We start from the raw sequence: 72,089 nt of genomic DNA, 5'->3' as shown, positions 1-72,089 counted from the left end.
ACGCCAACGGCACGGACGTGGGCTTCGAGCTGAACGGCACGGGCAGCCTCTGGAGCAAGCCCACGCCGCCCAGCATCACACCCACCCCGGGCCGCAAGCCCTTCTGCAACTACCGCAACGACAGCTCCAGCTCGCTGGGCAGCGCCTCCACCGACTCCTACTTCGGGGGCGGCACCGGGGGGGGCGGCAGCGCCCGCCTGGCCGACTACAGCCCCCCGAGCCCGGCGCTGAGCTTCTCGCACAACGGCAACAACAACAACAACAGCGCCAACGGCTACGTGTACGGCGGGGGCGGCGGCGACGTCCTCTCCTCCCCGGACTGCTGCTCCGAGCTGCCCTTCGACTCGCCGCCCGGCTTCGACCTGGCGCCCGCCCCGCCGCCCGGGGCCGCCCTCCTCTGGCCGCAGTTCGAGCGCGGCCCCGCCGCGCCGCCCTCGCCCGCGCCCTCGCCTGCCGCCGCCGCCGCCTTCCCGGGCGCCGCGCCCGCCAATGCCAACCTGGCGCTGCTGGTGAGCGGCCCCCGGCGCGGCGCCGCCCCGCCCCCGGCGCGGCTCTCCCCGCCCCTGCACGGCAGCGCGGCCGGCACCGAGCACCCGCTGGCGCGCCGGGTGCGCAGCGACCCCGGCGGGCGGCTGCTGGCCGCCTCCTACCCGCTGTACGCCAACGGGCTGGGCGCCCACCTGCCCGGGCTGCCCTCCGACTCCTCCGCCTCCTCGTCCTCCTCCTCCAGCTCCTCGTCCAGCTCCTCCTGCTCTTCCTCTGGCGTGCGGCGGAAGGGCAGCCGCGACTGCTCGGTGTGCTTCGAGAGCGAGGTGATCGCGGCGCTGGTGCCCTGCGGCCACAACCTCTTCTGCATGGAGTGCGCCAACCGCATTTGCGAGAAGACGGAGCCGCAGTGCCCCGTGTGCCACAGCGCCGTCACCCAGGCCATCCGCATCTTCTCCTGAGCGCCGCGGGCCGGGGGCACGAACCGGGGGGGCCGGCGGGGCCGGGGCCGCCGCACGCCGAGGGGCGCGGGCAGCGGCCGAGGGAGGGCTGGGGGGTGGTGTGACAGCGGGTGCATGCTATAAATAATAACGGGCGACTCCATTCTAGTGCTAGGCTAGTTTTTACACTGTACTTTAATACGAAGCTTCCAAAACTCCCCTTTTTTTATAAACAAACAAACAGAAAAAAAAAAGAAAAAAAAACAGAAAAAAAAATTGAAAGTAGAAGATGCTTATGATGATGACAATGGTGTGTGGACTGTTAGTAAAACGTGCTGGTAGTTCTAGGATGCTTATTACAAAATAATTAAATCTATGGGTGGATACTTTTCTGAATGTTCTTGAAAGGGCAAGAAGTTCCTGTGAAAAACCATGATACTGCAGCTTTATCAGACTTTTAAAAAGAAAAAAGAAAAAAAAAACCAACAAAACTGTAACATATCTCTTATATATATTAAAAACGTTTAAAGGTTTTAAAGATAAATTGCATTAATACAGATTGAAGTATTTTATTCTTTTTTGACTTGAAAAATTATATTTCATATTGCAAAGATGTTTACAAGTATTTTAATTTAAGTTCAGTGAACTTTTTGTAGCTGGGTTAAATCTTTTTTATTTTAGTATGGCCTTATGGCAAAGAACACTGTATTATTTTAATATCACACAATTGTGAACGGAATTACAAACCATAAAATGTGTAATGCTTTGAACAGTATTCTGTTGGGATGGAGATTTTATAGGTTCAGAAAAAAATCTTTTAAATCTGCTTCACCCAGCATATTTTCTATTCAGTGATATAAAGCATATTTTATTCTATATTATTACAAAAATGGAAATGTATAAACATATGTCAAAAGGAACTGTTGAAGCTTTCTAACATTTGTATAAATAGAATTCAGTGGAAATTACAAAAATTCTGTTGCACCACTATAGTTTTAGTATTTCTATTTTAATACATTTGTTTACCACTTGTTTATGTATATGTAGGTGACGTTACTTGAGCTTAAATGTACTTTACTGAGCAAAGTTTAAAAACAAAGTATATTTTATTTTATGATAAAGGGCCTTTAACCTCATGGTCAAATACTAATATTATATTTGCTGAGACAAGATTTGAAATTGTATCAAGAGTTTTATTTTTCTGACATTTAAAGTTCTACATAATAAAAGTAAAACTTAAGTAATGGTGCTACTTCATGTTTTTTTAAGTATTTCTATATAAATAAAATAAAATATTACAGAAAAAAAGGTACTCTGTGTGGTGATTTGATTTCATGTGCTGAGAGTTTTTTCTGGAATTTTTGTTTCCTGCTTGTATCAGTGAAACATGTTGAGAGTTTAAACTGTGTCATGCTAATGTTGCTGGAACTTGTGCAGGCTTCCAGAATAATCCTGCCAGCTATCATACCTTATAACATGTTTTTAATGAAAAAAATATGAGTTTTTTTAATATGTGTTATATTGCTGGGGTTTTCCACAGCACAACGTGTTATTTTTTTTAAATAATTTCTAGTCATGAAAAGTACTTGGGTTTGTGTGAATTGTTACTTTTGGCAGACAAAGCATAGGAAGTAGGAAACTGAAAAGCAGCTGAAGGAGGGAGCAGGGGAGGCTCCTTTGTTGCCCTGTGCTGATGGAGGCTCTGGTCCCTGCCGTGCCCAGGGACCTCAGGACTGCGTCCCAAACTTGGCACTTCTGGAGCGGAGCAAGGGCTGCAGTGGCCTCCCTGAGTCCTTGACAGTGGTATTTGGCCCGTGTGGCTGGGCTAATTGGTGTTGACAAGCTGATTGGAATAACATATTTACTGCCCTGTAAGGTTGGTTTGGCATTGCTGGTGCCTGCAGTGGCGTTGGGGCGAGGGACGCTGGGCTGAGCCCACGGACACACCAAACAAGCCCTGCAGGACTTGTGCTGCTCGGTGCAGTCCATGGGAGCGAAGTGGCTGTTGGCTGATGCATGTTAGAGCAGATTGCAGAAGGTGCTGCACATCCCTAAATGTTTCTCTAAGAGCTTCCATCACCCTTTTCAGTGGGTGAGAGAAAACAACAAAGGAAACGCAGAGTGTGTAGCATATTTCATTTGCCTTACTTTGTGCTTAGCAGGGTATGGGCAGAGCTGCTCTGCTCTGATCTCCTTTATGGACTCCAGAGCTGCTGGTTGGGTGGGAAGGGGGAGGAGTGAGGATGCGGCAGGGGATGATGGGATCTCTTTGTTTGATTTGATTTGATTTTTGCTTCTTTCATTGAACTGTGGTTGTGGTATCATCCGATTTGTAGAGCTACAATCCCTCACTGAGTGTTGCATCTATCTCAGGAATCTTGGAGGTTTGGATGGGGGCAGAAACCCCCCACCCCAAGGCTGTAGAAAAGAATCCAGAGAGTGGCAGAGAAGATGTGTTTAAGCAGTACAGACACTGAAAAAACCCTTGGCAAAATCAATTGCTTTAGAGATCAGGGAGTTTAAGTCCGTGTGTATATTTTCTTGATGATGGGTGTTTAGGAAATGCTTTCAAGATGCGTCAATCAATTTCTCATGTCTGTGTAAACATCCTGTGCAGCTTTCAGGGAGAAGTTGTGAAAATGACTATAAATAAAAAAGTGAATTTGATCACTTCGTTTGGTTTTCAAGCTTAGTGAAACCAAAAGATAAATAAGATGAACAAAATGTGAAAACTAAAGTCTCCTCCTTTTCTTCCCCATGATGTAAAATCCTGCTGTGTCCCTGGTGTTGGCAGTGGTGCTATGGATGGCTGTGGTGTTATGGATGGCTGTGAGCAGCCTCTGGAGAACACCCCCTGGCCAGCAGCTCAGGAATGCCCTGGCCTGGGCTGCCCAGCCTGTCAGTAAATCCCTCATTGTCCATGGTCATCTTGCAGGACTTGCTGTTTCTTTACCAGGTGGTGGCAGAAACAAAGGCAATCCCCTCTTGCTCCATGGCTCTGGCTGCCTTTTCTGCCTCTGCACGCTGTTTGAGCCCCTTTACGTGCTCCATGTGCATGTTGTCTCGAGAGGGACAGAGGGGCTGTAGTGCCTTAAAAACTGGTTGTGTTCACTCCTCTTTGGGAATTATTTTGCCTGCAGAGGAACCAGTCTGGGTTACTCTTGCTTTGTCATCCAATGAGGGCCTTATGCCCAGCCTTTCAAACGTGATGCCCTGTGGTGGTGGCAGAGCCAGGGGGCTCAGCAGCATTCACCCACCTCAGGCACCTCCACTGCCTGGACCCTCCACTGCTGGCAGGGCTGGTGCATCCCCTCTGTCTGTTGGAGGGTGTTTCAGGGTGTGCTGGCACATGTGGTGTCCATCCTGCCAGGTCTCATTGCTTGCTGGGTTGCCCTGGTGTGCCCTGAGCCCAGATCTGCTGCCAGAGTGGGGTGTAAATCCCCCATCCTTGGCCAGCAGAGATGAGCTCACGGGAGCAGGGCCGGTGTGGGGAGGAACGTGCAGGCTGCCCATGTGCTCTGCCCTGGATTTATGCTGTAGGTCAGTCCCTCAGAGTGCAGAGGCCATAAATCAGTGCAGAATTTGTCCCAGGGTCGGGAGCCATATGGTGTGCTGGAGCAGGAGAGGAAGAGGGATGCCCACACTGAAGGAGAATAAAGGCCTGTGTTCGGGGCCAGAATATTTCAAAGCCTGAGAAAGGGGCAAAGTTCAGTTTCTAATTGAGTGCTTTGAAATATATAGATGTATATGGTCAATGTTTATCTTCCAGAACAAAGCTCACTCTGTTTGTCCAGTGGTTGTGTGCCTGGGATCTGTTCCTGGGGGTGTCCAGCCTAGGGCTCCTGGGTGCTCTGGGGCTCTGGGGGTGTGGGTGCCCCTGGCACGTGCCAGCAGCCTGGCCCTGCTGGCCCAGCCCCTGCTTGGAGGCACTGGTGAGGACCTGCACGTTTGTGGGAGTTTCCTGGCTTTCCCAACACATTTGTATGGTTCCCAGTGCATGTACACATCATTATCTCAAACCAGAGTACATTTACATATGTAAGAATTATTATAGACAAAGTCCTAAGTTTAATTATTCCTCTGTCCATATCTTGTACTTCACAGAATTTGCATAACAATCAGACATCAAAGCCAGAACCCTTTACTGGAAGAGAGGTCTTTCTGCTATATTATTTTAATAAAATAAATCATAATGATCAATTAAACCTAAATTTACTCTTTAGATTTTTTTCCTGCGAATCTATTGAAATGCGAGTTAAAAGCAAACTTTAAATTTAGCAATAAGAATCTAACACAGTAAGGTATTTAAATTGCTTTTTGTTTGATATTTCTCACTCCTCTCTGCCAACCCCATCACCCATCTCTTTTCCTCCACTCTCCTTGTCTTGCCTTTTGGAAGTTGAAATGGTTCTTTGCTGTCACTGAAGTGAATGTGGGTTCTGCTGCTGGAAGAGCAGGCAGGTGAGTATTGCATTTAATTGATCTAGAAATAGCAAAAAGGAATTATTCACCCTGCCTCTGCTTATTTGTGTTTCCTGTAACTCGAGTTGTCTCTCGAGTGGAGGTGATTTAATTAGAGAACAAAGACTATTTTAAATCTAAGCTAGGCAAGGGAGGCTTCAGTCTGTATAATCATTTGCCTTTCTGGTTTACCTGTTTATGACAGTCTACCTGGAAGTGCCGAAGGACCTGAGTTTGCAGGTGAATGTGTGCTCTGCCCAAAGGTGAGTGATGTGGAAGGCACTCCTGACTCCTGTGCTCTCCTGCTTCATACTCAGGAAACATAAAGTGTTACATATAAATGTGATCAGATATCCAATATGTACTTGTGTACACAACTGACTGCATAAAATCATCCAGAGAAATCATCAATTAGAAAGTATTTCCCTTCTTAGTGCATTGGTGTTAGCAGAAACTTGCTGTAATCATGGAAAAACTTGTATTGCAGTTTTATTACTTAATGGTAGGGTTTTTAATGAAGCTTTCACAGTTGGATATATGAAATAATTATATCTCATCTAAGTTTTAACTTTGATTAAAAAGCAAAAAGCTTATTTGGTATTAGTGAGATAGGTTCTATCGTGATGTGCTTCTCCTGTGCTGTATCAAGCACTTGGTGTATGGATTATTCTTTAATGTTATCTGTGCAGATAGAGCACATGCAGCTCTGACTGTGCCCCAGGTATATACATGCATGCATGTACAATACTGGGAGCACCACAGAGCCCTGATCTTGTAAGATTTGTGCAGTCTTGGGAAATAGCATCTATCATGAGAAATTGAATTTGTGTCCTTAAGGACTATCAGGTGGGGATGTGGCTACAGAAGCCATGAGTATCTGCCCTGGGTTGCATTTTTCTGAGTTTAGGGCTCTGTGAAATAGTAGAATTCAGTTCCCCTCATAAAGTAAACTGGCAAGTAAGGTTTGTTTGCATATATACACTTATCCAGGGCACACAGGTAGTATTTCTCCCTAATGTGGGTTTCATGGTTCTTTTTGTTAGGGATTTTTTTTTGCCCTGTCTTTTGCAACAACTTATAGCTCTCCACTGTTAAGATTATTGTTTAGGAAAATCAGTCAGTTATAAATGAAAGTTAAATACTTTTATATTAAGTGCATCTTATACCTCTGCCATGGCAAATACGATTGATTAGCTGTCTTGAGAAATTTATAACCTTTGATAAGATTGCAGCAAGAGAAGTGCTTTGTAAGTTTTCAGTAGAGAATGGAAAGAGACTTTTGATGTTCCTCATTACTGGTTTTCCACTTGTGATGGAGATAAAATACAGTAAAGTGCTTTTTCCTCTTATGTATGAGGGCTCTTCTGCCTTTCATACCTGGTAGAATTGTGTGGTCCACTTTGTATTAGTATGAATGGCAATTGCCTTGTAAATGTGGTGGCCATTAATGGGTGAATAGTCTGTCATCTCTTATTTTGTCCTTTGTCTTTATGTTTTATTCACTTTTACCCTCTACAAAAGAGCTTTAATTTAGACCTCAAACAACAGTAGCAGTGCTTCAGTTCATTATAGACCTAGTGGCAGTTTTATTTCATTTTGATGTTCTTTATATTTTGATGGGTGTACAAAACAGTAGAAGCCATTTTAATCAAAAGAAAATTTCAATGAGAGCATGACCTGTAAACAGTGGTTTTGTAAGTCACAAAAGTTTCTGTTACACATTTGGAAATTATTTCCATGATTTAACTGCAAAGGGCAAGTAAATCACCCCCCTCTAAGAGTTAGAAAAAGGAGTGTTTTTCAGGATCTTTAGTTCTTTAACTGACTCATTGTATCATCTCAGCTAATTAATTTCACCTTTTCTATGCTTCAGGATTTCCATCTGTGAATGAACTAATGACACCTACTTACAGGCAGCATTGTGAAGATTAATGAATTGACATTATTGAAGTATCCTGAGGTAGAAGTCCTGATGTAAGTACAAAGTACTATTACTGATGCTTCCTAATTAATCAGTCCACAATCCAGCCTGTGGAATCACATTGGTCTACAGCAAACAAACACTGGATTGTATTTGCAATCTGTGGGTGGGGTTTTTTCCCAGATATCCGGTTTTAAATGTTATTTGAACCACCTTTTTTGGTGAGTGTAGGAATCTCCCACCCTCCCGCCGCGCTAGAGGTGAGATGGGCTTGTTTGAGGAGAAACAGGTGATCCAATGATACATGTATCAGCCTGGAAGGTTTTACTGTGGATACAGAAAAGCAACTTCAGCCTGGGATTTTCTTGCCTCCTCTGGTGCAACATTAGTAACACTTTAGGCATGCTGTCCTTTAAAATGGGGATGAAAATGTTAGTGTTACCAGGACCATCCAGAGTCCCAGCAGGGGCTGGATGTTCCTGCAGGTGAAGGTGGGTGGGAGGAGTGATGCTGTGCACCAGGAAATGTCAGAAGGGAATTGATGCTGTGAAATTGTTCACAATTTATGCGGATAACAAGGTCCATTCTTACTCCTCATGGCTGGGCTGCTGCTTCCATACAGATATGGTTATATCTGTGCAAGTCTTATACTACATGTTTAAAATTGAAAAAATAATTTAAAAAAAAGCTAGTTGAATTTGTCTGAGCCTTGCCCTAATTAAATAGTATGAAACATGTACCTAAATTCTCACAACTTTGAGTACATAGTTGACAAAAGAGGTGAATGCAGTTGCTGCCTGTTTCAATTTCCAGAGACTGGTCACATTCCTAAATGTCTTCATACACTCCTTGTTGGAAATTGAAGTCACAAGATTTTTTTTTTGAGTTATTTGTAACTGTTACACAAGTGCAGACAGGGAGGTTTAAAGTTTCACAAACATTTGTATTTCTTTCTAGTTATGTCACTTCTTTAAAAAGAAGAGTCTATCACGTGCAATTATGAAACTGCTTCACGTTTGACACAGTTGAAGATGTTTTCAGGCCACAAAAATGAAATTTTCTATGACTAATTTAAATTAAAACCCCACTCTGGCAGAACATGTCCTCAATCTTTGGAGTCACATGGTTCTTGGAAAGCTCTTCCTTGGCTGTGCAGGAGGTCAGACTTTTAAGGAGAGAGTCTGTGCATAAATGTGCAGTGCTGCTAATGAGAGGAATTTCACACTTCTCCCCTCTGCCTCAAGCTCTGTGTTCATCCTGCTGCCTGCTGCCTCTGAAGCCTTTGGAATTAGATGTTATAATGAGTGCTGGGCCATCACTGAGCCGGTGCAGCCCATGCTGGAGCTCTAGCTGGGGACATGGCTTCCAGGAGGTAGGGTCACCCACTCTGCAAAAACTAGTAGTACTTAAAAGTGAGGTCTCCTGTTTGTTTCTGAGAGCATCTCAGCTCTGTGGCTGCCCTTCCTCTCCCCAGTGGTGATTTTCAAGCCAAACAGCCCTTTCATCATTGCTCTGGCTTAGCAGCAAAGTTGTCTGTTGATAATAGCAGGCTTCACTTCTTCCCCAGCTAACTGGTAGTCAGGCAGCCAAAGAATGGCCTATCCAAAATTAGGATATGCTCAATGCACTATCCGCTGGTGTTGTTCCCATCAGCCTAATTACATGACTTTTGGGTCAGACAATGTCTCATTGTGTGGCCCTTGGCAGCTAGGGGATGCCTAATGCTGCATGAATGTCTGATGTGGAGTTTGATGGCTATGACCGAGGCTGCAGCTCCTCACTGGAATTGAAAACATCCGTGGAGTTTCCATAGAAAACCAGGTCAATGGTGCAGCCATATAGCATTAGCCCCAGGGAAAGCCATTGCTTGCTTGTTGCCCGTACAAATCTGTGCAGGGTGGGCAGTTCATGGTGCATTTCTCTTTCAGGTAAATGACAGTTAAGGAGTCAGATTGATTTAGTCTTTAGTGACCTAATTCAGAATCCTAATTTATGGCAAGCACCATCCCACGTCCATTTATCTCTATCTTTTCTTCTATTTTATGCATTTAAGAACAATTGTGAAGTATCTTATGAACACTGCAAGCACAATGAAGATGGCTTTGTACCCATAAGTTTAAAAAAAGTAATTTTATATTTTCTTTGACTGCAAAAATTTTAGGTAGAACTACCCTATCTTTTTGCTTCCTGTAAAAGCCTGCCTTTTTTACAGGCAAAAGCAAGGTATGAATGTAAAACACAATTCATTGTAGATGAAGGCTGTAATATGCTTGTTCATTTCAAAGGAGAATGTATAACTAATTACATTTTAATTGAATCTCTAACGTCAACAGCTGTTTTTAAAGGATCTTTTAAAGCTACATTTATTTTTAGTATTTAGTATAAGATTGTCTTTCTTTGCACACATCTCTCTTCATGCATTATTGCCCTTTAGAAAGTTTCCCTTCTTTTAAAGTATCAGTTAACGCTAGCATACATTAAAGACTAAGCTGGTAAAACTTGGTTTTAAGATGCTTGGTGTGACTTTTTTGTGTGGAGAGGAAAAAAAATATGACACCACCAAAAAGCACTTTGTTCTCTTTTTCTCCCAGAAGTAAGAGGTTCCAGTTGCAGCCCAAAGTGCCAAGGCCAGTTCTCAGCTGCTGGTGGTTTACTGATGGTTGGCTGGCTGTTATCAGTTCCTCCACAAGGCAGCTGCTAATCACAATAAATAGCAAAACTATCTCTTTAGTCGAGGGAGCTACACTGATTTAGTCCTTCTCTGATAGAGCAACAGCAGCATCTGTGAGTATCCTTTAACTTAGAGGGATCAAAAAACAACTAACTGCTGTTCATGTGAAAAAACTTTGTTAAACTTAGGGGTTTACGTATCAGGGCTTGGTTCTGTTGATTTCCTGGGACGTGAGTTAAAGTTAAACCCGCTCCCCAACACCTTCTCTCTGCTTTCACCAGAGGGGTTTGTTCATGTCCCAGAGGGTTTGCAGGAAATCTGTGTCTTGCTGGTCATGAGCAGCTCTTTCCCTACACATGCTGGGATTCCCGCAGCTATGGAATTTACCCAGAGAGAAGATACCCACCTCTCCTCTTGAGAACTGGATATTTTTGTATGGTTCAGAGTCTTAAGCACTCCAGAAATGGAGGGAATTATCTGAGAGATGATTGCTGTATTGCTGTGCAGGAATATGTAGCTAATATCTGTTTACTGTTTTCTGTATAATTCTACAAATTCTGCTCTATTTTTCTGTAAACATCAAAGCCTAGTAATCATCAGAGCCCTGTGTTGGTTTTGGAAGGTAGTTTCATTAGAGATTGAAATGGCAGTGTAGTTGCTAAAATTTCATAAGCAATAAATAAAAATTCATTATTTCTTGCAGAAAACTATGCAGTAGGCTCAGAAAGACTTGACATCTGAGGCTAGGATGGTAATGGATGTAGTGGCAGTAAAATAATTGCAAATCAGGAAAACCGGTGAATCTTCTAGTTAACACCTGCAAATGCATGGTGATTATGTTTTCACCAGTAAATGGAGATTTGTGAAACCTGTGATTTGCAAGAGCAAAGTTGACCCCTTGTATTTTAGTGTTAAATCTCTCTTGTCTCCTTATAAGTGCACTGCTTCTAATTTTGATTTTGTTAGGCAAGTGTAAATCACAGTTAACACTGGTGACATTGCTGTAATTGCAAATATCTGGAGTCAGTGTATTTGAGAGAAAATTAGACCAGTTTGGTCAGACTCTTTGGAGGGGGAATCTCTGAAAGCAGAATAAATTCATTAAAATGATAGGAGCTATCCCTATCCTGATGCTGCTGTAAATGAGAGCTGAATCTGACCAGCTTAGCACAGCAGCCTAAATAGGATTTTTAATGAAGCATGCACCAGCTCTTACATAAAAAGAGCTTCTTTTGTTTCAATAGTGTACAGCAGACTGAAATACCAAGATGTGTGGTGTTCCTTCAGCACTCCAATGTCCACTTCAGCCTTTCCTGGAACAGCTCAAACCATTTTAATGCACTGATGGGGCAACTGAGACTAAAAATGATCCTTGGGGAGTTTGATTTAGCTCTTAGACAGTCTTGGCTTGATGTATTATGTTCCTGTGAAGGTAAGTTAAATGCCATTAAAACATGTTTAAAATTCTGGATTGGAGAGCTCAATAGAAATGTGAAGCACCTTGTTATGTTAGATGCTGTGGAATTAGCACCATGGTTTATCCTAGCATTCAGCAATAATTTTTCTGTGCTGGGGCAGAAAAACAGATCCAGTAAGGAATGTGCCACAGCTGGGCTGATGGAGGCTGCAGTGAAACAGCATTTTGATTTGTTGTGTTCTCAGAACTTTGCTTAATGTGTTACTATTTCTTCTTGTTAGAGCTGATTGAATCACATAAAACTGAATTCCAGGAGCTGAATAGCTACATGGCTTGGTATTAGGAGACATACCCATCACTCCAGGATTGCTTTTCTGGTGTCAACAGCCTGTGCTGAATACCAACAGCACCCAGGGATGTTCTTCTGTATGGCTGGGAAAATGCACAACACTTTGTGCAAAATAAACATGTCTTGTATGCTGAGTTGTTGAAAAGTTGTGTAACTTGCCTGGTGTCATTTTCAGTAATATTTGCCAGTGGACTCTATATACTGACTCTTAGACCTACTGTCATGTTGGATTACCATTTCTATCAGATAAAGCAGTTTTTATCTGTGTGTTTTCATTGGTAACACTTGTTCAGCTCCTGTGTGGTCTTTTATCCAACCTCTCTCTTGCCTTTCCCCTCTCAGTTCAGGGCTGTGTGCAGATGGGCTGTGCAGAGGGACACTGAGGGTTTGCCCTGCTGCACTGAAACTCTTGGAGTATCAAAAGTCATGCCAAGGCATGCTTTCCTCCTGATCTCAGTGGATCCAGGGTTTTCCTGCCACGTACATTTGCTGCCTGGACAGCTAGGAATTGTTTGGTTGCCTGTGTGCTCACACACATGAGGATACATGGAGCAGGTGTGTTGTGTGTGGCTGAGAACACAGGCAACACGTGTTGCTTCTGTCAGAAACATGCTTTTCCTGCTCTGAAGGCTATTCAGGTTATCTGTGTATAATATCATGAGCTGGAAGAGAAAGGGAATCTGTGCCCTTTGAAGAATCTCCTCCAGTTTCTCTTCTGTCTCCCTTCAATGTGATACATGTGATCTTCCATGTGATTCACATGTTTTTTATTCATCTCTTTCCCCCACCCTCCTGTTGCTCCAATCTTACAGGCAGTAAGAGTCTGGCTTTGGGCTTGCTGAAGGTTGCAGATTTTCATTTCAATGTGTTACTGGATTTTTTGGCTCTGGAGCAGAAGCCAGCCTGTCTCACAATGGCTCCTCTTTGCATTAGACACTTCCAGGTTAGTAAGTGCACTGATGCACTTATTAAAACCTTGGTTATTTATTCATTTCCTCTCTACTATCTTTAGGTATACACCTGGACTTGGAAATGATCAGTCATGTTTTTTTCATGTTGCCTTGCTCTTTCTGTTCTCTTATATCAGCATGGAAATCCATGGTGTTGGTACTGGAAACACCATTTCCAACCCATTTATCTGTATGAGTTGTCTTTCTGGATTATCTTTTCTGGTGAAAACCTTGAAGATGCCATGGCCTTTCTTTCTTTCCTTCCTGACTCACAAAGATATAGCAAAACTTTCCCAAACCTGGCAAGCAGCTACCTGAGTGTGTTGAGCACTTGCAGGCACAAAGTTAGAAATACAAGTTAGGGAAGAGAACTGGGTAGAATAAAATTTTTGAATCCAGACCTTCCAGTTACACAGTGAGATGTGCTTTATTTCAGAGAAATGAGCATTTGCAAGAGTGTGCCCGGGTGTGCATTTGCAATCACCTGAATCATTTGCTGGTATCTATCTAAACAGGTGTTGCTAAACCTCCTAAATTCAAATAGTTTAATTTTGAGGGAAAACCTACTGGTACAAACCAGTCTGGAGCCACTCTTCTGCATGCAAATGGGAGAAGGGAAGGTTTGTTTAGAAGTACAAATGTAACAGACAGAGGAAAAGGGGGGAAAGGGAAGAAAGGCTGGAAAAGCAACAGAGGGAAAAGCCAAGTTGGGTAAAAAGACTTCCTTGGAGAATTCACATCATTGTGGTGAGTACACTGAGGACCACCAGCACTGCCCTCCAAAAGCTGCTTCATTATTGGAAATGAATGGAAAATCCTCTATCAGATCAGTTGGTTCTTTAGATGGCACAAAACTCAGCACTTTCCATGCTGTAAATTTAATTTGCCTTTTTTTTTTCTTAGCATAAAATTTGATTAGACTCCAGGAAATTCCTTAGAATTTCAGGAGAAGGGATGTGATGCAGTGCTGGGGCACGGCCAAGGTGCATTTTCACAGGTGTTCTGATCATTAATGAGGGGCTGTTCATGATACATGTTATCACCTGGTGAGATAAATGTGATCTGAATCAAGAGGCAGCACAATCACACTTCTGTCAAATTAGCCTGGATGAATGATGCAAAGTTTATGCAGCTTTATGTTTTCAGATCAGTTTTATGCCTGCTGTGGGAGGACAGCTGACAGTGAGCCAGGCAAGGTTAGCAGCTGATCTGGTGTAAAGTCTTCCAGTACAGTCACCCCAATAAAAATTTTTAAAAGAAGTTTGCAAAGGCAAAGTGCATTTGCATTGGCTCAGTGCTCTCCATCCAGTGGTCACAATGTTGTGTAATACCATAAAAGCAGATTTAGCTTCTCTTTAGGTCACCAGCACAGCTCCCTGAGGTTCAATTTTCTAGACCTAAGCAAGGGCTTAGGTGACCCCAGGCTGAGCTCAGCAGGGAGGGGCAGCCTGGCAGGTGCTCTGTGTGTGTGTGTGTGTGCAGAGCCTCATATTGCATCCTAATAGTGATGCTTTTTCAGAAAACTTTATGCAAGTTGTAATTCTGAAAAGCTACCTGCAGATGTTTCCTGCAGGTACAGCAAGCTGGAGAAGAATGAGCTCCCCTGAAATGGCAGGTTAATATCTGAGTTTTTATCAGTGTTGGTTGCATTCCCTGGAGGCAGCTGTTTAAATCTCTGCTGATTTCCAAATGAGTGTTAAGGGCTTCCTCTACCCAGCTCCTTCTTCCCTCTGTGCCTCCTGCAAGAAAGCTCTGACTCCAAAAAAGAGTTGAGGGATTGGATATCCCATGTGGGATCACTGAGCCCAGCATGTTATTCTTTATTCTCTCAAAGATTGAAAGTCATTAAAAGTAAAGATGATGGATAAGTGGTGTTTAATCAAGAGCTGTCTTTAAGTGGGTTCAATTGTGAAGTGGCAAAGGGTTAGAGAGGCTAATTTCCTTGTTATAAATGGGTCCACTTAAATTTGATCATTGGAAAGGGTAATCCATGTTTTGTGGAATAAGGAAACATCAGTGCTATAAAAGCAGACCACTATTTTTCGGTGGTTTTCCCCAATTTTAGTGTTGGGGGGGGGGGTATGTCTCCTTTACATGTGCAAGACAATTTGAAACAAATAGAGAACCTGTAAATACTGGTCCAGCATTTTAACCTCCCTGAGTGTGGGCCTGGTGCCAGGTTTGTCTGTGGCTTCTCCCCTCAGTCAGGATCTGATGGCAGTGTGAGCTGCTGTGATCACCCCCTGCTGCACCAGGGCCTGGTGGGCTCCTCAGAGAAAGGGGCTGCTCTGGAATTGCACCCAAGGTCCTTCCCATGGTGCTCATGATCATTACTGACAGGAGTAACTGAAGAGGCTTCTCAATCATCTGTTGTGCAGCTTTGGTCAAATAATTCTGTATGTCATTGGGCTAAAAGATATTTAACAAAAGGTTTGGAGCAATCCCCCCAAAAAAGCAATAACTGCAAGAGAAATTTCTCCCTACAGTTTCTCCTAGGAAAGCTTACCTAGGTGTGCTTTTGTCACATGGCTGCTCTTGTTCAAACCTGCAGAGGAAAAGGGGAAATTGTGGCCATGGACACACCTGCTTGGAGGTGCCAGTCTTTTCTCTTGGTTAGCTGAGAGCTGGGGAGGACTCCTGGTGACTCCTTTCTCCTGCTTTCCTCATCTTCATGATGATGGATGAAAATGGATACAAAGTAGGCTCACCTGTTAATCTATAGATAAGCTGATGTTTAAACCTCATTTTCTGCTTTCTTTGAAGTGAAAGGAAATCATCCAAACAAGAGATTTGAATTGATTCAGTTGTGTTTTCATTTTCTTTGTGATAAATGTAACTTTCCCCTCTCTGGAGGATGCCTGTCCCTCCTCCCATTGGAGTGAGGCAGCACTGGCATCTGTGCAAACCTCCTTGCTCAGGTTTCCCCACTGGGAGTTTTCCACCCTTGCTGCCCACACTGGCTCTCTAGAAACCACCTTTCTTTCAAAATCCCTCAATTAACTGTGAATGGTGCCAGGAAAGAGGCTGACCCTGTTTCACTTTCTCTGTGCCAGACCTGGTTGCTGGCAGAGGAGCTCTCCATATGGTTCAGCTCTGCCATTTTTCCTGTTCCTCCCAGATAAGCTGACTGACCTGGGAGTCCACTTGGCCCTGGCACAACTGAAGCTGTACATAATCACACAAGGAAAGTAGAAGTGAAAAGCCAGTAGCAGTGTGGTTTCTGGGCCAGGCATTAATTGGGCTGTGGCAGAGCTGATGCCAGGTCCCAGATCTGCTGCAGCCATGGTCTGTAATTTTAGGAGGGTCACTTAATGCCTTGTGTCTGCCTTCCTGGTCTGGCCAAGCAGAGGGAGCAGTGCTCCTGCTTGGTCCCATAGCTTCCTGCCACCCATCCTTTGGGGCAGGGCTGCTCTTTGTGTAAGGGCTGCCCAGCATGACAGGGATCTGATCTTGCTTGAGGTCTGTGCAGTCTCCAGTAATAGTAACACAGACAATCAGTTAACTGACTCAGAAACAAGTACTCAAACAATATGCCTGTGAGCTTTCTCTCTTCATTGGATTTTATTATGATGTGTTCTTTGTTTGATTCACTCTATACCTCTAGGAACATTTATTTAGCTTATTTATGACATTATGGTTTTCTTAGAAAACCAGGGCATAGCTCTGAGTAGTCAGATGGATAATGCCTTTATTCATGTTGTTTCTCATGTAATAATTTTAGCCTCTACAAATACTTACTTCAGGCACTGAATGTATTAAAATTCTTGCAGTAGTTTTTCCTCTCTCAGATAGGATGAAATGCCTTCTCCTGCTGGCTGGATTTGGACCCTCTGCTCAAGCTGTGACAGCCACATTATTCCACACTCAGTGCCACTGTGATTGCCAGACTTCCAGCATGAGTAAGAGAACCTGGTTAATACCAATTGTGTGCACTTTATTTTTCCCTTTCAGAGGTTATATCTGGTTACTGTGTGACTGGAACAATGAGACTAACCTCAGTTTTAGTGTAACAAAGCAGCTATGAGCTTTCTGGGTAAAGTATATTTTGACTGACATACAAGTAGCTGTAGCTTTGCTGCACAATGGAGAAAATGACTTCATTTAACAGCTTTCTGTGCCAAGAAAGAAATAAAACAGTTCTGAGAATGTTGAAGATTTTTTTCCTGTTTTAATTTTAAACCTAAAAGAAAAAGCTGTTGCCATATAAGTCCAAGTCAATGGAATGTATAAATCTTTAAAAAGGTTTCATAAAGTAATAATGATTTTAGTATATGTACCAAATGAGATTAAAGAGCTACATTTGGTTCTAATACAGAGTTTCACATTCAAAAGGACCATCAGTTTCCTGTTTAAAATCTACTTATATTGAACTGAATGGAGTTCAAACATAATGCCATTGTATTTCAGACATTTATCTTAATTTAAAACAGCTGAAAAGCATTAATAGCAGAGCAAGGAGATGCAGAGGTATAAGTGTTCCTCCCTCCCTTCCCTGCTTTTTAAAATAATGAACTCCGATGAAACATGGCCCTGCTTCTGCTGTTCTGCCAGTCTGCAGAGCACAAGGAGCAGGGTGCCAGCCCCCTGAAACCATTACAGGAACATTGCTTTGGAAGGGCTGAAGGACATGAGGGAACCTTCCTTCACCAAACATCCCTTTCCAAACAGCAAAGGGGGGTCAAACAATGATTTATTGGAGCAGTTTTTACCCTGAACATCTTCAGGAGGCATTTGCAGTACAGGCACAGCAAACTGCAACTCCCCAGCCTGAACTTTCCCACCTTGAGGCTTTGATCTTCTCCTTCCCATTGAAAATTCTCCCTCTGCCATGACTGCCTTTAAATACATAACATGGTAAATCATGACACTGTGCATTTTACATGCCTTTTGTATGAATTTCATCTTATCTGCTGTAATTCCACACAGGGTTGCTAATTCTGTGCCAGTCAGGCTGTTCAGAATTATTCAACATCTTGGAGCTCTGAATCATTTTCAATAAAAATCAAAGCTGATTTCTGTTTTCCTGCTTGATGTTGTTTCCCAGGAGGAGATGGTGAGTGAATAAAATGAACGGTAAGGGCATGAGAGGTCAGTTTTAGCACACCAACTAGAAAAATCCTAATGGGGGCTGGGTCAGTCTTGTTTCAGGTGCTGTACAATGACAGAGGAGCCAAGTGCTGCCTCTGGAGGTCTCTAACATAAGAAACCTTTACAATAATTTTCCAGTGAGTTTTCACACTAGAATAAATTACCTCAAAACCCCTCCAGAATGATAAAGGAATCATCCAGTTTGATGTTCCACTTGCATGGGAACACCTTTTCCCCAAAGATGCCTGATATCCCACCAATCAATGTATCTGTCTAGTGGAATAATGTGAGAATGTAGTTTTTATTATCAGGCTCTTCCCAGGGAGCCTGGGCTACTTTGTAGTGCTATATTCCTTGCAGTTCTCAGAATCATGTGCATTAAAGGTTGCTTAACAGCTGGTGAGTCACACAGCTTGTTCTTTGAGCTCGAATGCTCCATTAGGGCACATCCACCAGAGGTATTTTAACCTTTGAAAAAATCAATACAAGTGGCTTAAGCATTCTAGGTTTTAAGGAAAAAAAAGGCAAAACAAACTAACTAAACAGAACAAACTAACAAATAAGAACAAACTGCCTGCATGATGTTTAATAAATTAATCTCTCTTTCAGTGGATGTGTCTTAGGGGTGTAACATTTGCTGGAGAGCAGCACAGTTCTTGTCTAAAAAGTCACTGTGCTTGGGCATCAGACAAAGCTGAGTCTGAGGGGAGTGAAATGTCTTCTGAGTTATAAAAATCTTTGGTTCATTTTCTCAGCATTGCAATGGGGGACAAACAAGGCACTTGGAAGTGTACTCCCTAATTTCACAGGGGAGCTGGTCTTTTTCTTAAACCATGAACTGTATTTACTGCAGATAATTGCAAATATGGCTTATGTGTAGCAATCCACAGTGCTTGACTAAGTAGTCAGAATGAGAGAGGAGTTCTGTGGGCAGTGTGTATTTCCCTCGAGTTTAAATGTACCTGATGTTAAACGAGTTAAACTAGTCCTGCTTTAGCCAAACTTCTTGAGGAAATGAAGTACATGCTCCCACTTCCCTGGTCAGTGCTGGGGCTTCTCCTCTGTGATATAACTTGGTGGAGGAACATTGATTTGAATCAAATTTGACTGTGAGATGAAGGGCTGAAGGATATTGCAGTCCTCCAGATTTCATAAGGAGAAGCAGTCCAGCAGAGGGAAAACAAATCAGTGCTTCCTTTAGGGAGCAACTGCAGAGTTGATTATTAGACACCTGAGGATCCAAGCCTTTGCCATGCACACACGTGGCACAACTGCACAAAAAGCAGATTTCTGAAGTGGTGCTTGTGCAATGAATCCTTTGCATACAAGGGCAGTGGTTTTATTTTTCTCTTATGGTCTAACCTCGGTGATTTTATTTCTCATTCTGTCCCCTTGGGATAAATAACCTGGCTGTATAATCCACAGCCTCCTCTCAGAACTCCTGAATTGCCTCTGCCTTGGGCTCTTTGGCATCGATTTTTATCCTCAGTATGAGGTGGAGAAATCTCCCTGTGCATCCCAGCCCCGAGCCAGCCAGGCTGGGATGTGGGCACAGCTCTTGCTCCTTGTGTGGCCGAGGGACGGGCTGGTGGCAGGGCAGAGTAATGGCGGCATTGTGTGGCGACAGGGCCGAAGGACGGGGCGGGGGTTGGCAGGGCTGAGGGGCGGGATGGTGGCAGGGCTAAGGGACGGGCTGCTGGCAGGGCTGAGGGGCGGGATGGTGGCAGGGCAGATTAATGGCGTGGCGGCAGGGCTGAGGGACGGGCTGGTGGCAGGGCTGAGGGGCGGGCTGGTGGCAGGGCCGAGGGACGGAGTGGTGGCAGGGCTGAGGGGCGGGATGGTGGCGGGGCTGAGGGACGGGCTGGTGGCAGTGCTGAGGGGCAGGATGGTGGCAGGGCTGAGGCCTGGGCAGGGCGCAGCCCAGCGGGGAAACCCGAGCCACGCTGGGCTGGCTTTGGGCTCCAGCCACAGCCTCTGGTGGTGAGCAGAGCCAGTGACAAACCCAGACACGGCCAAGCTGCTCCTTTCCATGGCCCAAAGCTGCCAGGCAGGCTCAGTGCCCCGGGCCTCTCTCTGCTGGGAGCAGAGCCTGGGCTGTGCAGGAGAAGGGCTGGCGAGTGGGGCAGAGCGCTGGGAGAGGAGAATGTTCTGGTGCTTTGTGCCACCAGCGTGTCACCAAGAGTTAATGGCAGATGTGGTTGTGAAAATGTTCTGTATTTTTAGACAACCTTTAATTAAGACACTCTGTATGTAGCAGCCACCAAATAATATGCTGCCACTTGAAAGCTGTCAGGAGGGAAAAAGTGTACAAAGCTTCCTGATGCAGCCCTCTTTATTTTTATCTGAAAGTGAATTAGGAAACCTTTCCAGTAACAATAACTGTCCTTTCACATGAAATGATTTATTTAATGCACACTGTAAATACTTTGGGCATCTATATGGATTTATACTTAACCCCTTTCACTTCACATTGTTTAATCTAGCCTCATATTAAAAAGATTACATCTGAAAGCTGAATGGGTTTTGTGATCCCAGCCTTTTCTTCTGAGACTAATGTTTTATATAATTATTTTGATACAGCAGATTTTTTTCCATCCTTTTGTTAACCTTTGTGAGGGGTGAATAGGCCTTTCAGGGATTTCATTTGGATTAAATGAAGAGAAAAGAAATGTACAAGGTACAATTCTATTTCAAGCTTAAAAATGCCTTCATTAATAGCATATTTATTTGCTTATAGGGTTAGAAAGATGTAAGATGATAGAGGATTCTCTTGTAGAGCACTAGTTCTTGCTTTGATATCACAAAGATAAAGTTTATCACATAAAATTGGGCTTTGATAGAAAGCAGTTTCAGTAAATCAAGATATAAGAAATCTGAAAAAACTTTATAAACATCATTTTGACATTCCTAGAATTTTGATACCCATCACTGTTTGGATAATCCCACTTTAAGTAGTAATTAGATTATTATTTAGCCAAGATATTGAGCACTCTTACAGAACTGAATTGGTTAATACATGTAAACTGCTCCCAGCCTGCCTCCCAAGCTCTGCAGAAGGATGACCAAAACCCACTCAGGCTGGGAGTGGAAGACAATCTTAAAAATTGCAACAGCAATAAATCTTTGTGCAGGTGGATGTTCATTTACAGACTTGCTCTGTCACCTGTGGAATTGCAAAAGCTCCACAAGGCAGAATCAGGCCCCATTTTGCTTCTGCAGGGCAGCTTATGTTCAGCTGGAAGTGCACCCGAGTGGAAATGCTGGCAGGTGTGCTGATTTGCTGGCTTTTCAATTCAGCTTCAGCGTGTCTCCTTCATTCTTGTGTTTTGTTAATTTTATTGTCGGTAGATGCTTTGATATGCTAATGTGCAAGGAGAATTTGCCAGCAGTTGCACAGAGGGAGGCAATGCCTAAGCCTGGAAGGCTGATCAGGACATTCCTGCAAATTCACATTATTCTACATCACAGCTAGCAAATGGCATCCTGCTCTTTGCTGTCTACCTGTCCCCAGGTCACTGCTGCCTTCTGTAACAACCCCATCCTTACTGAAATGATGCATCCAGATAACACCATTAATATATATTCTATAGCAATGCAAGTAAAGAATGCTAAGGGTATCTGTAGTCAGCAGTAATGCTCAGGGAAATTTATTTTACGTTTTTAGATTCCAAAAGCTCTTCTAGGTTCAGGTGCAAAAGCTCAGTGGAGTGTCTTCCATGTGAGAGAAGGACTGTTGGAAAAGAGGTAAGTGTGAAAGGTTTTCAAAAACAGAGGGGCTGAGGTATGTGCAGGTCTGTTGTCCCTTGTGCATATAGATTTTCAGTGGTTTTTGGAGTGTCCTGCACATGAAGAACACCAGGAAAAAACCCCAAAAAGCAGCAGAAAGAACAGGTCCTATTGCTAAAAGCACGAAATCATTATTATTTTTTAATTCAAAAGCTTTCTGTAGTTCTGTAAGCTTTTTTTACTTCTCAAACCCTTATATCTTTGTCAGGCAAAGGACAAATTATGTGATTACCCTGTTTCCACAAGTGATTTCTAACACACCAGTACTTTGCAGTGGATCAAAAACCATAAGAGGAAGAAAATGGAGGATGCATTTCTCATGTTATTTTTCAGAGAATCTCCTCTAATATCTCTGGGAATGGTGCCACATATCACAAATATCAACATCTGAACCGATATTGTTGCTCACACTAAATAGCACTCAGTTCTGGAGTAGACCTACAATAACACTTTAAAGGTGTTAGCCACAAACATGCTACCTCCTAAAATAGTTCTTCAGGCAGTGGAGGCAGAAACCAATGCGATGAATAGTAATGCAGGTGATAATGGTTGTTACCAGACATGAGAATTTGACCCTGAAAGGCTCCTTTTTGAGCACCCTGTACTGGTGATTAACAGAGGTTAAGTGAATATTCTTTCAGAAAGACACATTTTGCACAAAAGGTGATTATCTTCTTTTGGACTGGCTCCTACAGAGAAGCCCATGGTCACAGCTGTAGGCACACAAACCCTTCTTCAGGGCTGATGCTTGAGCCCCAAGAAGAATCAGTTTATAAAGTATAGTACTTTTGTTTCAGTGGCAAAATACCCAAGCTGTCCTCAGGAGTTGGTGGCCTGGACTCAGAGCATGCTGGCTTCCTGTGCCACATGGGCTCAATCAAAATCCATCCTGGAAGAACAACTGGCATATGGAAAGGAGAGGGAAGATACAGACACATCAAACACTGGAACAAAGAGACACTGTCCCTGCCAATTTTGGTAAAAATAAAATAATAGAGCTGTCAGTGTCCTGGCTTGCTAATGAGTTGTGATGGATTGAGAGACGTTCATTAATTATCTGTGGAGGTGAATAGCAGAGACCAGCTCCTGATGTGTGATTTCAGTGTAACCAAGGTGTGGGCCTGTGCCTCAGACACAAATTCATGAGCTTTATTAGATATTTTGGTGAGTTCACTGCAGCTGTAAAACCTCCTCAAGGAGCTGGCTGAAAACTTGCCTTTTATGAAGCTGCCACCACTGGGCTCAGAGCTGGCTGGGATAACACCAGGGGCAGCTGGGTGTGCAATTGTTGCACCTTAAAAAGTTGTTACCAACTGTGCCTGAATCCCCACACCATGACTAAGGCATCTATTTTTCCTGTTGTCACCTGAGCTGTGAGAGCAGAGGTGAAGGAAAGAGGTGTTGGTCACGTTGTGTTTTGGCTTCTCTAGCCAGCAGACAGTCAAATAGCTTCAATTACCTAGTTAAATAGCTCAGTTACCTGGTTAAAAATGACAACTTTAGCCTGGTGGTACTGAATAAAAAAAAGCTATTTATGCTATTTTTTCAGAATTTGTTCAATATCTCAGGTTTGACTCTAATTACATTTCTATGGAGTTGGATATCAAGGGGCTTTGTGGCAGCTGAAGGTGATCTCTGGAGGCCCCATGGCTGATGTGCTTCAGCTGTGGGATGAGCCTGTAAAGGGACCCCTAGAAGCCTGAGTGCTTGCTGGGTGAGGGGTAGAGGTGTGGAGTGGGGTTATTTTTCCTTCTTTCCTCCCCCATCTCCTTTCATTTTCTTCTTCCTTCCTTGCAGGGCTTGTATGGTTCACCTGGGTTTAAAAGGAATTTGCCATGTTCTTTCTGCCTTTATCCAGGCTGCAGTATTCCTCTGAGGATGTGCTTTTTAGTTGCTCTTTATTCTTATCTCCAGGAATTTTTTTCCTCAAAGAGAGGCTGTAGTGATTTTTCTGGCAGGATGTTGCTGTTGTAGCAGCAGAGGGCTGTGGGTCCTCACCAGAAATGTCAGCCCTTTGCCATGAGGCAGTGAGTCTGCATCTGCAGTGCTTCTGATGTGAGCTATCATGGCTTGGGGAGGAGATTTTGACAGGAGACAGCACTTTAGAGGGTAAGTTAAAAGCATTATGCACTTGCTTCACTAAACTGGAAACACACTTTTACTTACAGTACCTGCTAGGAAGGAATTGCAATGACTAATAAAGTGTCACCTGCTTGTGTCACTGGAGCAGGGGGTGTTCTATGGGTCACACTCAGCTGAACTGCTCTTTGTTAGAGGCTGCTGGGCTCTGTTTAGGGCTGGTCCTTGCTGAGCACAGCTTTGGTCTCTGACAGCTCTTGGGCAGGTGAACCAGGCTAAAATTTGGGACTTTGGTTGACAGGTACCAGTGATCTACATATTTTGATTATTCCCTCTGTTGCTATTGTCTCTTCCACATCAAGCTTTTGAAATTCCCTCTAATGGATGCCCTGTCCCAAGGTCTCTTCCAGTAAACCTGAGAGGCCTTGGAGACCAGTTCCATCAGGCTCTCCCTTACCCAGGTGGATGGGAACACATCTTATTTCCAGGTGGAAATTAGCAGACCTTTGCTGAGCCAAAGAGGAGATGCCTTTTAGCTTTCTAGGGAAGCAGCCACCAGGAAACAGCAGAGTTTCTGCCTACCTGGAACTGGAGGTATCTTTATCCCAGCTGGGTATTCTGTGTGTGGTTTTGGTGACTATGAGGTTGCCCATGCCTGCCCAAGGGATGGTGGTGCATACATGGTGAGAAGGGAACAATCAGTATCGCCTCTTCTTTGTCTTTGCCCTTCAATTTCCTTCATGACTGCATCTAGTCAGCAATGTCACCACTTCAGTGATCACTTTCTTTTGTTCAGGCTGCATTTTAAATTTTTTTTTTTTTTTGATTCTCTGGTCGTCTTCAGCCCCTTTACCCACATGGATAAATGGTTAAGAATAGTTTGCACTATGTTGTACTGAACTTCCCACCTTGCTGCTTGCACAAGGGCTCCCTTCCAGCCTCCAAACACTGTGGTGGCAAGCACTGCCATCCTCTCCTATTGTAGTGAGTACCTTTGCACTGTGAGCTCCTTGCAGCAGAGATGATTTTTTTGTCCTGATTTACCTGTCTGCTGCGAGCTGATGTTCACACCGTGTGCTCTAAATTCTTCTGCTAGGCAGGGTCACAAAAGGGGACATGCCACACTCCACACAGTGACACATGCTCTCCATGAGCATGGATTCCATGAGCATGGATTCTCACCGTCAGGGAGACACAGACTGGCACTGCTCAGTGCCCGAGGAGGGAGCTGAGCTCCAGCCTGAGCTCCCTGCTCTGCTCTGCTGAGGCAGCGGGAGGAGGGAGCAGCCACACCAGTGAGTGCAGCTCCCTCCCTTCCCTGGCTGGCAGCTCTTGGGCTGTCATCTTCCCCATTCCTCTTCAGAAATTCCTGGAAAACAAAAAAAAAACAAACCTGGAAAGGAACTCCCATTAACAATTTTGTTGTTGTTGGTTTTTTTTTTGGTTTTTTTTTCTTTTTTTTTTTTATTTAATCACATTTGGCGAGTGGTTAGTAGCCAGATCACCCAGACTGCCTCTTCAAACAAATGAAACCAGATTTACCGGTCCATCACATATTTTCTTTTTTTCTGCATCTTCTTCATTTGATATGTACTTATGTTAATTCTTTAAGAAGAGCAAAATCATAGATTTATTTGTTTTCAAATTTTCCCTATTTGTTGGCAGTGCCTATACACCCCACACATGGATCTGCTTTCCTGTGTGCTGTAAAGACAGGCAATAGTGCAGCTTGGAAAGGTTTACAAGATAAAATTATATCTCCTACATCTTAACCTGAAATGAGCTTTCTGGGGCTGAAGATCCTTTCTTCTGTTCATTTATAGGGTGCTGGCTGCAGTGGGATCTCAAGCCTGTGTTTTACAGGAGCTACTGAATATACATCACAGCTCTGTATTGTTTCATGGGTCTCTTGATACATGAATTGCTGATTAAGACTTTTCAAATTGTTTAAAAGAGCTCTCAGTGCTGTGTTATCTATTCATGTGACCTTTCTACTTGCAGGCAAAATATCTCCTTTTAAAAAAGCATCAATTACTCAGTTAGGATTTTTAAAAGAATTTTAATTTTTCAGCTGCAAAATTCTCCTTTAAGGATAGTCAGGAAATGGGCATCTAATCAGAGTGCTTGGGAAATGCCAGCATTCTGTGGCTTATGGCCACCAAATGGCTTCTGTAGGAATCACGAGTGTGGAATAGGCAGGTTTTGACTTTCAAGCCTGGGAAGGACATTTGCAATAAGATTTTTTTTCTGGGAGGTCTCAGTGATCTTTGAGAGGTGACCACTGATGTAAGCAATTAGAAATTTTGTGTTGCTTGGGGATGCTAAATGAAAATAGGTTATTAAACAGGTTTTACTGGAAACAATTTATGAATAATTATCCCCTGAATAATCAGAAACATTAAACTGAAAAGAATAGATATGTCATTAAAAAAAGAGAGATGGGATCAAAAGGGATCTGGAATTAGCATTCCTCATTATTTTAATGCCAGAACATGCTTCTGTATTATTAATAGATGTTAAAGCTGCTGCAGATTTTTCTGACTGCATTTCTACAGCTTGAAGAATCATAATCATCCTAGGGCTGAATATCCCTTTCCTAACAATGGCACCTGTTTTACCTTCCTTAGTTTGTCTCTGAGAACAAAAAAGGTCCTGTAGGGTCACCTTTGACTCAGTCCATAACCAGGGCATTTTTCTGTAGTTTACTCATCACAGTCCAGGGAGACAAGCTCTGAAATCTTTTGAAAATGGAGTAGTCAGATAATATTTCTCCCTCTCTTATAAGCATTTCACAGTACAGCATTTTATTTTTTACCTCTTTTAATGGTATTTCCTTCCAAATGCATTTTTCTCCCTATGTAACATGTCATTAAACTACAGAGCATTTCAGCCTGGACTTTCCCCAAGTGCTATGGCCTATTCCCAGCCAGCCCTCTGAAGCAGACTATTATTCCTCATAGCAGGGTTTAAAAATAATTGCCCAGCTCCCTTTAGAAAAAGGCAGTTAGATAATGATTTAGTCCAAAAGTGTATTTATCTGTTTCAGAGCTGGGTAATGATCAAGATCTATTTGCCTATCAGGTCACCACTGTGAGTGTGATTATTTCTGTGTGTTGGAGGGACTGGAGCACCCAGGGGTGCTGCCCTGGGGGTGCCCATGCCCAGCCCTGCCCTGGCACAGGTGAGCCCTGCTCTGGGATGCCCAAGCTGGGGGTTTTAGGGGGTGCTTGAGCAGCAGGGCTGAAGGCTAGGTGCTGTCACTGACACACCTGAGAGGTAATGCCTTGTGGAGTGCTTTTGGGAAGGGCTATTCCTGGAGATGCACTTCTGAAAACCTTGCAAAAGAATGATGAAAAGGTTGGAGAAAGCAGCACTCAGCTGTGTGAATGCTGTTGGGGTTTTTCTGGGTTGCTGTTTAACAGCTCTATTTTATTTGAAAGAAATGCCAGCAGTTTGGATCTGATGTAAAGTCCATTGAAGATGAAGGGAAGGCTAATGTTGCATTGAGTGAGCTTTGCTAATGGTTATTTTAGAAGACTTTTCTCTTGGTTTATAAATTAATTCTCTTGGTCTTTTTAATTGGTGAGACAGAAATTCGATGGGCTGAGTGGCACTAAATCATTCAGAAGATATTTAAAATCTGTGTTTTCATGGAGAGCTGGGAGATAGTATCCTTTCCTAGTGCACTGAATTAATCCTGGAAAAATAACAGAAAAGAATGTAATAGGAGGACATAACCAGGCAGCCACAGTTGAGAGCAGGTTGTTTTACTTACTTGCCTTGTGATTCTGTGGTAGAAATATGGGATCAGGTAATAAAACCAGAACACACTCCCACTTAAATGAATGGAGCCATTCATTTCAAGGACAGCTTCAGGGTTTTTAAGCTAGCAATGTAACTGACTGAATTCCCTATAGGCAGATGAACCAGTGAAGGAAAAATGTACAGAATAAGGATTTCAGGTTACAAGCTTTAGTCTGTTGATTTGGTATGTTTGTTTTGTTTTGTTTTGGGTTTTTTTTCCATTTCTCCTTAAATGCTGAGGGCTAATTACTCTGGTGGGGGTGGGGAGGTGATGGAGAGGGGAGAGCTAGGTTTGTGAGAGAGGATGGTCTTTGTGGCCACATCCTTCAAAGTGCAGAAGCGACTGAACCACTAGAGCTCTGCAATTCTGAAATTAGCCTATATCCAGTAAAACATAGACTGCCTTTTTCTAGGTGTGTGGTTGATCCAACAAGAAACTTCTGTGAGTGAGACCGAAGGTCTTGCAATAGAAACAATGAAACAATATTATTGCACTTTAATATAATCATATTTTAGGGAAACAATAATGAGCTGATTTCTCTGCTGGAGGCAGGTCATAAAGATAAGGGTTTCTGGAGCACTTCACTCCTTCCAAGTGCTGCTTTGTGAACAATAGCATCTGTGATGCTGAAGGCAGATAGAGAGGGCTCTTAACTTCTGCTATTTCTGCAGGAGGCTGGTCTTGACTGTGGGAAGACTCCCACTAAAGACTAGAAGAGGCTTCACGTGACCCTTTCCCCATTCAGGATAATGGTGTTTTTCTCAACAGGTTTTGAAAGGAGGGGAGAACACGCTGTCAAAATAGACTATTGCAGGAAAATTAAGGTATTTCAGATAAGCATGTTTGAAGGATGTGACTCTCCTGTGGGAAAGTCAATAGCAGTACAGAAACATGGCATTATCCTTTGCAAGCTCAAAATGCAAGCAGTGCATCATCCTCCACACCCTTTAGGACCTTACTTAAATTTGCTTTTGTTCGTGATTGTGGGGAGTGGTGGATAAGTGGATACTGCTTCACATTTTTGTCTGAGTCACTTGGTCTGTCCCCTTCAACAAGGGAGAGCAGAGGGAGTTGGCAGGGTTTTTTGGATCATCTAGAATGTGAATCAGGGAGAAGGCATCCCACTTCTTCCTGGAGGAAAGGAAAAATTCTCGTGCAGTGGAAGCAGAGAACAGGAGGAAATGTCTCTCCTGCTATTAGATACCACTGCTGCTTCCCCAGGCTAGGGAGACACTTGGAGGCTCAGCAATATTCATTTTTTTCTCCTCCTACACCATGAACTCTCAGTGTTCCTAGCTCTGGTTATCTCATGTCCTCACTTTGTCATCAGGGAAGGGGTAGAAAGGGTCCCTTCACCAAGAAGGGGATTGTGTAGGGCATCAGCCCTGCCTAACATGTCACAGGTCTGTTCCAGGGCTTGGCAAAGGCTTTCCTCCCACTGGTGCTGCTGTCATCCCGTGTCCCTTCTGCCTGCCCATCCCTTTGGAGAGCTGTCTCTCATGCTTGTGGGCTGCATGATCTGATGTGGACTTGTGGCACCTTTGGAATTTCCCAGGAAATTTGATTTGGACATTGGCAATTGCTTAGCTTTTTACATGAAGCTGGAAAAATTGTGGGGTTTTTTCCCTCTTCTGGGTACATTTCATTGTGTCTGTGATCCCTCTTTACTGAGGACCCTAGAGGTATCATTACAAAAATGAGTGAGAACATGGGGAAAGAGGTGGTTTCACTTCTGACTATTTCTGAGTGAGTTTAAACATGCTCATTTTTTACCTCCAGGCATGTGGAAGAGCAGTGATCCCACCCAAAATTGAGATAGAGGTGACACTCCTGGAATCAGAAGAATGGGAAAGCAGTTGCAAGGGCAAGAAGCTCCAGCCAGAGTCACTTATGTCTAAGTCAGGCCTAATGAAGGTTCAATGTGTTTTTGAAGCCATCCAGTGTTGGTGTCACTCCAGCTTTCTTAGCAGTCTGTCCCTGAGTTTTGCCATCCTTATATCCATAAAATTTATTTCTATAATATCTAATGTTTTTTCTGCAGTATGAGCCCGTTACTCTTTGTTTTATCTGCTGCACATGTGGTGGAAAGATGCTCCCCTTCTTTTTGGAAACATAAAAATTGTATGTACTTATTCATATCAGTTTCTTCTCATTAACCTCCCTGTTCTCAGCCTTTTTTATGTCCCTCCTTTCATTTTCCTTTGTCTCTTGAAAACTAAAATACTCTTTTTATCAAAAAGCAAAACCAACTGAAGGAAAGAACCCTCTGAATGCCAGATGAGTTTTGCAAGCCTCCGCGCGGCGTCGCAGCCCTTTGTCTGTCTCCTCTGTTTAGACAGCAAGCTCTTCAGAGGAGGGGCTCCTTTCCTGTGTTTGTACAAGTGCTTAGCAGGCTGAGGCCCTGACAGAGCTGGGCTCCTTGGGGGCTATCATAGTGCACAATAATAATGAACCATATGTTGGGTTAGCCAGGAAAATGCTCAGGCAGTAGGCAGATTTTTCCCTTAATGAACCAGGTATTGCTGAGACAATGCAGACCATTTCCCCTTCTATCCCACTAATAATACATTTCACTTCTAGAGGAAGTAGTCCTAGGGATAGTGACGTGTTTGAAGCTTTGTGGGTCTTATTGTTAGCCTTTAAATGTCTACAATATATTTAGAAGAATGTTTCTGGAGTATTTTGCAAGGCAGGCATTCAGGAGTTATCTGTCATACTCCTCATGGGGCAGCAGTTGTGGTGTGGGGACAGCCCTGCTCTCAAACCTGGCCAAAGTGGTGAAATATCTTGACTTGGGCTCAGCATCCTGCCAAGTTTTATTGCATTTTGGATTACTCTTGGTTTGGCTCACTGGTGAGCAAGTTTTTGTCAGTCTGTAAAGAGCTGCAGAGGTGTACCCCAGCAGCTCCACAGGGTGATCAGCCCACTTCATGTAGGGAGCAGTCTTGCAGTGATCAGCCTATTTTAGAGGGATCTGTCAGGTGTCAGCAGGATTGGTTGGTTTTGCAACTAGATGGAAACTCCGATTTTTAAAAGTTTTTTTTTCCTTTCAGATCCAGAAAGATGTTATCACCATGTTTTATTTCACTCTTACCAATTCTGTCTTATTATAATCAAAATATTTTGAGTGAAGTTTTAGGTGTGTAACAACACTTAGAGATGTTGACACCAAGAAGAAGCATATAGACTTTTATTTTTTCGGGAAGAAAAAACTTGGAATTTTAATTTCATAAACATTTTTCAAATTGTCCTGAGTTAAAAGCAAAAGGGATACAAGGTCATGTTTAAAAAGGTCACGCTTAAAAGTATTGGAAAGGATACCAATGTGGTGCCTTAAGTTTTAGCTCTCATATTTTTCAGATTCTGTACTGCATTAGTATATAACTCTGAGTGTTAGCAAGTCCACTTCACAGTTTAGTCAGACAAAACAATCCTTTTCCAGCCTGAGAACCAAGGTCCTCATAGCAGTTTCAGGCCCAAGAAAGTACAAACAACGAGGAATTGTGGGGAGGATGAGACTTCATTACCTGAAGCTGTAATTGGACAATTAATCCCAATATGGCAATGGACCAAAACTTATAAAAGTGTGAAAATGTGTGACCTGTCATCCATCTTGGGCGTATCCTTGGCCAGGCTCTTGCACTGCCCAAGGTGTATCCTTTGTATCCTGTCTAGTTTCTGTTCTAGGTAGCCTCTCGTGGCATTAAAGATGACCCAGCTTTCAGCCAGAGGCATTGTAGGACACTTGAAGTTCCTCACTAGCTCAGGGTGAGCCTGGCAAGCTGATGGTTGATGCTGATGCTGACCACAGCCACCCTGCTCTGGTGTGGCTCTGCTGGGACCGGGCTGCGAACCTGCTGGGGCTGCCTGAGGCTGCCCCTCTCTGCTGCCAGAGCTCAGCTCAGCAGGAATCACTGGGAATGGGGGGAGGGAAATCGAGGATTTGCTGCTTGGTAAATCCTCCCACTTCCCTCCTCCCAGTGGAGGCATTTGTGGTAATCATGGAGAGCGCTAGCACTTGAGCAGCAATAGCGGGCTCGGCGCCGTAATTGCCGCGTGCCCAGGGGAGGCACAGCGCTGCTTTCCTCTCATCATTGTCCTCAGTGCTGGGTGATGCCTCCTTCTGTCAGCTAAACATTGCTCCTTATCATCATCTTGATTTCCCTCACCAAGCAACACATGGGGTTATTTTTAGGTGGGAGAAGGGACGTGCAGGGCGCCGTGAAGATGCTGGGGTCGATATTTATGAGTAAATTCAAACAGAGCATGATCTGCATGGTCTTGTAAAGTGCAGATCTGTTTGAATTGAGAGAACTATTTTAGTGAATTTATTGTTGCCTTTGATATGCTTTTTATATGTTCTTGTCAGAAGCTGAATTAAAAAAAAAAAAAGTGCTGCAGTTCAGTGTTAGGCTGTAAAAACATAAAAATCTGGCAGAGAAAGACCTGTCATCATAACTTTCATCATGTTTCAAATCCTTACTTTGCCACATCTGCTCATTACATGAGACGGGCAAGGATTCAGAGCAGCTGAGCTTTGAGAAATTCAGTTACAGAAGGTAACAACTGATTAAAAGGTCAGGAGATGGCTTCAAAAATATTCCTATGGCCTCCTAGCTTCATGAATTTCATAAGTGGGCTGCTGGTAGACTGCATTGCTGCATGTATTTAGATACAGATTAGGCTGAGGAATGAATTAGAGTGAGGTGTAAAATAACTGAAATGTAAGCTGTGCAGCAAATATACTTTTAAAAATGGTTGGTGTTTTTGTACAATAAAGTAGAAAAAAGATCATGGCCATTTTGGGAGCACAGTGGGTGAGATCAAGCATGGAAGGGTAAAGTTGATGGTGCTGTGGCGATTCATCTCAGCTGATGACCTTGCCTGTGGGCTTTAACTCTGTTACTTGGTCAACAAATGCAATTGTCATTGTTATGTTTAAGAGAAGCTATGGATTTTCAGTCAGAATGATCTTTGCTTTTGTTTTTACTATTCTCTTTCCAGCTGAAATAGTCTTGCTGCAAAAGCACTGTTGGGCTGCATCTCCCCTCTGCTGCAAGTGGCCTCTGGAGGCAGCAGGGCAGTCCCCGAGGAGGTGGGTGGGTTCCCCCTGTGCAGTTGTGCTCCTTCTGGATGCTGCTCCCAGGGGCAGCAGGGCAAGCAAGGGGCTCCCTCCCTTCTGCTGCTCTGCCTGAGCAGCCTTCCCTGCTGCTGGAGGCTTGTAAAGTCCCTGCAAAATTCTGAGATTAAAAGAATGTTAATTTTAGTTTGATGTATAATTTTCTCTCTTAAAGAGGTTTTAAGCAAAAGAAAAGAGGCAGCATAATCCAAGGAATCCAGAAGGTGGGGATTTAAAAAAAATAAAAATCTCAAGCGTTGTGCTATTGGCTAGTTACCATAACAAAGGAAACAAGGTGCTGGTTGTATGTTTGTCTGGTCAGATGATATCGTAGGCTTTGTAGCTTGTGCACAGAGGGAAAAGGCTTTCTTCAAGGCAGTTTGCTGGCTGGATTTGAAGGTCTTTAGCCTGAGTTACCTGGACAAGTAACTTCACAGCTGGAAGGTGTCAAGGCCACTTACAGCCCTCCCGTGGCTGTTGGGTTTTAAGTGGTGCTGTACATAGTCCTGTGTTGCAGTTGCAGTATCCCCTAATAGATAATATTTTAAAATGTACAAAGATACATTTGGTATAAATATAGCTCCCAGCATGAGGCACTGAATAAAACATTTCTCTTCACTCATCGGGGAGGATCATGCATAACTTACTCTTGGATCTGCTTCATCATTCAGGCGTTGGAGAGTCACCCCTAATTTGTGAAAACATATGGCTTATTCCACCCTTCCACACTGAGAATTCATTGGAGGCATGCTTGCCTGCAGTCTTGTGTTCACCATCTGGATCAACCTTCTGCAAGGCGAGGTAATTGGGAGTTACGGCGAGGGGGAGCAGGGAAGTGAGTTCCTCCTCTGCTAAAACAGGAGGACATCTCTTCTGAATCTTGGCTTCATTACTGCCTGATAGACTGAATCTCAGCAAAAAAATCACGGACCGGGCAAATAGCCAGGTTACTGAAAACACATTTTAGCCAATAACTGTGAACTAACAAATAATTTAACTTTTTTTAGACTACATCTTGATTAACTTCCTAGCAACAGTGAGTGAGGGAAAACTTGCTGTGGATCCAGTAAGAAACTGTTTGGTATGTCACAGATCTATTGCCTGTCATCCATCATACCTCTGGGTGGATGGAAGCTTTGAACTCCCATTGCTCCTGCTCATACTTGATGGAATAGGCAAATCTTAGACTACATATGCCACAGTTAAACAGGAGTCTTTCTTGGAAAAGCAGTGTGTGGCTTGTTCAGGTTTTCCCACTTGTTCTAATGCTGGACACACAGTTCTCTGTCCTGGAGGGAGCCTTGGCATGTGGTCAGAGCCCTTCTGTGTGTTGCATTCCTAGAGCATCCCTCAGGCTGGGCAACCCACAGAGACCCCTGATGGGAACTGTCATTGCAAACCACCAAGGTTTTGCTCAGTTTTACTGCAGTCCTTCAGCTGCCCCTGTGGAACTAGTAGCTCATTTTGGCTTGGAATGCAGAGCTTGAAATGCTCAGTTCTGCTCTGAGGTGCTTAGCAATGCCAGTGCTTTCTCACTCTACCATGGACCTGACTATGACCTGGTATATTCCCAAGCAGAGAAGAAAGTTATTATTAGCTTAAGTTGTCCTTATGCCATGGGAACTGACTGCATGCTGTGTTAGTACCAGTGGTAAATGTTAAAGCATTTTTTTAGAAAACCAACTGCAGCAACTTTTATCCTACACTGTTGTACTGGTACAGAGCCTTTGTGACACAATGTCTGTTTCTTTCAATAACAGTAACTTCATCCAGTTTCTGAAAAAAGATTTCATTTAAGTTAGTCCAGATCAACAACAGGTACAGAACTATATGTCCATCAAAACTGAAAACTAAAAAGATTTCTTATGATGTTGTAAGCCCCTAATGGTCCATTTATTGTTTGTGTGTACAGCACAGTCTGCAGTTAAAGCTATTTTCTGTGCCCAGCTTCTCCAACTTGTGTGATTTTATCACCTGGAATTACCAGTACCTCTTCTCATCTGCTACTCAGGCAGCAGAACAGTGTTCATCCAAACTGTGTATGGGAGTTGGACTGGAGCTTGCCCATTGCTTGTGAATCCAGCCAGAATATTGAAGCAGGAAATGGGTCACACAGGGCTAAACTGGGGGTTGAGGTTTGCCTGTGATTGCTTTCAGGTAGGTGAGTTCTTGGTTTTTGTGTTAGAAAGAGTTCTCTGTGGCCATGTGCATGTCATGAATTGTCAAGATCTATCAAATTTTAAAATATACAAAGTGGCCAATTTAACCCCACAAGTCCCTCTGGTTTCTGCTTTGCCACAGCTGATAGAGTTTGTGTGGATGGAGCCTGTCCTGGAGGCCACTGCCTTGGGCTTGCTTTGAAGGTATTCTGCTGCATTTTTTGGGCAAGATTTCAGTACTGCTACCTTTAGCTCCAGGCAGGTTTTGTTCTTTCAGGGCTGGCTTTCAGGTCCTTCTGGGTCTGGGAACATTGAACATACATGAAGCAATATATCACTTGTTTCAAAGTTGAGAGGGATATAAAAATATTCTGCACTGGCAATGCCTGTGAATAGCTTTCACAATTTCCTCTCCTCACCACCCCCTCGTACTCTGTCTCTGCTGTGCCTTGCTGCAGGAATGCTGAGCATCCTCTTGCGTTGGCTGTGTCCTCCAGCACCAGCTACTCCTTCACACCACTCTGTGTCCCAGGGAATCACCCAGCACAGCCTGGGCTGCAGGCTGGCACAGGGAGAGGTGAGTGGAAATATTTGGTGCCTCAGGACAGTGAGATCATTCTCATTGCCCTGGGGGTGCTTGGTATGTAAGCATGATTTCAGCCTGGGATCAGTTAAGGGTTTGTATGACAGGGCTGTGCCTGTCCTGGTCTACCCTCTTAATTTACTTCTCTCTTGATCACAGTGTTTGAAATTATTAAAACAGATTAAAATGCAAACTAGCACCATAAGCAAGCAGAATGTAATAGATGGTTTTCATGAAATAACATTAAAATAAAAGAGAAATAATTTATGAATAAGTATTTCATCAGCTTTGGATGGCCATAAACCAACACTAATGAGCTACTGCCCAAACTTCAGGAATTAGTGCAGACAGGTTTTCCTCTTCAGGCCCCAAACCTGTCCCAAATGACAAGGTGTTTCATATGCCTTTCTTAGACCATCTTATCTTAGAATTTTTATGTATGGCATTTCAAAATTTAAAATAGCCTCATTTATATGAATCTGAAGATTTACAGGGTACTGAAAATGTTCATTATTTTGCAAATGTAAGTTTTTATTAATGAACAATTCTCACAAGCCACCTACGTGCCTGGTTAGTCATACCCTTGGTTTATAGAGAGATACATCAGGGGAACAAAAGGTCATGCAAAGTAGGAAGGAGGACTGACTCTGGCTTGGCTACAGCCCAGGTTACCAAACACACAGATTCTGGATTATTGGTATTTCTGAAAGCCTTTGGCACTAGCATTTTCAGTACTTGTAGAATACCTCTGAGACAGGCAGGTCATAGCAATTTAAAGTTGTTGGATTTTTTTTTTTAAGTTTAATTGAGCTGTAAATAAGCATCTGTACCTCCAACACAGAAATGAGACCAAATAGTTTTGATGAGCCTAATGAATATTATCTCTAAAATTGTATGGGTATGTTCATAGATGTAAATTTCATGGGCTGAATAGCCTGAGAATACTCCAAGAATGCTTGGAGAAGCTTCTCTCTGTTGAGATTATCAAGTTTTTTCTCCATATGGATGGGTGTAAATGGAGATTGATGGGAGGAGCTGTTATTTTAATGTACCCATTAGGATGGTTCCTTTGTTTCAGTATGTAGATGGCATTTTGAAGAAGATGTCAAGCTAGTTAAACAAAATGAGATGTATAGATGTTTTATGCTCTCCTTTCTCATCAGCTTCTGCTCAGCCCCATGGAGTTTTTCAGGAAGGGGTTAGTAGTTAGCAGGCATTACAGCACATACTGGTGCTGAAGAAAATTTCAGTCTTCACCCACGTTTTGAATGGAAACAGCAATATCTGACAAAAATATGTTTAGTGAGAGGGGCGAGGAGATGACAGTTTGAAGGGTGTATTTTGATTTGAAACCTTTGGTTTGGCTTTGTTTGTCAGCCAGTGGCACTGCTGTAGGGCACAGGGGGAGAGGCCACAGCTCCCTGTGCTGCTCCAGGTGCTCCTCAGGGTCTGAGTGCAGCTCTTCCCTGCTCTCCCTCCTGCTGCTGCCACAGAGGGGGGTTCACTTCTCCAACACATTTGGTGAAGGAAGACTTTATGAATTGGCCAAGGCAGTCAGTCAGATTCAGTTTTACTCCTATGGGTGGTGTCCTGTACAAAACAATATTCTGGACATTCAGTTGAAACAGGGGGAAGTTAGATTTTTTTTTTCCCCCCCACTGGACATCTTATTTGCTTCAATCTGCATGCTATTTATATTTGTAAAGTTAAGTGTTTGTGATCTGTTTGCTTTCTCACTCCAGCTCATTTGCAAGCTGACACAGGATGTTGCATTCTAACTTGGGAAGCAATTTAATTTTGATACAAAAAGTAGATCGATTGTAATTCCTAGGATGAGAACAAGGTCACTAATTCCATTGGATATCTCAGAGCCATTTCTTGGTAGTGAAAAGCTGTAATTTTTCTGCCACAGTAAATTCCATACATTTTAAGGTCTACACCTTATGCTCAGGTTTTTAAAAATTTTATTTTTGCCTCTTAAAAATTCTTTGAAAAACTACTGATGTCTCTGTTGGAGCCCACCAATCAATGCTAGATTTCTTGGCAGTGAAATGCTATTCATGCTGTGTACATAAGCTCCACATTGTCTTAAAGATGTTGCAGGTAGCTGGGAAAGACAAGACAGGCATTTGTCTTGTGAAAGAAGCTTCCTAGGTGATTTTAGCTGAGCTCTAGGTTTTGCAGCCAACTTAGCATTTAAAGGCTCGGCATACTTTAAAAGAATCTAATTAATATTTAGAATAAACGTTAGCATTAATTGCAGTCAGTACTCTATAAAAGGAATGAACTACCACTTAATTGCATTTAAATACAATTATACAAAAAGATACAAAAATGTATCTTGATTAGAGAAAGAAATAGTTCAAGTTAATTCTTTTCTTTGGTAATGAGAGAAATTTATACAGAAAAATTGCATTATCCTGTGGAGCTGTCATTGGCTTCTTCCTGTAGCTGCTTCTCAGTCTTGAAATAGATATTCAAACACCCGTCTGTCATTTCAGCTTGGAATATTTTTCCTTCTCAGACAATAATTCTCTGCACCCAAAGTTGAAAGCCTTCCAGCTTTATGCTATCTCTGGTCTGTGGGGGTGCAGGTAGGAAGCAACTGTATAAGTTGGCAAGTATATTTCTTCATGGTATAGTTTGCAATCAAGTGAAAATGAAACTATTTCAGTTTTGGTTTGTTTTTATTTTTCTTTTTTACAAATGGTTCAAACCTTTGCTAAAAAAAATTCCAAGTGCTAATCCAGGAGGGGGCACGAAAGAAAGGACATGTGTCCCAAAGCCCTGTTAGGGAATGAAAGGTGCTGAACAGAATTATTTTCTGAAAGATTGAAACCTGGTGTGTTGTGTGAAGTCTAATTTTAGACCACATTATGCTGCAATATGGTATCAGACTCAAAGAGCAGCAGGTGTCAGAGAATCTGCTAGCTGACACTCCATGTTACAGCAGAAAAGCTTTATTAAATTCATTTTCTAAGCTGCAAATAGGACTCTGACATGGTGTGAAATTCAGCTAAACTGAACTTCTTCAGCTCCGGCTCTAGCATGTCATGGATTTTCTGTAATCGCCCACTGTGATCTGGCTGGCCCAAGTTTAGAAATGCTGGCTATTAGCCTTAGCAGGAAAATGCTTTCCTTTTAAGCACTGTGTGCTTCCCACCCTCAACCTAATGAATCCTCAAGGGGGTCTGAAATGAGACAAAACCCAATCCTGAACCAAATGAGAACAGGAAAATCAGGAAAATCTATTTCACGCCTTTCCTACTGGAGAAGGGTCTAATTCACTGAGAAATATTTGGTGGTGTGGCCAGGATTACCTGGATGAAACAGCTTTTTTTATTTTGAATATCTGAAATATGGCTATATGCTAATTTCCGTGGATGAGAGGTTTTCTTGAAAATTTAAAAGCTTTTTCAGGATAGAGAGAGAAATTATGTGGACACAGTGGCAAAGGTTTTTTTATTTTTTAAATTTTTTTTTAATGCATGTTTTATATATCAGTGAACAGCAAAGCCACCCTGGCATGAGAAGGGCTCTGTCACTGTGGGTTTTGTGCTGCCACCTCTCCTGCCCCAAAGGGGCTGTGGGTGCTGGGTGGTTCTGGCACCCAGAGCTCCGTGGTGCTTGCCCTGCAGCTCTGCACTCCTGCTTGAGAAAAGGCTGCAGAGATTTGGCTTAGTGGCACACAGGCTCACAATGTGTTCTAGACTTGGATAGAAAAGAAGTGGGGGTAAAAAACCCCAAACTTGCAGTGCTCCTAATTTTGGCAGTGTGGTGCCCTGATTTACCTGTGGCTGTTGTGTAAGGGGAATTCAGTGCCCACAGCAATGGGGACAGTGTTATCAGAAGAGTTGCCATTCATTTTGGGCTGTTCTTACTGGGTTTAAGCATCCCTGAAAGCGTGGAGAAGCAGCAGAGAAGATCAAAAAAGAGCTGTCAGAGCTCTGAGCCTGTGGAATTAATTTAGAGAGCTCCCCTCAGACAAAACAGTGTCAGGTAAAGCTGGTGTTTTATACAGATCAGATGTGATCAGCTGGGCATTGCTGGCCATCTCAGGGAGCAGCAGAACACAATAAAAGGGAGATGTTCAGGCTGTGAACTGAAGTCCTTTATTTATTTTTTGGGAGGGGAGGATTCTGCCCTACCTCTCTTTTGAAGATGATTCCATGTCTAATCTCATAAAGAGTAAAGATATAAATAGATAAATAATTTCTAGGGGTGCTTATGATTGATGTGTTTTCTATTCACAGTTTGGGTCCTAGTCCTTGTTGGGAGTCTGAACTGCCTTTAGCCAGTCAGGCTGCTTTGCTCAGAAAGCAGAAATGGAACATGTAACAAATAATAATTCAGGGAAGAACTGGAAAATGTAGGGTTTGCATACAGACCCCCTTCACAGTCTAGCTTGCTGTTTCTACTATAAATTATGGGAGATCATGGTTTTGAGCAATGCAAGGCATTGCTTTTTGTTATCTCATTCAAGTTCTTACCTGACATTCTGATGATGCAAGTTGTACTCTCACTGACTTTCATTGCCAGAGCTAAAACAAAAACAACCCCAAAATCCCTCCACATAATTTTCAAATACAGCAGTTGATTTGGTTCAGAGATTCTTGTCATGATGCACAGGAGGTGCAGCCAAGCAATGATCTGATACAGGACTGGAAAATCAGTTCATGGGTGGGCAGGGGCACTGGGACACCTAAGAGGTATCTTTGGCTTTGTAAGGGGTGCAGGGACAGGAGTTGAGCTGTGTAGGGTCTGAACAGTTTGGATTTTGTTGCAGTGTGGAAGTGGGGCCAAGAGGCCTTGTCAGACTGTGGGCCAACACAAGCAGTAGGTTTGTAAGAGTGCAAAAGCCATAAGATTGTCATAGTGCTATTCAGCAAGATTTTGAAGCTACTTTCAGTGTAACTGTGATGCTCCATGTGGATTACTGAATTTCTTTCTTTAAATGAGCCTGAAATTCTAACCAAGTCCCCAACTGAGGCTTTAAATATGAAGTTAAGAACAATATTTCTGGGTGAACTCTTCAAATTGCTTTTTTAATGTATCTTTGTGGGGCTCCTGCTACACAAAATGCATTGGGTTACTTACAAGAAGTAATAGCTGAAAATGCCATGCAGGGGACTGTGTGTGCTGATAGGAAGGGTCTCTGCAGGACTAAGAGCAATGGCTGTGTTTTATTCCAAGAGGCAGAACCCCTTGTATTTGGGACAGGAGTTTTTATTTTGTTCATAATTTTTTACAAGAAAGCAAGACTTTGGACTGGGTGCTTCAGCAGTATTTTGGAGAGTAACAGCCCTAATTTAATTTCTGGCACTGCTGGTTTGAAAAGAAACCATCAGTATCATAATAATGTATTTTCAGACCATATTATGTTGAGGAAATCTGGGACTTCATCTCAAAGGTGACCTGTTAAGGAAACTTGAAAATTAGCTTCTACCACTTCTTTTTGTTTTGCTTTTCCCTTTGGGTTTTAAAATGTTGTACAAAGGTCTGGGAAGCTTTGAATATTCTCAGATTTCTACTTGGCGATTTTTTGTGGTAATATTTAAAAATAACTAAGTCTGCTGTTGCTCTTCCCCTCCCCCTTTTTTCCCTAGACAACTCCTTGGGGATTTCAAGGACAGGAAAGTGAAACATGGCTCAGCGAGTCAAAGGCATTTAATTTTTAGAAGAATTTGTTTCTAAGCATTTGGATTCAACAGGTGTTAGTGCAAAAAGCAGGATATTGGACCTGAACCAGCCTGGCTTGACATTTCTTCTTTCATCTTCTTTTGCAGCTATAATTGCATGAGTTTTCATAGGTTTGGTTTTTTTTTAAGATAGACAAATTATTAACTTTTTAATATCAAAATATTTTCCCTCCTCTATAATTTATTTAGTTCCTTCACAAGTTTTTTATGCATCACAGATAAGAGAAAAAACTAATTATTTAAAAAAAATAATTATTAAGAGAAGCCTCCAGAAGCTCCAAGAGCAAAAGTGAAATGAGCAGAAAATCCACAACCTCCAGAATAAATACAGATATTTGTGGTTTCCCTGGTGTTGTGCAGGATCCAGTCCGGGGCAACCATGCTACAGGAGAAACCATCACTGTGTGACTGACAGAGCTAAGGAAACTTGGTTGTTTGTGTGCAGCAGGAACTTTACATTTAAAATCAGTTCTGAGTGGTGGTCTAACATGCAAATTCAGAGAAGTGAAAGGCATTTGTTGTCCCCAGGTCTCACAGCAGAGAGGAGCAGCCGATCCCAGTTACTCCTTGGTTTTGGATCAGGCCAGTGGGGCGTGCACAGGAGGCTCCTGCTGGTCCCAGTCTGCAGCAGAGTTTGAGGTGCCTGTGAAAAGGTGCTGCCTGGGAGCTGTGTGTGAACAGAAATGCTCAGCTGGCTCAGAGCCTGCTTTCTGCTTGTGCCTTGAGGGACTGATGGAGAAAATGATGTCTGGGAGCAGACTGACACACAAAGCCCGTGGGTCATACCTGCCAGTCCCTCTGTGTTCTTTTGGCTGCCTGCTTGGGATGCTAACATAATGAATTTTAATTGAAAAAAAAATCTTTTGGTGCAAGCATATTCTCAGATGGGGGAAGGATAAATTACAGAATAATTCATGGACTATTTGCAGCTCTTGAGAATTCAGCTGATCTAAATAATGTATGTTTATACATACAAATTGTGTGTGTGTCCCTGCATATTTTAAATGTTTGATTGTTTCACATTAAGGAACAAGTGCTTACTGTAGAATATTGGAACACTTGCCATTTTGGTTTTAATTTTTTGCTATTATTATGAATCTCACACAGATTTTCCTTGGGATATTTTTCATACCTGCAATTATTGCTGGCCTAAAACCATGCAGGCATGGCAGGCAGACAGCATCTATTTAAATCCTGAAGAGCACCAGCAGAGACAGAGCAGCCATCATCCCCCAGCTAATTAGGGATAAGACGAGGTGGAAGATCCAGTGCTGCCTCCTTCTCTGCCTGCCTGTCTGGTGGGCTTGCTCCAGAGCAGGCTGAGCTGCTGGTGCCTCACAGAGAATAAACTGGCATGATGGATTTGCAGTGCCTGGTGCTCTGGCTGCACTAATGACAGCCTGGTCCCAGCGTGCTGGCACAGCCACAGCACAGCCCAGCTGCCTGGCAGCAGAGGCCCCTTCCAGCTTGTGCAGACCTTGGCCTCTGAAATATTCCTTCTTGTAGGTAAATGAAGAGCATGCTGTCAGCTAGAAGAGCAGAAAATTCAGGGGTGTGCTCTGCAATGCATATGTGTGCAAATGTCGTAAGAATCACCCACCTGCTTTAAACTTAGTGTGGGGAAGAGTTAAGCAGATGACAGCAAGTGCTTGGACATGTAACTGAGCTCCTGGATGGTGAGGAGCCGGTCTCTGGGAGGCCCAATCCAGTCACTGGGAGGTCCAAGCTGCTAATGGTTTGCTTTTATGGGTGTATTTAAACTTCAGGCTGTCATTGACTCTGAAGGAACCCCTGAAGATGCAAGAGGATTTCACTGTACACCCAGGTCAGAGGATTCCAGAGGTTGCTGCTGCTCTGTGTAAGCTCTCAGTCTTGTCTTCCAGTGCTGCCTGGCCTTGGCTGTGCTCATCCCTGCTCTGATCAGGGAGGACACCACATTGCTCTATAACTATATACTCTATGTATCTCTGTAACTATAACTATGTTGAGCTGATAGGGTGTCCAAGTAGAATATGTGACGAGTTTAAGAAAAATCATGAATTAATTGAAATGAATTAGAAAATCTGAAATAGGGGTGAAATGAGATCAGGTGTTTTTTATGAGTACCTGCAGGTTCCATGTGCTCTCTGAGAAGGCCTGAATCGAGCAGTGATGAAGGATGAGCAGCTGGTAGGGAGCTCCCTTGTGCAGGGAAGCTGCACATCCCACTGCCCTGAGAACATGAACAGGGAAAGCTGCAGCATGCACTGAGCCTCAGGAGCCCAGAGGTGCAATGCAGGGCAGAAACACCCGTGGGGGTTCAGGCTGCCTTTGGATGATTGGGCAGAGCCCTGCTACAGTGGATTTGCTTGGCCAGTGTGGAAAGAGGGAGGCAGCTTTCTGAGGTGTACTTCAGGTTCAGTGTTTTGCTACAGTTTTATTGGTGAAGGGGTCCAAATTTAGGGTAATTTACTTCCATGTCTGGATAGCATCTTGCCCTAAGTGTAAGGAATGAGTGGAGGTGGAGAGACCCTGCTGGCAGGGCATGGGCAGGTGAGAGTTGTTGTTTCTGGTTGCATGTCCCCAGCTGGGACATGCCATGCACGAAGTACAGCAGAGGAGGATGAACAGAACAAACTGACCCTTGGGGGGAGAACTGGGACTTGTTTGAAGAAATGAGTTTCAGGTAATTTCAGGCTCAAGCATAGGGAGTGAGGGTGACATCAGGCTAACAGGTGTGTGTCCTGGCTGCTGGGGTGGTGGAATGACACACCTCCTCTGAGGACAGCCACAGAGATGGGTGTCAGCCCTGTGGCAAGGTGCTCAAACCCCAGAGAGGCTGTACCTGTGAGCTCAGGGTGTTCGTGTCACTGAGCATCCTCACACAGTGACTGCTTTTGGTCATTACTGATTTGAGCCAGATTCAAAGCAACAGCCTAAAGGCAATAGCTAGGATTTTTATAGGGCATGATGGCTTATTTAAATGCAAAATTCTGGCAATAATGCCTTCATCTTAGCACAGTAAACTATCAATAGCTGCCTCTTAAATAGCCTTGTATTTTAAACAAGATATTACTAGTAACCAGCATTTACTATTAAGTGTAAACAAGTCCCCAGAAGCACTGCCAGATCTGTGGTTTTCCTAATCTGCATAGCTGTTAAAACTCTTTTTCTGCAATGCTGGCTAGCTACATTTTAGGGTTATATTTCTGTCAGCACTACTGCTCCTCACAGGTGCAGAATTGCTTCCCAGGGAGATGGGTTTGCCACAGCACCCCTTGTACCTGGTACCAGCCCTGCCAGGACCTCACGAGGTCCCAGTTTGAGTGCTGGCTGTGGCTGCATGCAGATTGCACACAGAGTTCAACTACCAGATGGGGGACACTAAATCTGCTTTGTCTAGCCAAGAGCTGGCAGACAGAGCACCACTGCTGCTGTCAGCCAGAGAAATACTGAAAATTGCTCAATCAACATAATTGATGGGGCTTTGTGGCAGGTCTGCAGCCCCGTGGGGCAGGGGGGGAGTGCCAGGTCAGCCATGGAGCCCTGTGTGCCTGTGGCTCTGCTCCCTTGCCTGGGGACACAGCTGCCTGCTCTGCCCAAGTGTGGTGGCTCTTGCAGAGGTACTTTCAAGGGGAAAATACTGTGAATGACACTATTGCTCAGTAATTCCTGCTTTGTTTGCAGAGAGGGGTCATGGCTAAGAGCTCTGTCCCTGATCCCTTTTATGATGTTGCCTTAAAGCACTCTGAGGACCACAGAGATACTGGGCTACCCCCACCCTTCTACCTTCCCTGCTTGCCATAAACCACAGACTCAAGGTGAGGGAGAAACAGCAAACAAGGTTAAATCTTTATGGGCAGAGCTGGGCAAACACTCTGGCAAGACTCAATCATTCTTTCAAACAGAGAGAGGTTTAATCTGTGGTATTGTATTTCCAACCCTTATTTGCTCTTCATGCTCTGTAGCAGTGGGGCTTCCAACAAGAGAGCCTTGAGCAAATGGAGCCTTCAAAGGTCCTGGCAGCAGTGAGCAGTGCTGCAAGCTGTGGAAATGGGCTACCTCATGATGCTGGGCAAAGTGGGCACTTGTGTGTTGTGCTCAAGTGCCCAGCTGAAACATCCTCTTTGGTCAAAAAGTGGATTAAGGGGCTGACTCTGCAGAGCAAGCACCTGGTGTGCAGAGGGGAGCAGATCACCAGCATCAGTTGCCCTGCACTGGTGACACAGTCAAATAGATGCAGACCAAAGCTTGAATCAATTTAAAAATAATTAAAATTGTACTTTTCAATCAGCAAGTGGTAGTATGCTGTACTTTTGTACCACTCTGCCTGGTATTTTTTGTCTTAATGTGTAAATTATGTAACCTGGTGGCTGCTTCTCTAGTCCTGAATCCTCCTGGAGATGTTTATCCGGCATTTAAGTGTAGGGGTGTCAATGTTTTTAAACGTGCAGGTAAACCTGCATATATGTGTTTGCATTTCTGTGCAGCCCTGCTAGTGGCAAGCAAAACTGCTTTTTAGTGTACTGTATGGAATATGTCTTGCAAATACCCCTAAAGGTTCAATTACAGAGTCAATTCAGTAGCTATTAGTAATGAAACATAAATGCAACTTCACATTTTTGCCAGCTGGCTCAGGTAACATGCTCTCATCATCTACAGAAGCACAGCATTTTTCAATTCTCTGGCTGAATATTAAAATCCAAAATTAGACTATAATTACCAAAGGGTTTGATGGCAGTCTGTATCCAGACCAAAGAGGGCTCCTCCCCACTGTGTGTCCTGCAGGAGCTCTGTGCTGGAGCCCAGATCTGCAGCTCATCACATCTGCTCAGGTGGGGCAGACAGCTGTCAAGAAATCTGTGTTTTTGCAGTACCAGCAGGAAACTGGTCAGGAGATTTCATCAGCTGCTTGATTTATATGAATGAATGCAGATTTCTGTGCCTTAGATCATGGCAATAGTTTTGAATCCATTTTGACTTTTTTTCCTTTTCTGTCAATGGCAGCAACTACTGTTTTTGACTGTATCTATATTACTAGACCTTGTGGGGATATAATATTTTCATCTGGTCCTGTGTCCATCCCCAAAACCAGTGTGTTTTTCTCTCTTTCTGTCACCTACATGTCATACTAATGTTTTCCATAGTGTAATCCTCTACTTGATGCCATAACAGAGGAACACAGTGGTGTTGTGTAAGTAGCAGTCCAGAGAACAATAGACTACTGCCATGCTGACAGAGTATTTCAGTGAATAGAGTGGTAGTACAGTGTATTCTATTAGGTGATTTGCTTCTGTTAGTGGCCACTGGGTGGAGGAAAAACTGAAAAAGCTGAGAGCAGGAGCACAGCCTAAAGCGTCCTGATTTCCAGGGCATTCAGGGTGCCTGCAAGTCCTCCTGCTTTGCTGACAATGCACAGCAGCTCCTGAAAAATCAGAGGACTTCTTTAGGTGCCTGATCTTGAAATATGGGACTGGGCTTGTGATATTTCTAAGGTGCAGTTTAGCAAAAAGAAGGCCAAGAAACAATAAGTGGTGACTGAGCAAGAGTAGCTTGGGCAGTGTGAGGTTGGCACGCTGAGCCAGCACCAGTGGGAACAGGGCTGGGAAGGGAGCTCTTCAGGAGGTGCTTGCTAAGAAAAGGCAACACTTATGCTTGCTTTTTCTTTATAATTCTCTTCCCTATTTTAAGATCTGGGGAGCAGAGGATTTGCAACAAAACAGTGGGAATGTAACTTGGCCGTACAAATACATTTGCTGACTGGGGGAGGTATTGAATCTAGAAATTAACTGAGGGCACAATAATTTAAAATCCTGCTCCTTTTGATCCCTCCTGTTGTATGTTAATCTGAGGTTATATGCAAGAAAATACTGTTTCTAACCTAGTTTCCTCACTCTCCTGCAGGCTGGGGATGAGACTAGCCCCTTAAGTTGCTGCTAACACTCCTGCAGCATGGGCTTAAAATGAAAATGAAGCAGTTGCTTGGAAACCCTCCTCCTCTTTGTGCCACTTATTTTACTTTCTCAAGATGTCTTTTTCCAGACTATTAATTGTAAGTGGCAAAAATATTACAGGCGGAGCTGCTGGTGTCTCTTACTGTGAAGATTGTGTAACAAGCCCCTGGTTTGATTGGCATTTACTTTCCTAGACTTGAACCCTTTTGAACAAAATTTGAAGGGAATTTGCTGTGCTAAGTAACTACCTAAACTCTTTAGGAAGATTTAATCCTAACTTATGCCTGAGAATAGATGTAGAGAACAATACACTGGTAAAAAAATTGGGGTGAACTTTGGAAAGGTAAAATATCTCAGTGCTTTGAAGCAAGGATCTGAAATTTGTTGGGGAAGGATTGTCTGGCTCTTGACTCAGGGATATTTTTCTTGCCATTTCTAATCTTTGAACATTTGGTTAAGTTGTAGGCATTTCCTTAACTTATAATTTGCACATGTTGCATATAGGGACAGCTTTGGTGTATTTAGCAGCTAAAACCAGAACCAATTTCAGCCACACTCTGGACTGAGCTGAAGTCAGCCCTCCAGGGGTTATACCTTATTGAAGGGATATGCAGAAAGTGGATAAACCATGTGCCAAGAAATCCTAATTCTAACATCTCTGAAACTGTGAGTACTTCTCTTTGCAACCTCAGTGTTCTTACTGGGTAGCTTTCTTGTGCAAAGTATATATTTTTAAATTGGGCAATTTAAGCATCAACTGCACATATCTTAAAATTTCTGCAGTATGAGAATCTAATTTTTTCCCCACAATTTTGTTACTGTCAGTCTGTTGGGAATGCCAATGGGCATGGGATCCTGTATCTTCAATAAGAGGGATGTCAGTGCCAAAGGCTGTGTGTTAAATTTAAAGTGCATGGATCCATAAAATGCCTCAGGGTTATCCCTACTATCTGTAGGAAACAGTCCTACAAAAAATATTCTGGGACTGGATAACACTGGGAAGGCAGTTTTACTGACACTGGATCAATGATTTATTTTATTTTGGAAGCCTCTTCTGAGCAGTAGGGTGGGGGCAAGATAACTCTGGAGGGTTTAGCAGCATGAGATCTCTTATGCAACTAAGCAAATAGCTGGGCAGTCTGGTTACACAGAGTTTCAAAATACACCAAGCATCCAAACATTTTTTTGTTTTTTTTTTTTTTAGTAAAATAGTAAAATGTTGTTTGTATCAGTGGCATGCAGAATACAATACACACCATAAAATGGGAAACCCATTTTTTAGTGGGAAACCCTGGATTGTGTGAATTGTTTGTCTTTATATTTTTGGATGTTACTACAAACCATGTTACCTGTCCATGTGTTAATGTTAGTGCAGTGTAATTGGGTGTTTGGAGGCACAGAAGGATTTTTTTGTGTTCAGCAGACTCTTGAGTTTTTCTGGGGCTTGTATTTCTTAAAAAAGGGGAGCCTGATGGGTATGTGTAGGCTAATGGGGCCACAAGACATCATTTGGATAGAACCAAAAGGGGTGTGGGGCAGAAAAAGGATCATACACATTTGGGGGTTTTAGAGTGTGAAACCTGGCTTAAAATAGATTTATTACTTTATGGTCCACAAGGGACTACCATTCACCTGAGCTGCCTGCACCTTCTTTTTTTCACCTGAAAATTTAGTCTGGAATTTGAAGATTTGGGTGATTTTTGAAGGTTTTAAGCATCTGGAAATCCTGGAGATGCAGTACCTTGCATGGACTGTGTGCCCAGGCAGCTCTGCATGGCTTGGAGACCCATCTGGCTGAGCCTGCTCTGCCCAGGGCACCTGGACCTGCTCCTCCCCAGGATGTCCTGCTTGGAGGGGCTGCAGCCCAGGCCTTCAGCCTGAACTCACACAGATGCTGTGGCTCGAATTTCCATATCACAGAAAGCTGGCAGGACTGCACATCAGCAGTGCTTGAGTATGGCTGGGAGCTGTGTGCATCCATCAGGGTCTGTGTGCTAGCATTCCCTCACTCAGCAGGGGTGTGATGAGTTCTTCATTAATATTAGCTCTGGAAGGAGCAGATGGTGCCAAGATCTTGCACCTCAGAGCCAGAACTCAGTTTGGAGCCAGCTGCATCGTTCTCATTAGCTCGAGTTTCACAGGCCCCTTCTAGCCTTCATTTACCTTTGTAAGTGGGATGAGAGTGCCAGCTCAATGAACTGATGTGTTAAACATGAATAACATGTTGAATGATTATCCTAAGCAGCAGTACTGACTGATGAGGTAGTGCCACCTTCCCAGCCTCTCTCTAGCTCATAGCATATGTTGCTTTCACCAATAAAATCTGTAGACTCTAGAAAACTGGCTCTCAAGTTGCCTGGAGAAAGCCATCAGCAGCAGCAGGAATGTTCAAGGGCTGGATGGCAAGGAAACCTCTGGCAGCTCTGCATAACTGCTGCTTGGATGGTGAGACTCTTGAGAAGGGATAGAGGAGAGGCAGCTGGGAAGAATGGATGAGATCAGTATTTTGTGCTTGGATTTTTGTGTGTTAAATTGGTGAATGCTGCATCGGCAAAGACAGGTTTCATAACACTATTATAGTAGAACAGAAGCATTTTTTAATGCTGTAAAGGTCAGTGATAAAATGAAGATGTCTAAATGAAAGTAAAGACACTGTGGTGAACCAGTACAATGGAATCCTTACAGGTAGTGCAGAGAAGAAGATGAGAAATCAGAGGACCTTGATGAAAATTACTTAAAGGCTGCTAAAATAGAAATCCCAATGTCAGGTTGCAGTGGTGGGGTAGGGATTCCATAGGCTGATTCAATTAACTTTGCTCTGCTTAAGCTCACCAGGAATGTGCTCAGACACATGACTGAAGATTCAGTGTGTGTAGCTTGCACCAATAGCAAATGGAATTTTGAACATTTGGCTTAAATAAGGCAGTGTGTCATTTGCTTCCCAAAGCACTGTAATCTCCTTTAAAACACAGATGGGTCGTCTCAATACAAACTTGAAATGTCCTGTTCATGGCAAAATAATTTAACTCTGAGAAAGGATATCTCCATCTCGTGTACGTTCATTTGTCTAATTGTTCCAACTCTGGCACAGAGCTCCTCTTTTCCAGGATCTGAGCTGCATACAGAAGTCAATGGGAACATTGCTTTCAGCTTGGCAGGGGCTGTAAGCAGCACTGACAGAGATTATTGCTCTTGCTACACTGTAAATTTGGACAAGCTAGCTAAACAGTGCAGTCTTTTAAGTGGATGGTTGTGAAAGGTTTTTAAATCTTGTCTATTGTCCATTAATGACTTTTCCCTGTTTGTTTTTTCTTGTTGATCCAGTTGGTTTGATGCAAATGCAGTGGAACCATCCGGGAATACAAAAAAGTATCAGAAAATAACTTTCAGAACACTTAAAAAGGACTCTCTAAGACTTCAGCGAGATATAAAGGGCTCTTCTGGTAGCATTTATTTTTTTTAAAAAGGGACTTGTTGATTATTACTGTGCCTGGATTTAGCAGAGTGTAATTTATTCCTTTCCTTAACAACTGGCAATTAAACACAAAAGATGAAATGCATCCCACTGAAGCGAAGGGCAAAACTCCCACCGTCTTTGGTAGGACCAGGAATTCACCCCAAGTGTTCATGGGGAAATACTTTGAACACAATGTTATAAGCTATGCTTTGTGATAGTAAAGAGCTTTTATTAAGCTCACAGCTCCAGATATTCACATGGTGCATTTGCTTGGTCTTTGCTGCACTGCTGTTTTCCCAACTACTAGAGAGCATGTACAACTCGTAGTAAAAGGGGAGTTGATGGCTCTGTGTACATATTTCTTTTAGGCAACAGGTACTCCAGGTACCAGCCTATGTAAGGTGGAGGATATACCCCTCTGGTAAAAAAGGAAAATCTCCTCTCAGCCTGTATTTCTTTTTGCTGGGCCAAGGGAAGGCTTAGAATCAGCTCCATCAGGTTTCTGCTCCAGCATTATTCACTAGGATTAACTGACTCTGGGACCACTTAACCAGGAGGGGCAGTGGCTCCATGGATCCAGACTGGTACCTGCCCCCAGAAGTCACTCACCTCCCAGCAAGACAAATGACTCTGATAGTCACTCAAAAAAGCAACTCCCCAGCCATATCATTTCTTGCTTGCTGGGGCTTCATTCAGAAAAGAACATTTGACCTCATTAGTAAACTCAAACATGTCTGGAAACAAACAAAAAAATAGAATTTTTGGGATGAGAGGGAGGAGGAGGGTACCTGAGGCAATTATTATTTTGGTTCAAACTCTGCTCTGTTAGCAAACAGTGTCATAGAACTCCACCATGCTTGCCTGCTGCAGGGGCTGCCAGGGGGTTGTCAGCCATCAAGGTCTCATGAGCAGGGAAGGAGGACAAAAGAATTCACTAGAAGAAAATAAATCACAGTTGAGCAGGAGCAGAACAACCATGGCTGCTAGAACCTGGGAGCTCTGGGGATCTTTTGGCTGGTCACTCACAGAGATGTTGCTCATTATGGAAGAGTTAGACAGTAAAGAGAAAAAGAAATGTTTAGCAGTAACAAAGCTGAGCACACTCATTTCACCCCAGAGTTGCACTGTAGCCTCCTTCTCAAGAAAGAAAAGAGTTATGAATGCAAAACCTGCCTGTACAGATCCCCTCCTGGAGGACATTGATGGATGCACTGCACAGGGAAGGTGCTCACATGTCTAAACAGTCATCTTTGTCCAGTGGGGTGTAGTTGCAGCAGATGAAACTCCTACCAAAACAGCTTCTGCTGAACCTCACCAAATAAGCCAGATAATTGTGTGGCTGGCTGGGGAGAGCAATGTTTGACAATGTGCTTTGCATGAACAAAGAAGGGTTCAAAATGGGAGAAATTACAGCTTTCTGTTGCTGCTTCTCCTAAGGAGATCTTTCCTCTCAGGTTCAAATGACTTGGAAGTCCTTTCTTTGCTCCATCTGACAGAGTGAAATGAAACCCCACATGGTAAGAATGAGTGTGTGGGGCTGTTCCTGGACACCACACACCCAATATTGTACCTGCATGCAGGAGAAGGGATGTTGGTCATGGGACAGAATGATGGATTCCCTTCTCCCCCTGGTATGCGTTGTGTGCCTTGTTGATTCTTAAAGAAATTCAGGTTTAATATTCATTCACTCTACAGCTGCATGCAGGCTATGGTGGCATGAGGGCTCAGGCTCTGTGGCTTTTGCCTTTTTTAACTTGTAATTGATTTTTTTTTTCCATGAAGTTTGACTTGAAGAGCTTCTTCTGGCAGGAGCCAGAGGATCACTGAAGACATACTGCAGCTTTTTGTGTTTAAAGGTAGATTTGCTTCATGAAACCCACACAAAGAAGTCACCATTTAGAGAGGAGCACTAAGAAAGGATTTTTGTTATCATACCCTATATGTGAACACTGTGGCTGTTTAAAAGATTTCCTGTAGGGTAAGGGTAGGATACATGTGGTGGGTTGGCCCTGGTGGATGGCACCAGAGCTGCTCTATCACTCCCCTTCTCAGCTGGACAGGGGAGAAAAAATAGAGCAAAAGGCTCATGGACCAAGATAAGGGCAATAATTGGGAGAGATAACAGGCAAAACATCCAGCAGACAATGTTAAAGAGCAGAAGGGTTGTGGGGAATTGTTGGTGTTCTAATTGTGGTGGAGGGATGAGTTGTGTGTCACTTGCCCACTTTCATTCTGTGTTACATTCTGTGTTACATCATTTTGATTGTGGTGTAGGAAATTCTTTTTTGTTGATTCAAGTGAAGATTGTGGATGAATGTGGATTTCAGTGGTAATTTTTAATATTTTACAGAGGTGAGGTGTGGAATGTGTTGTGTCTTTGAGACAAGGTTTTGTGGTGGGGGGCTACAGGAGTGGCTTCTGCCAGAAGCGAGGGGTTGGGGAAGGTGACTTTATGATCTCGTTTTATTTCTCATTATACTACTCTGATTTGATTGGTAATAAATTAAATTAATTTTTCCTCAAGTTGAGGTCATGATGGTAATTGCTGAGTGATCTCCCTGTCATTGTGTCAGCCCAGGAGCCTTTAGTTGTATTTTCTCTCCCCTGGGCAACTGAGGAGGGGAGTGACAGTGTGGCTTTAGTGGGCACCCAGGGTCCAGACAGAGTCAACCCCCAAAGACAATAACAGATTTTTCATTTAGTATAATATTAAAAGCTTACAGTATGGTTGTACAGAGCTGAAAAATGTGTTTTTGTGATATAGTCAAGGGAGTAAACCAGGGAGAAAGTACATTTTCATCTAGCAAGACTTGAAATATGCATCCACTTCAGGTTTTGTTAATAATGTTCTTAATTTGCAGTGTGTCATAGGAGGGCAGCATTAGTTATTATAATGCTGTATTTATGATGTTATCAGTAGCAGAGCTGCAATACAGTTTCCACCACAGAGCAGAACTCAGATTACTGGGGATTTAACATGGAAGTTCAATAACAATAATTTAATATGTACTATGTACAATCTGAATGATAGTTTTTTTCTTTCAGCAGGAAATAATCGTGTTGGATCATTAAGCCCTGCTCTCCTATCCTGTTCCCCATTTAGAAAATAATTACACATACAGCTCCATATCATTCTGTGTATCATTGTATTGGCTTTGGTGTTGTGACACTGATTTATGCCAGGAAAGCATTGAGCTCAGCTGTCAAAGACACTATCTTTATGTGGCCATAAAAGTCATGGAAGAAATCGTATCAGCATATCAAAGGTATTAACTGTATTTTAATATATTTTGCAAAAATGGAAACTGGAGGCTTGCAGGTAAAATGTATTTACCTTTTGGTCTTTGACTTCTAACTTCTAGTTCAGAGCAAACTGTCAGAGACCAAAATGTCACTGACTTCTGGATCTTTTTCTGAGTGAATTTATTGCTCCTGATATGTGCTAAATTAACAGCCTGGAGACTGAAGCCTTTTAATTTGGGTGAATTTCAAGGTTCCCACAGAGCCTGATTGTTGCCATTTTTGGGAAGGGATTCTCTCTGTCCCTTGTACAGTCCCAGGCTTGCTGATGATGCTCAATAAATACTCATAAATAAGAATAAAGTCTAACAGGATCTGTGCAGCTGTGTGGGACAGGGCTTGGGGGATGAGACCCTGCCAGTGCTGCTGCACCTCTCCTGGCTGCTCAGCCTGCACATTCTGCCCATGGACACCAGAGCAGCTGCTGGCCCATGCCTGGTCCTACCAGGACTCTGCAGCCTGCTCCCTTTTTCTTTTCTCTGACAGATTTAGAATCTGCATCCCAAAGGAAGGAAGGAGTGACTTTTGGCCTGCTGCTAAGAGCAATTTTTAATCATTCCTTCTGGGGTCAGGCAGCTTATTCTACACCTGAAGCTGGATGGTTTTTGATCACAGAGCTGCCACCACAGGTACTTGTCCCAATACTTGCTATGAACTAAAGAAAGAAGGAATTGGGAGGTGGAAAATTTCTCAAGCTCAGTATGACATAACCAACTGGAGCTGTTAGGAGTCAGCAAAGTTTCCCATCTAGTTTCCACACAGACTTAAGGATCAGCCCTGGGGGTTGGTGACCCAGGGAATGCTCTGCTCCTGTGAGGTGTCAGCCCAAATGCTGATGCCTGGTGTCACCATAGGATGGTAGTACCTTGCAGGAAACACACACATCTTGCAGGATTGGTCTGCCAAGTGTTTCCCCACCCAGTAAATTCTCTGTGTGTAGTCAGAATAGAGCAACCGTCTTCAAGTGCCTTATATAGGGGATTAATGTTGGCATTGGGCTGAGCTGTATGGCTTTGCTTTTAATACTAAGGTCAGGATGTGGGAGAAATGTGGAAAAGCTGAGCCAGGGTTTTGCCCTTTGAAGACAGGGAAAGGTCTGTGCAATAAGCTACCCTTTATACCAGGCTAAAAAGAAATCATTCTTTCTCATTGTTGTCAAATTGGCCCAAAGTATCCCTGTGAATACATCTAGCTGTTTCCAGTTGCCTTTAACTCAGTTAGATATTGAATATTTGAGTTCTTTATAAACACAAGATGAAATTATCATGATTTTCCAGAAGGCTCACAATGGAGTATAAACAATTCAACTGAAGTAAAGTATTTATTAATAATCTCTGATACACTGTAAAGATTATTTCCTTGTCTGAAGCTACAAAATGCCACAGTATCTGCCTTCACAGGAGCAATCCTTTCCTGGCTCACAGGCACTTCCTATGGGAAGGCAAAGGGCTGTTCCTCACAGCATCCAGTATTCAGTGTCTGCTGTTTCTGGGGATGGAGATTTGTGATAGTTGTTGGTATCTATTGATATCTTATTTATCGATGGCCAGAAAAACAGACCTTACACTTTCAAGTCCATTAGCAGGGCTTGGGCTCATGTGCTGAACTGATTGATACTGCTGCATTATTAGAGTTGGTGTTCTTCAGGTAAAATAAGGGAGATTTTTTAAATTAACTTCAGTTACATCTCCACCTGCAAAGAATTGCCCTGTTTCTCTATAATTAATAAAATTCCAGATTACTTTTTTCTCATTTTCTCCCCTCTGTTCTCACAGCCTCCCACCCATTGCCCTGCCAGCTCAGCATACTTTTTGATTAACAGGAAAAGATTTTATCTGTCTCTAATGTTAAGCTGGTCTGTCTCTTTGCCCTTGTGGGAATCTTGTGGGAATGAAAAAATCCAGTGGCATTAAAAAAGGAACCATGAAGACTCCTAATGTCATCCTGTTCAGCATTCCCCTTCTCAGTAAAACAAGCTTTAATATTCAGGGCATTGAATAAGCTTTAGGAAGTGCCAAATTCTTGCTTGTATACTTGTTGCATTGCCAAAGTCTCTTTGGCTCTCCAGCAGGGATGCACAATAGTAGAAATGAGTAAAGTAAAATGCCAGATCCAGCTCTGATCAAACTCTGGAGGAGTTTCTATTTAGATTTGAACTTTCTCACACCCATTGCTATGCAATAGTGGCTGGTGCTTGGTGGCTTGCCACAGCCTGAATATCATATATTGAAATGTCTTTAGCTTTAGAGGATTACCTGGGAAAAAAGGTCTTTCCAGTTGTAATGCTTTAAAAGGTCTGTTTCAACTCCATCTTCCCTCACCCCTCCTCCCTCTCCTTTTAACACCTGCATGTGAATATAATAAAGTGCAGATTGAAGCTGGTCATTTACAGAGAAGGAAGAGCCCTGGCATGGTAATTGAGATGTTACTGCCTGCCTCCATGGCACATATTAGCTGAATAAAACATGCAGTCAATAAAGTGAAACAAAACAATAAAACTAAGCCCTTTGGTGCTCTATTATAGGGTGTTATGCAACATAGAAACCTGCAGTCATAAAACTGAGAATGAGAGAAACCTTACACTTTCAAGAACAAAGGCATCCAAGCATCAAGTTGGAAACAGCACTAAACTTCCACTCTCTCTGCACCTGGAAGCAGTTAGTTTTAAAAGCCATACTGCTATATACTGTTCTCTTCCAATTTAAATAGGGCCTTCATGTGTTCTTGCTAGATGCTTATACAGAAACATGGTTTTAATTAAGGCATGCATTGATCCAAGTCCAAAAGATACATTTATTTCAGAAGATAAATTTGTTAGCCATAGGCATAAAGAGCTGGTGTTCTGACTGAGATGACTCCAGCCTTGGGAACGATGTTCTGCATCCTTTCTAAGTGTGTAGTGTGCCATGCAGCTCTGGTTTGCATGACATCAATCAAATATGCTCTATCCTTAAGCCGTTTGGCATAGTTAGTTTTGAGAAATAAAGTCAAGCTGAAAGAGAATTAAGATGTATAAGCATGGGAGGACAGATGTTTTCAGCTGTCAGATTTCACTAGCATTTATCAGTAATTTATATGTGATACTTAGCTATGGAAAATAAATCCTGATGAATAATTTATTGAAATATATGAGCACTAAATTGCCCAGATACAGTAGCTAGTTTTCTGAATGTCTTTGTAGGTATTTATAGATTAAAGATATTTTTTCAACACTTCTTGGGGTGTAAATGAGAAACCTCTCAGGGACATGGTGTATTTCTCATCAGATGGGCATAACTTGCTCCCTGGTCCTAAAAGTCAAAATATGTGTAATATTCTTCACAGCTCTTAGTTTGTTAAAATTTATTCCCCCTAAATATTGTCCCGTGTGTATTCCTGAAACTTCTGGGGGCTTATGGAAGCATAAAATAAAAAATGTTGTGCAAATCAAAAAATTGTTTATGACCGTGTCTTCACAGTGGTAAGTGATTAAAATGTTTATATGATTTATGTAGTTAATGTAATGATTTGAAAGGAGAAGTTGCAAAACTGTAATGTAAAAAATTAGCAAGAGTCAGAAATTTTGAAAAATTATATTTTCTGCCTTGCTTTCTCTGTCTTTATCTTTTAGATACATTTTTCTCTAATATGTAATATATTAGAGAAATATATTAGTTATGAGTTAGATGTTCAGAGTGGTGTACCATTTTCTGACAAATGCTCTGGTAAACTCTGGCCTTTTTCCATGAACTCCTTAGGCTTGAAACAATTTTAGGCAAATCTATTCTTGACTATCCTCATTCACAGGAAAGGCCCCATCTGACTGCTGACCATTTTCATGCTTGATGTTTTTTATGGGCCTGGTTTAGAGCTGGGGCACATGACAGATGTGACACCAGTGAACTTTGGACATGGCACCAAAAGCAGCTTCAAACGCTCACAGGCCCTGGGTCATTGCTGTGCATCTGCTTTCCATGGGGCTGCAGGATAGGCCCTATTGGACCATTTAAAGGGACTTCATGATCAGAAGTGCTGCTTGGTGACATATATCTCCTCTTTGATTGTACTGTACTGAGCTAAAGAAAAGATTTTACCTTTTACATAGTGTCCTTTTCCACTTTATTACTGCTCGGATTGTGACTGCACTTCATTATCTGCACTCTTTCTTAGCATGGAGTTAAATAGTGAATGTTGCTTTGTGGTTCTTGCTTTGTATAAAACTACTGGACACTTTGCAGCTCCTAAATTTGTAGAGTTTGAGCAGTTCAGCACCAAGATTTTAGCCACAAAACACTGAAGAGGTAAATGAACCTCTGGGTATCTTTTCACAGGTATCTGTGAATGCAGATGTCACAGGGCTGGATAAATGCTTGAACCCAAAACACTGAGCTGGTCTGTGTAATATTGATTAAGCCCATGATCTGAAACCTGCTGACATAAATTTCTCATGTCAATTACCTTGCTGGTTCATTTGATATTTTGGTTTTATATTTTGAAGAACACTAAAGAAAAACTAAGCTTCTGTTTAGGAGATATTTTCCATGTTGCCCCATTATTGACGTCCTTACAGCTTTTTTACGTTCAAGTGACTCTTCATGCTCTTTTCTGTCTGAAAATTAGTTTCTTAATTAGTAAAGATACAAACACAGTACATAATTGTACATTCATGTTCAGCATTGAACATACAGTTAACCAGTGAGCATGTAAATGAAGGTTACAGAAGTTGAACTAAAGGATACTATGTAAAATCAAATAATTTGAATAGTTTTCCAAGATTTATTTTTAAGATCTCAACAGCACACAAGTTACTGAATATTACAGAAGAATTTTATAGACTAAGTAATGGTTGTTCGTGTACTTAAGTGCCAGCATGCAGATTTACTGTGGTGAACTGCAGCATTTCTTCCTTAGAGAAAAACACAGCTTTGGTCAACATCCTCCAGTAAAATAAGCATTTTTAAAGAACTGAAGTTACAGTATAATTTATAGTTATCATTTTAAGCACTGAATTTTCAGGCTATTTCCTTCTGCTTTCTCACTGGTGAGGAATGCCCAAGGACCGTAATATCAGCATGTCTCCTATTACAAAGTTAAACTCCAGAAACATTTAACAAGGTGAAAGTTCTAAAATTAGCCCATTTTTTCCAGCCCACACATCACACACCTGTGGGAGAACGTGTACAGTATATTCTACACTTTCTTTCCTCATTACAAATCAAAACACTCTAACCTAGCATGCAAAACATGCCTTGCCTATTTTCATTAAGTCAAGAGACCTATTAATTCCAGATGTAAGCCATTCCACTTATCCTTCTTAAAGCTGGAAAGGGCATTTTCCTCTGCCTGTGTCTGGCTTTCAGCATGTGATCCTGTTCTTCCACATTTCCTGGCTGCACAGGGCACCCCTGAAGCTTTGCTGCTTCAGTGGTGCAGCCTGTGCAGAGGAAAGGCAAGGCTGTGTGTGAGAGTTCAAAGCTTTTACCTTACTCCAACCTGCTCTCAAGATATTTGATTAACATCTCTCCCTACTTCAAATGCACTCCCTGAGTGGGGATAGCCCACCCTGGGGCTAAAATCCCCTCTTTGTCAGTGACTGGTCTCAAGACATGCATGACAGTGGTAACAAGCCTAAGAAAAAAAAGAGGTTATTATTGCTGGATGGTACTGGGTCTGTGTTACAGCTAGAAAACATTTAGATGTTCACAAATGGAGAAGGGTAGAGAACCACTGGCTCAGATGATTTGTTTTGGAAGTTAGGATCAGCTTAATCTTTTTGTGTGTTTGTGGATCTAGCTAATTTCTGTATTAATGATGGCTTTTTGCAGCTTTTTACCAGGTCTGTTGGTGGGAATGTCTTTGTGAGTTAGGATAAATTCCCAGGAATTTTAGCTACAGCTAAAAGAGTTTAGGGTGGAGGAGATTTGTCTGTAGTAGTAACTATCAAAAATGACCACACTGCTTTGTGCATTGATTTTTTTTTTTTTCACAATTAATTTAAAAGTTTTCTCAAGCATTGATGTGGTGGAAGCAATGATCCTTTAGTCAGTTAAGAATAACTGAATGCCAACTGACAGTAAATTTATCTCTGGTAAAATGTCCATGGAAGAAGATTCTAGCCACAGTCCTTCTGACTCAAGGAAGAGAGAATGCTGGTCTTTTGTGAAATGGGCACTGAGTGTGCCTTGGCAGTCCTCAGAAAAACTTCCTAACTCTGCTGGTACCTGACTGAGAAGCAGTGCACAGTAAATATATGGCTGCTGCTGCTGAAATTTTATACCTGTGTCGATCTGCACAACAGGAAAAAATTGATTTTGATGCTAACATTAAAAAAGGGACACAGACTTGTGAATATATGGATAAACTCATAAACAGCTGGTCTTGGGTATAAATTTTTAGAGGAGGATTTTCAGGTCAGGGATTGCTGCTTTGATGTGTGATGTGAGGAGCACTAAGGGGTGGCAATCTGTGCCTGGGGCTCCCAAGTGCCATGGTAAGACAAACAACTGCTAAATTGCCCTTGCTGCTGCTAGGTTTGTGATATATCTGAGTATGTAAGTGTTTATAAAAATTATTTGCTCCATATCTTTGCTTTCCTTATATTTCAGGAGAGTACTTACATGAGACAGAGAAGCGGGCTTGTGAACAACCAAGTGGAATAAAATTGTCACTGTGTTGCTGGCAGGCTTTGCAGTTGAAGTGCTGTGAAAATTTTCCCCCTGTTTTTCTTTAAATAAGATTTTTTTTTTAAAGTGTGTTTAAGGTATAAGTCAAGTTGAAAATTATTGTTTTTGTCAGGAACATGCTGGAAAATAGGAAATTAGAGACTGATGAGTCCCATGATTCTTAGGTACAGACCCAGAGTATGAAGTTGGGAATGGACTTCTGCCACTGCAGCTAAGAAGTTCTTTGAATTTTTTTTAAGTGTTTCATTTGGCACACTGAAGTAAAACTAACAGAGGAAGACCATTTTTTTTCAAGTCTACTGTATACATAGTTTGGAGATAGTAATCTACAAATATATCCAGTAAGAACTTCAGTTGTGTTGCTGTGGGCCTCATAAAAAGTGAGGATTTTATCACCTTTTCCAGTGGACCTTAAATGCAAAGACTGGGAAAAAACCATCTCTCTTCAAAAGTTATTTCTTGCCATTGAAGCACTGAGTGTTAATAAATTAAAACAAACATTCTTTATAGAATTTAGGATTTGATTGCTTTCAAAGATGGAGTGTGGTGCTTGCAATAGGACCTTTTTATTTTTTTTAACTTGCATGGCTTGCAATGAAAAGAGGCATCGTGTTACTCACATATAAAAGGAGATGGGAGATAACAGGGCTAACATTTTCCCCTGTGTTGCTGTAATAGTGTAAATTGGGAACATCCAAGCTATTGTTCATTAGGAGCCTTTCTTGCTACAGGCTGTCACTGAACATTCCCATCCAGTGGTGCCTGTGAACATTGGGATTAAAAATAACCAGTGGGGAAACAATAGGATGAGAAGGAGATGGAGGATGATGAAGATGTCTTGGGAGCAAATTCCATCTTCATGGTGCTCTTGAAGAGCTGTGGGCTACATACAGTGTATTAGCATGTTAAAAGTGCCTTGGAGAGGAGCCTTAAAGCAGGAAACTGGCTTGCTGATAGCTACATGAACTGGATAAAGGTTTGGAGGGTCCAAGCACTGTGCCCCTGCACAGCTGGTGTTGGATGCCAGTGCTCAGAAATCTTCATGCTACTTTTGAGCAACAAGCGAGCCTCTACTTTGAATATGAATGAGTGAAGTCAACTGCCCCTTAATTTATACACATTGCCAGAGACTGTCCCAGGGTTTGGAATTAAATACTCCAGCACAAATCTCTTTAAACCTCTCCTAAATAAGAAATTATGCTAAAGCTCTTTAGTAAGGAGGTTCTCCCCCCTGTTGAAATAAAAATCAATTATGTTTGCTCTGCTGTGAACAATGTCGTTCCCTAGCCTTGCTTTCTAATTGGGTAATGCCTTAATGACCTGCTGGGAGGCTGTGATGCATTGCTTTGGACCCTCTCTGCAGGCTCTTAGGCTACCAGTCAGATGTCAATGAAGCTTGGCTCAATAGGGGTTCTTTTTCTAAAATTCCATTATTCATCAGGGTTTATGCACTAAAATGATCACAAAATAAAACCTTCACATCAAGCAGAGTTAAATAGAATTATGGATGCTTTACCTCATTGTTAGACTTTGAGATTGTCACTGGATTAAAATTAGGTTCTTTTTTATTTGTTAAATTTGATGAAAACATTTTCTCGGTTTTGGGTTTTTCTGTTAAGAAGCATTGAAAGAAGCAACTTTAAAGGTGGTGGATTTTTTTTTTTAATAAGGAGGTGTATATGTATTTTAAATGAGTCTTATCTGTTCTTGTTAATTTTAAACCATGAAAGAAATGTTTAAAAAAGTCCTATTCACTGTCAGTGAGTGATAAGTATCAAACCATTGACTTCATTCAATAGCTGTGTTGAATCATTCTGATTTTCTATCAGCACTGGGATAAATAAGATTTTAAAAAATCTTACATTTGCTTTATATTTTCTTCCTAACATCTAAAGGAGACCAGTAAAGTGGAATTTTAAAGACTGTCATTACAAAGCTGGTGTTTGAACAGGAGAACAGCTGGTTCTGGAGGACTTCTCTTCCAGAGCAAGAACAAGGATTTCTTTCCTTTGCCTGGAGAAGATGCTTTCTTTCCATGATGACAGCCTGAAGCTACATAGCTGTAAGAAAGGTAAAATTAAGCTGGGAAAGCACTTTTCCTATTAAATATGTCCATATGTACACACATGGACGTGTATGCAATTTGAAAAGTAAAAGCAAATGACATTTGTGTGTTTTTGCAGCAGCCTCAAGGAAAGTTTTCTGGCTATTTAAACACAAATCTGTTATGCAGTGACAAATTAGGAGTTACCAGGGCAACTGCAGGTAACAATTTATTCATGCTACCTCTGGAACACATCCACCTTCCTAACGTGACTGGCTGATGTGTTGTGTGCAGTGCATGTATTTCCAAATTAGTAAGTAAGTCAGTCATATAATTACCATAAAATTGCACCTTGCCCTCAAGTTTGTAAGGCGAGGGAAATGTGCAAAAATACCATGAGAAATAAGTAAAATGTATAAATAAGTAAAAATTTTAATTTGCTTTGCTTTTATAGGTCCATATCTTCTGGAAAATTCTCTGGTTTTAAGCTTTAACCTTCTGGTTTTAAAACAAGGGCAGAATTAGTATCTCTTAGGATCTGAATCAGTGAGATATTAATTTTTCATCAGAACGCTCCCTCTTTGGAAAGATGTGAGATTTTCTGCAGATGCTTCATCTGCATCTCTCACACTGAACTCACATTTTCAGTAATCCAGTCCTTTCTGTCAGAGCTTCCATGCCCTTGTCTCCTGGTTAATGCCATCACCTTTACTTTTAACAATTATTAATGCTACACTTTGTGTACTTGTCTAGCATATAGGCACATTCTGTCACTTGCAACCTCTCAGTGCAACATATAGATCTTCTCATCTTACTGATTACCTGTCAGACAGAGGGAAATGAAATTATATTTCCTTCCACACATGAAGGAGATTGACACAATTGTTTTCCTAAAACCTTGGATAGCTCATGAAAACCATGATCCCAGTGATTCAGACAATACATCTTACTCCAGTATTTTAATTTTTTTTTCATGTTTATGAAGGTTTCATCAACATCTGCATCTCTTCAGTTGTGAACGAGGTCATGAGATGCAGTCCTAAGTAGAGTCTCCTGCTAGTAACTTCTTTAAAAGCCCCTTTTCTCCTCTGCTTTTCATTGTTTAAACAGTCTGCCCAAAACACTGCATTAAATTGTCTCCAGGGACAAGCACCCACCACAGTCACCACTGGCCACACAGGTTTTTCAGACCAGTGTTACCCAGCCCCCAACTCTGGTCTATCTCTATGCCCAGTTGTAATGATAAGTGTTGAAACCAGAAATTTGCAGTTTCCTAACACAAAAAGCCTGTAATCCTCACTTGATGGATTGCACCCTGTCAAGAAAAAAGTGTATTTGGAATAATTGAATAATTGGAGATTTCATATTTCAGTATTGATGACTTAAGCTGAGAGCATGAGCTGGAAATTTGGAATACTACAGGCTGACCAAAGGTTGTTTTTAGGAATTCAGAGAGGCTTGTTATGGGTTCAGCCCTCATGTTTGATCTGTAAATGCTAAAAAGCTGTTCTGTTTTATTACACCATGGCCCCACCCCTATCATGTGAGAGCCATTCTGCACATCTAATTGTAATCAGTAAAGTAAATAAACTTGAACTTGGAATACTCTCGAGACCACTTGCCCATGTTTTCATGAACACTCAGGAAAGAACCCAAGTTTCTCATAGCTGATATTAAAACCTTAGCTGAAATATTCCTTCTGGCCATCCCAAACTGGAGTTTCCTCCAGCACACACTTGGAGAATTATGGGACTCTGGAAGGTGACATGACACTCCACAGGAAGCCATGAAGTCTTCTGGCCCTGGCACACAGAACTGCAAAACTCATTAAATTCATTCCTAATCCTTCTGGAGGTACCTTTTCCACTTTCCTCTTCTCTCCCTCCACCCCCTGCCCCAAACATCTCTTTGGTCATTGGCCATAAACAGTTGTATTTTCATGTTTCATCAGGCACAACAGGAGAAAAGCCTTGCTTTTATTTGAAATGGCACAAACTAACTACAAAATCACTCTACAAATTATATGATTGCCTGGTATTGAGCTACAGTTTTAATGATTATAAAAAATTAGTGTGTCACCTCACAGCACAGACCTATCTCCTCCCCAGGGAATGAAGGATTACTTACATTTAATTTTGATTAGCCCAAATTTTATGGGAGGCTACTCTCTCTAATGGTTGAAGCAATGGCAGCTGTTTGATAAAGCCAGCCTTAAGACTGTGGTCAGATCAAATCTTGACATAGGGAGATTTTTGCTTCCCTCAATGTTTCTGGGTGTTGTTTCTTTTAAATGTCACAAAGTGTCTTTTTTAATGCCAGAGAGTTTATCTTCTGAAACAGTAAAAATCTGAGGGAAATCAGTGTTTGAGATTTTTCTGAGTTTGTTCAGTACTGAATTTCTTAAAATAATACTTAAGTGATATCTAGGCCTGGTGCTGTCTTCTTTCCAAGGAGGTGGGTCACCATGAAGGACCAGATGCTTAACTTACCCTGAATAAAGAAAAAAAAATATGATTCAGACAGCTTTTTATCTACCTGTGGAGCACTCTTTAGAAATTTCCAAAGGAAGGAAAAAAAGAAGTTTTAATGAGAAAATCTGTTAAATTCTAACTATATTTTAAACATTCTCTATTTCTATCTTTCAGGCTGGGTTTTGACTCTTCCATTTACCAATGACAAGAGGTGAGATCTACCAAAATAAAAGAACTGTTCTGGATTTTCAGCATTTACATGGCTTCCATCCCTTTTGTTCCACAGTCCCACAGGCTGTGAAATAATAAAGAGAAGTGTCCTCAAGTGGCAACTTTTTCTCTCCTGAGCAGGAAGGTTGGAGCAGATGAAAAGACCACTGTGGTCCTTCCAGCCTCACCCAGTCTGGGACTCTGTGGTCAGTTTTTACAAGTTGTAGAAGATGGGGTTTAGGTATTTATCAGTAGGAGGCTTTCCTGATTTGCATGCTGAGCCATAATCCAACTCCTTGGATTTCTGAACTGTCAGAGGTTGTTTTCTCTGCGGCCTGGCTGCTGCACTCTGCTCCCCACTGGTGTCCTGGGGTTCCCAGAGCACCCCCTGAACATCAGGGCTGTGTTACAGCAATGCCCACCATGGTGTGTCCCATTAGGTCTAGACTAGAAATTTGGGATGTAGCTAAAATGTCTGTGATGTCTCACCCATTGGAGCTCAGATTTACATCAGGATTTCTTCCGCGAACTTCTCTAATGTCTTAATAAATATCATCTACCTTTTGTGTTAGAGCTGGGACAGAAATGCTGGGGAGCTGAATGACAACTTCTTTTCATCTTTACTCTTTTTTGCTTGAAGAAATGTTGACATTATTAGCATATGGCTCCAAAGGATTTTGTTAAGTTTTCAATTAGTGGATTTGTAATGAATAGTTTGCATATGATATCACAGTGTGTTCCAGGCCAAGACACTACTGTATGAGGTCATATTAAAAATCCTAAGCTGAATTCATAGTTACTATGTTAACTCTTAAAAGAACACTTATAGGAAAAGAACACTTTCCCATTGAAGTGCTGCCATTTTCTTTGTCTCAGCTGCAGTATTTGGTTTTGCAATCTCTCTACCAAGTAAAACTCTTGTTGATATGTTTGCTGCAAGGTGGTTTACTATGAAAATATTATCTAATATCACCTAAAAGAGACTGGGATGTCTCTGTACTAACACAGGAGATATCAATTCCTGCCTTGACCAGGAAACTGTTGTGAAGAAATGTAAGTTCAGTGATTTCACAAACTTTCTGCTGTGTCCTTCCTGTTTTCTTTCAATTCATATTGTAAATGGTTTTCTTTTATTGTTTTTAATTTTAGGAACTGTTTGTGATTCGATGGTATTTTCTGATGTTAGCACGAGATGTTCTATGCTCTGGCTACATGAAGACATCAGTGCAGTAATTGGAGATCAGTTACTAAAGAAGTTGGTGTTGAGGCTTCTGATCCACACATGTTCTTGGAAGATTTTTCTTCAGAATAAATTCAGGTCTCCTGAACTAAACGTCTACATCCCAGGCATGGTGTGTAGCTGTCCCAGGAAGCAGCTATTGGTTCAAATCCTTATGGTTAACACTTGGAAATGAAATTCCAGTTCAGTCCTCTACTGATAAAATTTTTCAAATAAAGTGATTTTTCTGGGAAATAAAAAGAATGAAAAACTTTTTAAAATGTTACATTTGGAGAATTATTTAAACCAAAAGACAAAATTAGGATGACATTATAACATATAAAAATATTTTATTTTATGGATGTCAACTTCCAAAATATGTTTCAAAATACTTCACCTTGGGTTTAAAGATGTAGCTGCCCTTCTTTGTTTTGATTTGGTTTTGGTTGTTTTGTTTGTTATTTTTGAATTCTTCCAAACAGCCAGAAGCTTCTGTTTCAGTTTTTCCCTGATTTCTTTTTGTTTCTAAACCCAAAATACAAAAATCAATTTATTCACTTGCTGTTTCTCGTATGTTTAATTAATTTCAGATGTCAGATCCTAAATTCTAATTTTCTTTTCTTTTTTTTTTTTTTTTTAACAGGATAAGGCTGTGTCAAAATTTTCTGTAAAGCAGTTTTGGTAAGTCAAAGCATTACATAAATAAAAGGAATAAAGCTCAGACCATAACTGCTTCACTGTTCTCATTACCAGCAGATTCTACTATATTTTAAAAGGATTGTTGTGCTCTGCTTGTACTTCCAGCCCAAACCAAGAATTTCAGACACTTGATACATGTGGAGAGAAGTAAGTGGAAGTGCATGCTTGGGGAACTGAAGCAGTTCCCCAGTTCCTGGGAATGGGATCAGATCTGGGTCTGTTCCTGCATGGGCAGAGCCTCAGGTGGGGAGCTCAGGGCTGAACAAACCTGGGTGGCAGCAGAGCCCTGCTTGGCTGTTTGCTGCCTGCTGCCCCTCTGCCTTTTGATATGGATTTTGGAAAGGTTATTTTATAATTTACTGTACAAAGTATTGGAATATTTAGCAAGGAGCGGCTCCTGTGCTGTCAACTTGCAATCCTTGAACTGGAAATCAATTTAAAAGCTAATTCTCCCTGGTCCTTTAATATCTTCTACACTTAGAACAAGCTGCATTGTTAGAGGATATTGAAGTGCTTTGCCAGGGGGATGCTTCCTTCCTGAGGTATTACACAGATTTAGGTTTGAGAAGGTTGACTGATTTGTCCAATATCACAGTTTGGTGGCAAAATTTAGCTCCCAACCCCAGGTCCAACTGATCGTCCTTGCTATCTCTCTCAGGGATTAGTTGATTTAAGTAAAGTGTCCTAAAGCTGCATTATTTGAATGAGCTAATAATTCTGAGCCATCCTGGAGTAGCTGGCAAATCTGCAGCAAAGAAAGAAACAAAGGAAAAGCAGTTGTCACAATTTTACATCTGAAAAGAGACAGGGCAAACTGCACCAAGCTGATGAAATGGGTAAAATGGTCCTAGAGCAGATTTTTACTGTGCAATCCTGTTCCACATAATCAGTGCTCTTGGATTTTGTGGGAGCTGTTCCTGGATTTCATCTGCCTGTGAGGAGACAGAAATGCTCTGCCCTAGGGAGAACAATTGAGGGGGAAAAAGTGTTTCTTAAAATCCACAGTAAAAACCTCCCTGCTTTATCTAGAGCTCATTAGAGAGTTTAAAGAAAACTCAATGTCGTGTTTAAATGCTTTTCCCCCCTCAGTTTTATAGATGGTTAAATGGCACACAGGTTGTGCTGTCTCAGCCATCAAAAGCTAAGAAAGGAGGTTAAAAGACCCCAGGGATCCTTCACATTAATTACTACCACTGTCAGTTGGTGTGAGACCATGTTTGGGCCTTTTAGAAAGGAAGAGTGTAATTTGTGCTTTCAGTTAGGGCTGAAACAAATCCTGCAGATACTGATGGTATACACTCACGTGTAAAAATGACTAATTTGTTTCCACTGAATTCTTGTAGTTAATCTGGGAAAAATTGATGGGAAACCCCCTCACCCTACCCCAATAACTCCAACTGAATTTTAGCAACCTGAATTGGCAGTCTGTAAAACTGGCTTGAATTAATTGGAAGCCTAATCCACGGAAATTAGCTAAAAAATGCATTATTCACTCCAGTGTAGCAGCAGGGAGGAGAAATGAAAGAAGCAGAGAGGAAAAGCAGAAGCAGCACCTAAGGCAAAGGGCTGTCATTTGAATTTCATAATCGAGGGTGAGACAAAGACACCTCTTTGTCCAAGTAAACCACCTTCTGAAAGGGGAAATCTGAAGAAAACACAAAACTATGCAGTCTGAGCATTGGGGCTGGTTGGATTCTGCATCTCCCATCATTCACAGTGGTGCACAAGAACAACCAAAGTGAAATGAAGTTTCTATAGCACAGCAGCACAGTGCATGGGTTGCATTTGCCACTCAATGTGGTCTAGTGTAGTCACACACACACAAAATAAAAAACTGGGGTGCACCACAGCAGCAGAAAGGCTGGTTTGAAATCCCTTTCCACACCTGCATCCTGCTCTGTGTGGTGGCAAACCAAAAAGAGACATTATATGTGAGTTACACCTGGGTGTGTGCAGGGAAATGACAAAGACTGAAAAGACAGAAATTTTCTAGAGGACATAACGACAATTATCTTGACAACTAAGCTAACAAGTCTATCTCAGAAGGCCTGAGGAGTCTGAGGCTGTTCCATTGAATGGCCCAGGCCCTAAGCAGGGCACTGCTGCTGGAACTGGCCCAGAAGGTGGGACAAGGGCTGGCTGCAGGCTGACACAGCTGAACTGGCTCTGGGCTGAGACAGGCACCAGGGCTCAGTGCAGGAAGGGACTGGACCCCACTGCTGGGCAGACAGGGAAGGGTTAACCCTTTTGGGAGCAGTGAATTGGTAGATCAGCCCAGGTGTCACCTGAATCCCCATCTTAACAGTGCCCTACCTACCCTTGCAGTTTCACTTGGCTGTGTTATGCTCATCCTAAAGTCTTTTGCTGCTGTGTTGCACAGTGCTCATGCTTTCTTAAAAGATGCCATTCAGGTACCCCAGGCAGGTCCGTACTTTTCCTACAAGAGTTTGGCACATAGATAAATGTTTAGCTCACAAATCCAGTGTTTCAAAAAAGGGAAATCTTAGAGGTGAGGAAACCAGGAACAGAGTGGTTCACAGAACCACGAAGTCTGATTTTCACACTTCTCAGCAGCAGCAGCACAGAGAAAGTTAAAGCATGGTGATGCCTTATTATTTTTAATTAGTATTGCATCCCCAACACACTGTGACCAGCTTTTTGCTTTGCCATGTATGTGTTACATGATGTGTAACCTCTCAGTGTCTGTTCCTGTCTAATTAATCCAGGTTTGACTGCTGCAACCTATGAGTTGTCCACCAGCTGTGTATGTGATATAACTCTTGGAGTTCTATGTTTTAGATATCTAGATCCAATTGCTAAGGCAAGATTGAAATTCTGTTTTGTTTTTGGTTGTTGGCTTGGGGTTTTTTAATTGCTTAATGTACTTGAGCAAATGAGGAACAGATTTTTGGGTGCCTTCCTGGTTATAAATTGTAATTAGGAAAACCTTTGCTATCTCCCAGAAGCAGCCTGCTAGTTACTGGTACTGGAGTGTGTGGCATTTGTACTCTGATTTAATGAGAAGGCACGTGCCAAATTCTGTGCTGGTTACTTGCTTTAAACTTACACAACTGAAGTTTTGTGTAGCATTTCCCATTCCAAGGGGAAATGACACCACAATAGGATTTAATGAATTGTGTACCTACAAGAGCAATATAGCTCCCAAAATGCTTGGTCAACTGAACTGCTTGTCCTGTAAATGCAGCAATAAAAACTCTGCTGCTCCTCCTTTCCTAAGCATGGCCCAGATTCAGTTTTCACAGTGAGAAGGTGACATCAGACAGTTGTGCCATTGTGTTGGATTGCAATTTTGGAATGCCTGGTTGTAATTCCATTGCTTTTGCATTAGTTTTGTTCATTTGAAGGCTATCAGTGACTTCTCTGGTACAGGATCAGATGCTAATTACTAAAACAGTGAGCTTAGCATGGCACTTGGAGATATGCTCCCATTGCTGAGGAAAGAACCTTGTCTGCTCTTTGATTTTAAGTTCTCCTGGACAGTAAGATTAGCTCTTGATGTTAAGCTAAGTAAGTTGTTCATTCATTATTTATTTATATGTGTGCTCATAGCTTGAATCTGGGTTTTTGAGGCTTGTACTGCAGATTCTCTCTCATTCCAGGAGTTTTCCAACCATCTGCATCTGGCATTTAGGGTTGAGGAGCAGAGCAGAGGGTGGTGGTGTGTCCCAGCAGTGCTGTTCTCTGAATGTTCCTTCCTCTGCAGGGGTGAGGTGGATAAACTGGGGGAAAAATGGATGGAACTTCGTGCACTGGACAAATAAAAACACCAGAGATGAATATGAGGGAAGAACTGCTAATATGGGTGATCTTGTGGGACTTCCCCTGTATCCTGGAAAAAACTGAGCCCTTTTTTTGAGATGTTCTGCAGAATAAACATTGAGTTTTCTTGTCTCTGTAAGAAAGTAACAGCAGTGACAAAGCACAGCTAATAAGGGGAACAAAAAGAGATAAGGAAAGGTGAAGTAGTGAGACAGGAAAAAAAAGGTTGAAAGACAAAAGGTGAAAAGGGAGAGAAAGGTATCAGATTTCTTCTGGCATTCATCTGCTCTGTATATAGAGTTTGAATATATTTTCCAGCAGAGGATTTCCCCTTGCATTTGCAATTCAAAGCTTCTAGCAAATTCCACTGTTTCCCTTGGCACTTCTTCAGCCTCTGTGGATTTTCCAGTTCTGCTTTTTAGATGCAGTGCAATTGTCAAACTGTGCAGCTTTATTTTTTTCTTCCCTGAAGTAATGTGGCTTAAGGTGTATTGTGGCATTCCTTAAGTCTTTGGTTCAAAATCTGAAAAAGTGCAAGGACCTTTTTCCCTTGTTCCCTGCTCTTTATAATTTAATTCATGGATGGTCTTTAGGACTAGGATATTTGACAGTGTTTCCTGTCTTTCTTCACTTTATTTCCTTGCATGAATAAGTGGATAAAAAGATTTGGGATTTTCCATAGTTTGGGTAGATGTTGATATGCAGCTATTATGTTCAAGGAAAATACCAGTAATGGGGTGGCTGGGACATGCTCATAAAGATAAATACTATCAAAGGGGATGATGTCCTAGGGATCATATGTAGAGACATAGAGACTTGCTGCATTGCTGTCTTGGGAGCAAAAAGACTTCTACCCCACATTGCAGCTAATTCCATCTGCCCTGTATGCCTACCCAAAACATTGGTTTTACCCAGTCAGTTTGAGATCACATCAATAAGAGGATAACAAATGCTGCCTAACAGGGAAGAGTACAGATGGTTGTTCGCTTTATTTTTACTTCTACTAGTGCAGAAAATTAATGATTTTTAACAGAGCTGTGCTTTACATGCACACTGTTAACAAGCTGAAAACATTTCATATTTGTCAAAGCAGGACTGCAAATCAAACTCTGATCACTAAAGCCTGGATGTCTGGAGACAATCTTTATGGTGGAGAGCAGAGAAGTAACTAACATGTGGCTCTTCAAAAGCCCACATGCAGTGAAGATGTGTTAAGAAAGTGAAAATTGTTTCAGCTCGTTCTCAGGTGAAGGAGGATGCTGCTAATGGATCCATTCCACACGTGCAATAAGGTTTCCCTA

At 42.3% G+C, this 72,089-nt stretch overlaps 1 protein-coding gene and 1 long non-coding RNA gene across 3 annotated transcripts in view; both read left to right on the top strand.

Annotated features, from left to right (window-relative positions):
• The window catches only part of MEX3B (mex-3 RNA binding family member B), a 4,913-nt gene extending 2,735 nt beyond the window's left edge, over positions 1–2,178 (top strand). For both annotated transcript variants that reach the window (XM_077185415.1, XM_054642178.2), the window contains one exon: positions 1–2,178. This exon is cut by the window's left edge and continues 468 nt beyond it. In XM_077185415.1, the coding sequence (XP_077041530.1) occupies positions 1–947 (947 nt within the window). In that variant the 3' untranslated portion in view covers positions 948–2,178.
• Positions 2,179–35,183: 33,005 nt separating this feature from the next.
• On the top strand, positions 35,184–67,013 carry LOC143695183 (uncharacterized). The gene is made up of 5 exons (XR_013184187.1): positions 35,184–35,308; positions 62,261–62,436; positions 65,055–65,091; positions 66,240–66,442; positions 66,953–67,013. It is a non-coding gene; the product is annotated as an uncharacterized LOC143695183 (long non-coding RNA).
• Positions 67,014–72,089: the final 5,076 nt, after the last annotated feature.

The sequence above is a fragment of the Agelaius phoeniceus genome, chromosome 13 (assembly GCF_051311805.1).
Source record: "Agelaius phoeniceus isolate bAgePho1 chromosome 13, bAgePho1.hap1, whole genome shotgun sequence".
In the NCBI taxonomy this organism is placed as follows: domain Eukaryota; kingdom Metazoa; phylum Chordata; class Aves; order Passeriformes; family Icteridae; genus Agelaius; species Agelaius phoeniceus.
Note: the sequence above shows the minus strand (reverse complement) of the source record. Positions and strands in the feature narration are given on the sequence as shown.